The 72089-nt window shown below is 39.0% G+C and overlaps 2 protein-coding genes across 2 annotated transcripts; one reads left to right on the forward strand and one right to left on the reverse strand.

Moving 5' to 3' along the window:
- Positions 1-3061: 3061 nt before the first annotated feature.
- Tspan6 (tetraspanin 6) lies at positions 3062-9731 on the forward strand. The gene is made up of 8 exons (XM_048417951.3): positions 3062-3253; positions 4127-4315; positions 4604-4678; positions 5509-5607; positions 6030-6164; positions 6514-6597; positions 8099-8205; positions 8897-9731. The coding sequence occupies exons 1-7, from the start codon at positions 3167-3169 to the stop codon at positions 8165-8167; spliced, it is 738 nt and encodes a 245-aa protein (XP_048273908.1). The 5' UTR covers positions 3062-3166; the 3' UTR covers positions 8168-8205; positions 8897-9731.
- Positions 9732-27391: 17660 nt separating this feature from the next.
- Positions 27392-43167, reverse strand: Tnmd (tenomodulin). Its single transcript, XM_048417981.3, has 7 exons — positions 42992-43167; positions 42695-42826; positions 34168-34308; positions 33859-33960; positions 29968-30121; positions 28050-28216; positions 27392-27769 (listed from the first exon to the last, which is right to left on the reverse strand). Exons 1-7 carry the CDS (start codon positions 43037-43039, stop codon positions 27560-27562), a joined length of 954 nt encoding a protein of 317 aa, XP_048273938.2. The 5' UTR covers positions 43040-43167; the 3' UTR covers positions 27392-27559.
- Positions 43168-72089: the final 28922 nt, after the last annotated feature.

Genomic DNA, 72089 nt, shown 5'->3' on the forward strand with positions numbered 1-72089 from the left:
GCCTTAGCCCCCAGGCTCTTCTGTAGTGTCTGCACATCTAGATGGCAGGCTATAGAGTAGGTGAGTAACTACGGTAATGGACTAACGGTCTAAGCGAAGATCAGAGTCTGGCTAGACTACAAGCTCTAATGTTAGAGGGTTGGGATGTGAGAGGGAGAACATTGTTCCTGCTGGGGCAAAGAGTTAGGGTGGCAAGTTGGGATGAAGGTGGACTTTGAATGGAGGAAATAGTTTTACTGTTCAAAGGTTGGCAGGGAATAGGGAACAAGACTTGTTCAGAAGATAATCCTATTGGGCTTGGTGTGCAACAGACATTTCATGTTGGCAAGGCAGTAGGGAATGAGTTAAGATTTTGTTTGAGTTTAATAGGGGTAAGGAATTGGGGTGCCCTGGAGGACATCTGACTTAAGAGGGAGCTTTTATTTATAATGGTTCTCATGCTCGATACCTGTCAAAGAAAACCATTTAAACCTAATCTTGAAGGTTACAGGAATTTGATAGGAAAGAGACTCAAATCTCTACTAAATGTTGAATGCAACACAAGTAGCAAAATATTTAAGGAAGATATTTTCTTGGCATCAAGTACATTCTTCTTGCCCAAAATGCGGAGAAAATAACATATTGAACTAGAAAAGAAAAAGACTGGAGTCTCTGCTTTGCTGCTTGGGGATAGTGGTACTTACTGTTAGAGAAAAAGCAAAACAGAACCTCCCCCTCTCCAAGAACAAGGTGGAAATGGAGGCAGCAGGCCCTTCAGGGATGCTGTGGAGCGTCTATTTGTGATTCTAAAGTCTGAGCAGAAACAATCTTGGCTCCATCTAAGTCAAGAGAACTTTTGTTTTTACATTAGTCATGTCTCCTTTCAGTGAGTGCCCTGTGTCTGCTGAAGGAAGCAGAGGTATGAGGGGCTTGGTCTTAGGCAAGTTACTCAGCCTCTTTGAACCTGGGCTTTCATCTGTAAAATGAGGAGAGTGGTGGATTTGAACTCATAATAGGGAGTTTGTGTGGTAGGTAGGAGGCAGTAGGTATCAAGGGCTTAGCAGCAATGGTTGGTACATGGTGCTCAGTACTGCAGCCATTAATACTTGAAGGAATACGCTTATCTTATGGCCTAGAGAAGCATATGTTAAGCTGCTTTAGATGGGATTAACTGTCATTTTGGTTTGGGGTCCAGACACTAGCCTAGGTTTTAACTAAACTGAACTTTAGGATTTGGTGGCACAGCAGGGAGAAAGTGGGTGTAGCAAGGCAGGAGGCACTGGTACAAGGTGTTGTGGCCATAGGAATATTAATTTCCATGGCAGCGTTTGGTTTAGTTTGGCGTTGACTGTACTTCAAACAAAGCAGCGTTGTAAGTGGCAGAGGAAGGGAGAAGGAAAGTCAACACATTCTTGGAAATAAGATGTGCCTTTTAGATTGAGCTGGTTTGTTTTTGCTTCAGACACAAAAATATTACTTTGCTCTCAGGCTTACAATGAAAATCCCTCCTAGGCCACGGAACAAATCTAAACTTCAGAGGAAACTTTCTGTTTAGGATGACAAGGAGCTGGCGAAACTTCCTTTGATATTTGTTGTTTTTAATACAGGACTCCTCAGAGGAGGGCAGTTAGCTTAAGAAGGAAGCTTTACATAGACTTAGAGCCGGTTTCCCTCAGCTGCCCCACTGTAGCTATGGTAAATGTATTTTAAAAGCTGGATGTCTGCAACGTTTCCTGAGGACTTTACCTCAAAATGTTTACAGGAGTTTGTTCTCTCCCCTCCCCCCCCCTCACACGCACTCTATTTTCCATGCATTTGTGTATTACATCTTTGCAATTTGGTGAGAAAACCTAGCATAAACCCTGGCAATTAAGTAACTCATTTTCCAAATGTTGCTTCCCTGGACTGCAGACGTCTGGTGGGATGTTACAGGAACTGGTCCTAGGTCAATATTTAAAGCACAGGAAAGCTCTGCATGGTCAAGTTAATGGAACTTTCTTGTTCTCCGTTTCTGTGGTGGCGTGTTTCAAGCAAAGTTTCAAGTAGAAAAATTTGGGCATCCACTTGTCTTCCATGAATATATAAGCTGGCTGTTAAGTCTGTGTTGAACATAAGATATACTGCATAGAGACCAATATTGATAGCACACACTTAACCATCTCCGCTCTCAAAGAGCTTGCATTTGAATTAAGAAGCCAGTCCTCAATATGTATTCTGTGATATAGCAATATAGATCAATATGTTCATAATACATAACACCAAAGCAAGTACTGTCACCCATGATTTAGCAGGAGAAAATAGCATATTTCATTCTTACATTTTAGATGTCTGGATATCCAATTATAAAACTTCACTGCTATGTCTTACTGTATAGACAAAGGAATGTGTAAATTTGTATGATTGGTGTTTGTTTCAACTCAGATTTTCCAGAGATTACCGTTTTCTCATGAAAGGGTATATTTTATGAAGGAAATGGAAATATATGTCAATCAATATATTGTCACTGAGTCTTTGCATCCAAGAATAGTCTCCCCTCCCCATTATTACTCCTCTCTGTTTCTTGAAAGAAAACACTAGGGAATGAATTAGTGCATCAGTAAAAGAGGAGATCGGGGTGCCTATATCACTTTATTAATTTATTTGTATTTATGTGCATTTTATCTAAATGATGTGAACTTGATTAGAAGAAAGTATCCCTACCCTGTCATTCCCATGAGAAACAAAAATTGTATCTAAGTGGAGGATGATCTGATTTTTGTTTTTATTCTTTTCTTTTAGGACACTAGGGACCTGGGAGGCCGGACCTTCCAGCACTGCGGGCGGTGATAGACAACTTAGGATGAAGTAAAAAAAAAAGAAAAAAGAAAAAAGAAAAACGGGGGAGAGGGGTGGGTGGGAGGCGGGGAAGATTCCATGGGAGGAACAAAAAAATAATGAAGCACTCTCCACTAGAACCTTTCTTAGATACGGTTTTTAGTAGCCTTCAGCAGGGGGCGCTCAGAAATTGTCACAACTTTCCGGACAGCCTCCTAGACTTGACCCTCTAGAAAATCGTATTGTGTTTCCGGCTCTTCTCAGTTGCAGAGACTCGTAAGTTTTCGGCAGTTTCCGGGAAAACTCGGGAACTCCCGCGCCTGGCTGGCTCGAAAGATCGCCCTGTGCGGAGGCGCAGGGTGTCGGGCTAGTTATGGCGTCCCCATCTCGGAGGCTGCAGACTAAACCAGTCATTACTTGTTTCAAAAGCGTTCTCTTGATCTACACTTTCATCTTTTGGGTGAGACACGGGAACGGCTGGGGAACCCTGACTTAAGTGGTGGGTGTGACCCGGAGCAGAGAACCTCAGGTCTGGAATGGGATGAGGTTTGGGCGGCTGTGGTTCAGGAGACCCTGGCGCTGGCGACGTGTGGCCTAGGCCATAGTGACGGGGTCTCCCAGTTTGGAGCCGGGGCGTTGTAGCATTGATGCTGGGGTCTTGATGTGAGATGTCTGGTTGAAGTGGGACCCAGATGTCTTAGGAGATCGAGGTAAGAGCGAGAGATAAAGAACCTAGAGCACAGGAGGTGTCCCTGAACCTCGGAGATGAGAGGCTTGTCTCCTTCCCTTTGAGGGGTCTTTTGCATAATAATATCTCTCTTTTCACTGCTTCATAAGAGGGGAGTTTCCCACAGGTAAGTATGGTGTGATTCTATTCCTGCCAGTCTATCCTTGGCTTTTCTTTTGTGTACCATCCCTTTGTATCCCCATCCCCGAATTGGGGATGGGGGATGCAAGAAGTTTCTGGAATCCAGAAACGCTTTTTACCCTCCCCCTTACAAGATGGCTTTCTTTCTCAGACTGGAGTAAATTGCTTGAGGAAATTTTGATCTCTAGACACATATGCTGTGGGGTATGTGTTTTACATAGTAAAACAGATGGATTTATGCAATTTTGAGAAGATGCCTTGTCCACACGCTTCCTTTATTTGCAGAACCCTTTCCTACCTCGTCAGTACCTGCCCCCCACCCCCTTATCCTAGCCACCGCGCTGTGGCTACCAGACTGCTAAATTAATTCTCACATGCATTTTGTCTTAGACACTTCCTGACTTTATGATAGAAGACACAAGCTTGAATAGTGCCTAATTGTTTCTTCTCTGATTTCTCATGTAGATCACTGGTGTTATCCTTCTTGCCGTTGGCATTTGGGGCAAGGTGAGCCTGGAAAATTATTTTTCCCTCTTAAATGAGAAGGCCACCAATGTCCCTTTTGTTCTCGTTGGCACGGGCACTGTCATTATTCTCTTGGGCACCTTTGGTTGTTTTGCTACCTGTCGAGCCTCTGCATGGATGCTGAAACTGGTGAGTCCTTGATGTCTTTAAACTAGTCTTGATCTCCCTAGAAAAGTCTTAGATGTTCTAGCCTCGTGTCTTCGTTTCTCAGAGCTAACCATAGCTGTTTACACTTTTCCCCATTCCTTATGGAAGAAACTAACAAGCATATTTGATACTGCTTTCCTTGTTCTTTGCAACAAAGAAGAAATGTTGAACTGGTTGCTCAGAATTCCAACCATCCCCCCCCTTGTAGCTGCGATGAGTCTTATTTATACTAACTTGAACTTTATTTTTTTTTTAATTTTTACCCCACAGTATGCGATGTTTCTGACCCTCATTTTTTTGGTCGAACTAGTTGCCGCCATCGTAGGATTCGTGTTTAGACATGAGGTAAGCCTGACTTAGACAATCATACTGCGTTCAAATTTATCCTCCTGTCTCAGGTAGCCTAAGTAGTGCAGTTAGACAGTTTTCATTAATTTTAAAACCCACTTCAAGCTGTATTTCAAGCTATGCTTTCATTCTGCATCTGAAAACTAGGATTTCTAGTAAAAAATTCTGACATACTTTTAATGTAAGTGAACATTCAAAAAGTTATAGGATGATAATCACTAGAAAAAAATGATACCACAGTCACACTAATTTCTAGTTATAATTTGGTGCATAAACACCTATTAAAGTGGAGCTTTATACTGTTACTAAAGGGAAAGTAAAATACAGCGTTTATAACAAAATTAAGACCTTCTCATAAGTCACATTTTGAGAAGATATAGTTAATGTAAATCATCAAATCATTAATAGTCATATATTAAAATCCATGGCACTACTGAGAAGACATTCATCAAGTAGGCATGGCACGCTGAGAAGACATTCATCAAGTAGGGAGGGTGTATTTGAGTGCCATTTGAACTGTTAGTGCAGTCTTCCAAAGGAAAAGTTTGCAACTCAATTCGACAGGCGTCAGACTTTGTACATGGAGAAAGATTTAGGCATATACTCTCACAGCACCTTGAACTTGTAGGCATTATATTGTAATGTTTTGTTTAATAGCCCTTTCAACCAAACTATCCCTTAGGAGACCGGGATGGACCATGGAAGTTCATTACCCCACACATCAAAGATAGAACCATTGACCAGACCTAAGAATTTCTTATTTGATAGAGAAACACAATGTAGTTTCTAGAATATTTGTTTATTGGCATTTCACTTTTCCGATACAGATCAAGAACAGCTTTAAAAGTAACTATGTAAACGCTCTGAAGGAGTACAACTCCACAAGGGATTATAGGAGCGAAGCCGTAGACAAGATCCAAAGTACGGTAAGTGGTTAGAGCTGGTGCCCTTTCAGGAGCGAAGCACATTCCTTATCCTCAGAGGAAAGGATGGAGCTGGGCTCCTAGGTGTTTCCTACTTCTATGGAAAAGCAGTGTGGGGCGATACTGCATAGCTGTGTGCTGGTCTACCTACGTGTCCCGGTTCCCTTCCTCTCCACTTACATCATAGACAAATACTGTTAGTGCCAACTACAACAGTGCAGGAAAGCCAGTTGAAAACTTTCATGCTTATCCTTGGAATCAAATGCCAGTCTCTTGGATATTAAGAAGAGAAATCGTCGAGTATATTAGTGTATTGCATATTGTTTTGGTCCCATAGTACAATAAAAGATGACGGAAGGTGAAATGTCTGGCTGCAAACCAGTAATATGAACGACTACAAATGCTTTTAATTTTTTTTTTCTCAGTTGCATTGTTGTGGTGTCACCGACTGCGGAGATTGGGAAGATACTAATTATTACTCAGAATCAGGATTTCCCAAGAGCTGCTGTAAGCTCGAAGGTTGTACTCCACAGAGAGACAAAGATAAAGTCAACAAAGAAGTAAGGACCCTCTTAGGACTTTTTATCTGACGGTATTTGAGGATTTAATGGAATACCAAATGGACACACGTGTTAACTTGCATGAATATACTTAATCTAAAGTGTGTAGGGGAGCTGGTACTTCATTCCATACAGCTAGGAAGTGAATGCCCAATGCTTAGTCCAGAGGGTGGAACCAGTTGTGACTGGGGATGGATGCACAGGCTAGATTTCAGTACAATGATAGTCAAAGGCTAGCAGCTGCCCAAGACCATCTTCTGTGGACAGCTGAGTGATCAAAGCAGTATTGCCAGGAAGGAGAGCACAGCTTTTCTTGTTTTGTACTCAATGTCTTTTCCTCTGCCGTTAGGGTTGTTTCATAAAGGTCATGACAATTATAGAATCAGAAATGGGAGTCGTTGCTGGAATTTCTTTTGGAGTTGCTTGCTTTCAGGTAAGTTTTCTTTGCTCTTTGGGAAATGTCTTATTTTTGTAGGCATAAGAGAAGGGTTTTTTGCTTTTTTTTTTTCCCTCACAATGTAGTCCGTGCTGGCCTGGAACTCAAAATGTAAACCAGGCTGTCCTTGAACTCAAGAAGATCTAGCTGCCACTCCCTCTCAAGGGCTGTAATGAAAGAGGCCAGCACACCCAGCTGGGTTTCACTGTTAAGACTTGAAGGTTTTGCTTCAGGGGACTGAACAGTGAGGACAGTGTAAGGGAAGTCTTATTTCTCACAAAGCAGTCAAGTTATTCATCACAGGATAGCAACACTCTGGCTTATCTTTTGGTGACATCATGGATAATAATATACATTTGGATGTATATTGTTGATTTTGCTTTGTAATTGAGTCATTTAGTTTATTTTTTAAGTGGAGGATTTTCAGATTCATGTTTTACACAAACACAAATAAATCTAAATTTTAATTCCCATTGTCATAGCCAATCATGCCTTGAATCTATAAATGTAACACTTAAAATTTAATCCTACCAGTAAGTATACAACATATATATATGTGGGGGGGGGCTTAAACGAGAGTCTTAGCCAATAGTATGCAAGCACTCTACCACTGAGCCACATCCCAGGTTCAGTATGTATTTTCCGAAAGCAGTTAACTGTGGGAAGATACAATATTCTCATAGTTGGTCAAAAGGTGAATTGATAGGAATCTTGGTTTTACTCCGTGGTCAGTATTAGTCAGGGTTCTAAAACTTTATTATAAAGTCTTTTTTTCTGGGCTGCAACTGGCTGGCGGGTTGTAAATAGGTCCCACCAGTCTCCAGTTCATATGTGCCTGTTATTAGTCACGTTATAGACTGAATTTTTCCCGAGTTGTGCTGCTCACTGTAGTGTAAAAAGTTTGTGTGATTTGGAGTAAATTTTTAAAGCTTGTTATTTGTTGTTTTTTTTTACCTTAAGCATTATAGAAGTAAGACTAACAGGCTAGTTCCAATATATTTATAAAGTCGCATTTCTCACTATCTAAATCTGCACCGCCGGAGCAGCTACTAGCCACCTTCATTCTGAGGAGTAGATAAGATTAAAACCCCAGTTGTTCTATCTTTGTTAAAGTCCTCTGCAGCCACAGAAGTCTAATGTCTGTTGTATCGAACAGCACAAGTACTTCCAAGAAATTACTTGTTCACATTGGTTGGGATTTTACTTGATGTGTATTATAAACATTACCCTCATTTTCTTTTCAGTAGCTGACCCATGACTCTTGAATTTTCCTTTAGTGTTTGTTGTGAAGTTCTGGATCATGGTTAGTAGTAGGGCTTTTTAGATTCTTTGAATGTGACCTAGGCACTGAAGAAGTAGCTAACTTCGTCATGTAGGGGAAACTCAAGGAAGAAAATCATTGATGAATTACAAATAAGATGAGGATGCACTCATATCCTGAGCACTTTGATTTCTTTATATGTGTGTGTTTTAAATTTTGTTCTTATTTTCTCTCCAGCTGATTGGAATCTTTCTCGCCTACTGCCTCTCTCGTGCCATAACAAATAATCAGTATGAAATAGTGTAAGCAGTGTACACACGGGCTTATTCCTCTCCAGCTTTAAGGTGTGTTCAGTTTGGTTCTTAACCCTGTTCATATTGATATAATGGTAGCTTGTGCATAGGAATTATGACCTGTTTTCCAAGGTGTTCTCTAGTAGCTTGTTTAAGGCTTCTTGTTGCTGTGTAAGCACTGTTTACGCAGGTCATGTTTCTGTCTGTAAGGCTGGTCTGAAAGTATTAATCTGTGCTTGCTTTTTCAAGCATTTGTTCAATAAGAGAACTTGTTGGATTTAAGTGCTCACCTCCACATGTCACCCTAAAGATCCCAAGAGGTCTCCTTTCACATGTATTTTGACCTAGCGTAGGGAAAAACAAAGAATCTAATCATGAGCTTTAATTATGAAGTGTTAGGGGAAATAGCCCCTACTCTTGACTAATGTTGGCATTGCCCCTAGATCGTAATTTTCATTCACCGTCCAGTCTTAGTCAGTGCTTAAAGTGTTGCTTGGTAGAAAAATATTTCTGATAGACTAGATTTAGGTGAATTAAGTTCATCTGGCTTAAACCAGAAACCAGATATGGGGGGCAATTGTTACTGCTGAATCAATATCTAGTGTGCCTGTCATATTTTAACTGGGAGCACGTGGGGAGGTCGTCATTACTGGGAATAGACCAGAATGTGGGGGAATGCAGATGATGAAATTCAGGTAATAACTAAATTAACCTTTTTTTTCTTTAATTTTTGGATATTAAGGTCACCTTTGTGAGTTTTACTATCGCCTGGATGGAGACTGACATCTCATTAGCCTGGAGAACTATACCAGTAGACTGATTCAATCAAGATATTTGTGTATTGTGTTCTATGTCCACTTTCTGTCCTATTCTATATGCCTGGATCTGAACACTGGAAGAGCTAGTAAATTGTAACTGAAGTAATGCCCCATGTTTCCCTTGATTTTTATTTCTCAGTGTGGTGACTGTAAAACGTGCTGTGAATTTGCCATTTTGATACAGTGTTGATGGCAATTTAACCCCTATGAATTTGCTGTTGATGTAGTAGGATAGAAAATTGGCTTCCCTGGGTGGGCCTCTTGCTAGTCAAGAATCTGTGGCTTGATTGTATAATCTGCACCAAGAAGGAAAATGTTTCATTAGTCTCTGCTGACAGAGTCATATTGTCTAATTTCTTGCCAGGTAGTTATCAGTAGTGCCCATCATTAGTATTCTTGCGGGGTGGTAACCGGCTCAGGCTTTGAGTGCAAAGCACTAAGACTTAAGAGCCACTGCCCACGTTCTGTGACACATCAGCTTTCAGCACACAGTGTATGTATTTTTGTCTCCAAACTGAGGCATTTATACAAATTATTTGAAAGGTTATTCTTACTTTAATGGTTTCAGAACGGTTGTATTTTCTTTAATGGAACTTATCTTGATTAACTTTAGCTAGATTTTCCTCACCAAGCTGAAATAATAGTTCATGTCAACTGTCACCGTTTCGGTTCATTTTAATAGTGTTTGTTTTGGCTTGTATCCTTGATTAATAAATATAAATCCTTTGCACAATGAACACTGCATTTTCTCTAAAAGAATTGTTCTAACTTTTATAAAATCTCCTGGAATGGTTGTTTTCCACTGAGAAAGTGAAGTCCTGCATTTCCACGTGTAGTCCCACTTTTAAGGACGAAAGGTAAGCCCAAGGCCTTGGCTCTGTTATTAAAAAACTAATATCCCTGTCTAAAAGTAGTGTTTTCTTTGATAAAATCACATTCCAAGTCATCAAATAAAATGTACTTAGCATTTTCTTAAGAGATCAGACTTTTTTGGTGGTATAGTTTGCATTGGAAAGTTGCATAAGAAATCATGTAAGCTGTGTCATTAGAATAATGAAATTATTACTCCTTTGACTTTGTGTCTGTGCATCCAGTAGTGAATGCTGCTTCATGTCAGAGTCCCCGGATTCATGGTGATGAGTCAGTTATTATTCTCAATAAAGTGGTCAAAAAACTATCCAGTTGATGATAAGGAAGGGACCAGTTGGAGGGGAAGGAGGCACAAGAGAGGGTTATGAATGGGATATGATCTGAGTATATGATATACATGTAATAAAAGTGTAATGAAGGGCTGGGGTCCATGGCATTTGCCTAATAGGCATGAGGCCCTAATTCTTAGTCCTGCAAAAAGAGAAAAAAAAAGAAAAGAAAAGAAAAGGAAAAACAAGACCAAAACAACCTATGGTGCTGGAGAGCTAGCTCGGTTAAACTGCTTGCCTTGCCTTGAAAACACAAAGACCTGAGTTCTATCCCTGGGAGGTGGAGACAGGAAGATCCCTGGGGCCTACTGACCCCCCAGCATAGCCTACTTGGTGAGTTCCATGCTAGTGAAAGTCAGTCTCAAGAAACAAAAAGATGGTTGGTGTCTGACACTTAAGATGTTAACGTGTGTACTCCACCAAGAGCATATGTACATAAACACAAAATTTCATAATGAACCCCATTTGGGGACCATTAGTAGATGCTAAAAACAACAAAAAATGTGGTTAATAAACTTTAGGTAGTTGTGTTGAGATGTTAGGTAGTTGTGTAAAAAGGGTATTCTTGAATTTTTGATGTGTGCCTTTGGACATAAGAGTGCTAAGTATACACTCCTAATGCGATGTCTGATTTCTAGGCATAGGGGTTAATGACAGGAAAAAGCATTGCAAGGGTCAACACAATAGTTTTTCAAAGAAATTTTTATCTCCAAGTCTTTTAAGATTTTCTTTAGTTTTTGTAAAAAGGGTTTTTTTTCCTCACTAAAAACAGCTGTAGAAAATTAAAATATGGGAAGCAGAAAAAGAAAAAATAATAATACATCTCCCTGTCCACTTCTGAGTGGCTTGGTTAGTTTTTAGCTGGGCTCATTTTGGATGGCACAGTACACAGGGCCACTCATAAAGCTGCCATATGTCTGTGCACACTGGGCTGCAAACCTGCGTTCTGGTGGTGACCAGTGCTCTGGGATTCTCAGATGCTTTCTGAGCAGTGGAAAGTTTCCCAGGCCTCCGCTGATTAGAATAGCTGGCGAGACTGGGGACCTAGGGATGCAGGGCAAGATTAGGCACTTGCCACCGGTGCCCTTCTCGAGCTGACACCTGTAATAGTTCAGCGAATGACTTCCTTCTGTGACATAGGCCTGCATTCGAGTCTTCATAAAAAATTCCTTTGAAGCTCTGTTGTAAAAATCTGGCAAACTTGCTGTTTTTTTTCTCTATATTATACCTATATTTCAAACGACCCTTCATCTTTGGTGTGTTGAATGCATCCGGTGGGCTGCCTTCCTGTCAGGAATCAGATTCTGCACTGCATGGGGCTCGGGGCTCGGGGCTCTGAGCTCCAGTCGGAGACCAGCGCTCTATAGGCATGTTTTCTGAAAATAGGGAACGCTTGGTAGTTTTCCATGGCCTAGTCCATGTGAGCAGTCAGTTTATGTTGTGGGCATCAAAGTTGTGGACCTGCATGCCTAATAGAAGGTATAAATACCATTTCTGTTTCCCTCAGAGCTCAGATGAGATTCTTTGAGATTTTCTCTTTTTAACCCCCCACCCCCACCACCACCATCAACATCTAAGTTAGCACTTTGCCAGTGGCGTGGTCAAACACATCTTTTAAGTTATGTGATGGAAGGCAATATAAGCATTTGTGTGTGTAAAACTGACTTAGTTCCTTTGGACTGTGTTGTGTGGGTTTCTGTGTTTGTAGAGTAAAATCTAGCACAAGATAAAAATACCATTTCTGCCTTTCCCCACAGTATTCTGATTTTACTAATTTTTTTCCCTTCAAATTGATGCCCCCAGTTCTAGATTGGCAAACCTAACCTTCCTAATTAAAAAAAAAAAAAAAAAAAGGAAAAGAAAAAAAATATACACAAATTAAAAATAGCTACAGGGAAGTGAGACTTTCATTTTTTTAAGACTTCGCTAGTTAAAAACATTGCCTAGATTACTTCTAAGAAGGTTCATTGTGATTTAATTATGGCTTTTCTATTAGGTGCCCTACCCCATGAAGCTTAGTGGAGTTGGGCGCTTATGAGAGCACCGTAAATGCTAATGGAATAAATGAATGAATGAGTGACTCTAATTATAATGACTCTTTAATGTTCTGGGAAAAACAAGAGGTTGATCTAAATATCTCGTTCTACATAAGCCAGTGTTTATGTAACAGAAACCACCTACCTACCTACCCAGAAACCACTTAACCTCAGAAGCCACTGTGAACTTCCCCCGTCAGGGTCAGATCACTTCTTGCTTCTCTTTCTCCAATCCTTTGCTGTGTTTGACGCCACTGAAAGCGCCCCTCCCCCTTGTTTGATTTAGACTGCCTGAGATGCTGATCTTCTTTCCGGTCACTGATCTTTCCAGTTGACTGGAATTTCCTCTTTTCTGGTGTCCTTGTGAGGGCTTGCATTTGCTTCTCTGTTCTTCCTTTCGGCTTCTGTTACCTCGAGGAACTCCACGGAGCTGACAAACGGGGTTATCTCTTACATGCTTCTGTTTTGTGTTGGTCCTCGGAACTCATTTGCATTCCCCTTGCCCTCTGACAGCTAGAAGCTTAGCACTTTGACCAGGCAAATGTTCCCTAACAGCCTTCTGTGACATCTGTAGCATGGTCAGTAACAGGTACACATTTGGTGCTCTCTGAGGTGCCTCTTTCACCAGGGTGATGTGCTTGATGAGAATTGTTCCTCGTTGGCTCTGCCACATACTTTTATTAGGTGATCACAAATTCTTTTTATTTTATTTTTTTTAAAAAGAAAACAAACTATCTTTTTTTTCCCATTTTACATACCAATCCGAGTTCCCACTCCTTCCCCTCCTCCCATTTCCTCCACCTTCCCCTCCACCCCTACCCCGGTCCACTCCTCAGAGAGGGTAAAGCGCATTGCTTTGTGGAAGGTCCAAGGCCCTCCCTACTAAATCTAGGCTGATCAGGAATCCATCCAAAGAGAATGGGTTTCCAAAAAGCCAGTACAAGCAGTAGAGATAAAACCTGGTGCTAGTGCCAGTGGCCCCGCAGTCTGCCCCAGCCGTACAACTGTCACCCACATTCAGAAGGACAAGTTTGGTCCTATGCTGGTTCCTTCCCTGTCTGGCTGGAGTTGGTGAGCTCCCATTAGTTCAGGTAAACTGTTTCAGTGGGTATCTCCATCATGGTCTTGACCTCTTTGCTCATATTCTCACTCCTCCCACTCTTCAACTGGACTTTGGGAGCTCAGGCCAGGTGATCACAAATTCTTTAGGTAGGATTGCCATTCCTGATCTGGTGACACTATCATCACCATATCTTCAAATGTTTTGTTTAAGAACATTGAAATGGTGACTTGGAAGGGCTTATCTGTGTTGAAACACGGAAGCTTTTCACCACTTCTTCTGGGAAAACATTAAGTCCGGTAGCAATATCCCAAAGCAAGTCAAATGGATTCGGTGTGAAAAGCACAACTGATTCACAAGTATGTGCACTTGGTCTACAGTGGATGGAACAGCTACTCAATCAGCTGAAGCTTGTAGAGTAGCTCTGTTGTGTAAAACTGGGGAAATACACCTAGGTACGGCATAGGAGATTTGGAGAGGTACAGGTTGGCTGCATTGTATTTTCACTGTCTGGAAAGACTATAGCTTTCTTAGAAGAGAAATGGCATGTTAAGAGAAAGTAGGGCATTGGCTCAAAGGATTTTCTTTCCTAATGCAAGTCCTCCTCCAGAGGGGAGACAGAGCATTGTTGCTTCTTGAGATCTCACTAGCTGCTCCAGTTAACTACCACAGGTAGGGTGGTAGTGCAATCCCATTCCCCACCTTAAAAAAAAAGATGAAGATTGTTGGTTTATTCAATATGTCCAAGTTTATATAACTTGTAGTGACAGATCTTGAATTTGAATGTAAATCAGATTTTGCACCTATGTTTTTTTCATTGCATTTTTACTACATTTGTTTGTTATGTGTTGTGTGTCACTTGTGTGTGTGTGTGTGTGTGTGTGTGTGTGTGTGAGAGAGAGAGAGAGAGAGAGAGAGAGAGAGAGAGAGAGAGAGAGAGAAATTGGGACCTGAACTCAAGGTCTTGGGCAGGCTAAGAAAGTGTTTTGCTGTTGAACCAGACACTCGTAACCCTATATAATATTTTGTTTTGATTTGGCTGTGTCTTAATATCAAAGGAGATTTGTGATATAGCCTATATCTAGCAAACAGAAAAAAACAAACAAAACCAAAACCCTTCTCTTTTCCAGATATTTTTCATCAGCCTTTACTAAATGTGAAATCTTTCAAAAGAAAGGTCTTCATGAGAAGGACATCCTGTTTTCTCATGGCATGCCCACGAAAAAGGTGTTGGTAAACAATAAGTGCATTATTACAAACCAGCTCGCCCTGTTGCTATTCCTAGTGGACTCCTCAAAATTACTGAATCAAGGAATGGCCCACAAAACGTTTATTCTAGTTTAAACATTAAGCACTAATTTTATCTGTCTTGTCACACAGTCAAACGTTTACAAGCTATTATTTCCTGTGATAGTAAAGCTAATTCCCATCTCTTGGTTGTTTTCATAGTCTATTCCCATGAGAGTATCTTGAGCAGAAAAGCAAACAAGACAAATAAATAAACCTCTACTGCACAGACATACATATGCCAGAGGCAGAATCACTCTCACCCTGTAGGCGCAAATCCAGACAGTTTTCATTAAATGGATTCCTTTTCTTCTGTGCAAATGCATGTGAGAATCTCTTCCCCTGTTGGTCAGCAGTAATGTTCCAGGCAGCTAGCACCCCTGTAGGAACCCAGGATATTCTGGGGATTGGGAACTTTATACTAGAGTTCACTGTAGTCCTGAATCCGAACCCAGGATATTCTGGGGATTGGGAACTTTATACTAGAGTTCACTGTAGTCCTGAATCCAATTTGATCATGGTTTTGTGAAGCGGTGCAAATAGCACAGGCTCTTCTTTGATGAAGTGTGTCTCAGCCCTATGCAGTCCTTTTTCTTGGCCTCAGAGCACCCTGTGGCTCTGACATTGGAAGGATGAAATGTAGCAGAAAGTGTGTCATGGTAATTAATGGAGAATTTGACCTCCTGAAAACATTCTTCAAAGAACTGGGAAAAGATATAAAAATGTTCAGGGAAAACTTAAAATGTGTACTCTAACAAAGATAACCAGCACTTTGATGTAAAAATAGTAGTGTCATCTACAAAAAGAATACATGAATTATTATAAATTGTATAAGATCTCAGAGTTCAAAGAGTAATACGTAGAAGGGTCCCTTTCAGGCCCCCTCGTTCCTGTTTCCTAGGGAGTTGTTAACAAGCAATCCTTGTAATTTCTTCTGTATACTGTCCGATAGCAGTCTATATATCTCTGTTTGTCCTTGTACTGATAGCGTCATGGTTTAGACTACATCACAAATCATAAAGCCAAGTCAATGGGGCTCATGTTCGAGCTCTGTGTGCTCTGTGGTGAGTTATTCATATCTTTGTGCCTCCGTTTTGTCGCTAATAAAAGTGGAACAAGTGATACTATCTACCTCATAGCCTGTTGTGAGGATTAAGTGAATTGCTATGTGCCAAGTACTAAAAACAGTGTCTGATACATACTAAAACCTATCCTGTCTAATGTTTACAAGAAATGCATAGAAATGGTGTTTCTTACCATGAAATCCAGTCATTTCAACTGTACAATTCAGTCTTTTACTAACATTGCTGTATGGTGAAGTCATCTCCATAAATTAATTTTACATTTCTGAGCTCCACAAAATCCCTTGCTTTTGTTCTCAGTTAAAGATTGTTTCTACACTCTACTGTATGCAGTCATTAATCCACTTTCTCATTCTAGACATTTTATATAAACAACCATTCTATAGACTTTTGGGTTGAACATAATTTACTCCATAGAACGTAACAGCGATCCAAGATGGGGCACGTGTGGTAGTCTGCTCCTCTTGCTGCTGAGTAGTGTTCTGTTGTATTTATACAGTTGAGAGACGTTTAACTTTGTATTGTTTGGGGAAATTTTGAAGAATGCCACTGTGGGCATTTCCAGAAAGGTCTTTGTGTGGGCATACTACACACATTCTTAAATATTTTGTTTATTTGATATACTTTAGGTAGGGTCAGAGAAGATAAAAGTTATAAAATGCATTTCCACTGTCCTATGTTTATTTGTGAAGTCATTGTGTAGATTGAGTTATTGCTTCATAGTCTCATTACACACTGAAGGACCTTTTTTCATATTTATTACATATGTAGCTTATTAATGAAAGTACTTTGTGTTTTTTGTTGTTGTTCATTTAAGAATGCATCAAATATTTTTTTAGTTATAAAAGATAGTTTTGTCAAATCTAAAATTTGTTAAAATAAATTTAGACTTATTTATTCTATTTTAAATGCATGACTGTTTTGCCTGGATGTATGTATATGCATCACATGCATGCCTGGTGCACACGGAGATTAGAAAAGTGTGTTGAATCCCCTGGAATTGCAATTACAGAGGATTGCTAGCTTGCATGTGGGTCCTGGGAACTGAACCCAGGTCCTCTGCAAGAACACCAAGTGCTCTTAAGCATTGAGACATACATTCACCCTCAGATATAGAATTCAGTAGGCACTTGTTTTCCTTTCACCCTGAGTATACCTTCTCAGTGCACTGTGGCTGCTGCTGTTTCTAATGAGACTACCACTGTTAATATTATCAAGGATCTCTTGTATGTAATGAGTTGCCTCCCTCATGTTGCCTTCAAGAGTGAGTGCTTGTCTTTCAGCATTGTGATTATGGTCTGTCTGGGTATATATATTGTGTCCAGCCCAATTTGAGTCTCGATATGTGAATCAAAGTTCTTCATAGTGGTCATTATTTCTTCAAATGTTCTTTCTACTCCTAATCCATTGGTATATTTAGTGGTTCATTACAGGACTATGAGGGTCTGTCCATTTGTTTTATCATTTTTACTTTCTGTTACACAGACTGTGCTATCTTGGTCTATCTTTGAATTCTCGGATATTTTCTGAAGTTCAAGTCTGTTGTTGAAACCTTCTAGTGAAATCCTTCATTACTGTATTTTTAAGCTTTAGAATCCCTTTCCCTGCTTCTCTTCTCCCTCCCTGCTTCTTCTCTTCCTCCCTGCATCTCTTCTTCCCCATTTCCCCTTTCCCTTCCTTCACCATGTCTTTCCTACTTGGTATATAAACTTGCAATTTTAAACTTTTAAACTTGCAATTCCCTTGCTTCCTTGCTTCTGCCTCCCAAGTGCTATAACTACTATGCCTGGTGCAAGTTCCTTTAGAACTTCTACTCTGGACCTTTAAAAATGTTTATTTTTGTTGAAATTCTGTGCTTAAATGATAAGGTATCATTGTCATAGGTTTCTTTTTGGAAAATTTAAAGCCACAAATCCCTGTAGTCCTTTGAATATGTCTATCGAAACCGTTTTTAGTCTTCATATCTCATCCCAACTTTCTTGAATAGTTGTGGCAAATGGATATTTTAGATGATATAAAATGGATATTTTAGATGATATAAATTGCTAACTCAGTATCTTATTTTCCCCCTCCACAGACCCAGAAGCTACATTTTAGCCTTAACTAAATAATGTTCCATGCTCACTCTGAAACATAGGACAGGCAGAACCTGGTATAAAATCTTTCCAAAGACATGGTTCAATAGGGAGGGAGACGGAAGCAATTCTAGGGATAGCTCCCAAAATCAAATAACAGCTGCTGAGGTGAGACAGCCTGAGCGGAGCGAAATCCCATGTAAATCTCATCCTCCACAGCAGCAGCAACACTGTAAGTAAAAATGATAAACTCTGACTTTTCCAAATATCTGGAAATTTATCAAAGGCCTAAGGTAATCCAAGGAAGACTTAGTTTGAAAAAAAAATTACCCTGCGTTTCCATGAGAACACTTGCTAGTATTTGAACCTGGCCCAGATCCATGTGCCTCTCCCCAATTCCACAGTCATCTTGAAGAGCTGCAGAATTGCAATTGCAGCACCTGTGACAAGAAGCAGTTTTCCAGAGCTAAGAGTGGGCAGACGATCTTTGAAGCTCTTGGGAAGCATGTGACCATTGGGTCTCATGGCTCCCTGGGAAAGCCCCATTTACAAAGTATTCTCATGATTTTACCCGCATCAGAGCTTTTTCTCCTGAGAGAGGCCCTAGCTGTAGTGTAGATGTCTAGAAGAATCAGCTTCGGCTAATGCTCTTTAAGATGACTTCTATGTGAGGTGGCCAAACACCTAAAAGAAAGATCTCACCGTTAATGATGGACTTTAAAGAGTGCTGATCTATTTCAAGGGACCTGGAAAGCTACCTTTATGTTTAGAGCTGTCTAAATCCCAGGAGGGACCTGAGAGAACCGCCTTCCCAGTTCATAGCTGGCAAACTTGAAGGCTCTGGCAAGCCAAAGTGAAAGCGAAGGCAGAGTTAGAAACTGAGACCAGTGAAAGGGTGCCCTCAGATGGCAGAGGGCATCATTGCTGGAAAATGGTGGAGAAATTGTTTTAGGTCATCGCAGGAACTACCTGATAAATCATTAGCTTATTCCTAAACTGAGCAGAAACATAGCCTTATGGTATAGGTAACATGAACCTTATGGAATTCGTCCTGGAAAGTCACTAAACAAAAGAAAAACAAAAACGAGGAAACAAATCATGTCTGACTTATTTACTGTTCCAGAGTGGGTCTAAAATGCCACTTCTTTAGCTGTAGCTAAAGTGCAGCTCCCAGGCCAGTGGACGGTCCAGTGGGTAAAGAAGGTTGCTCCCAAGCCTGACAACTTCAGTCTAATCCTTGAAACCCATGTGGTTGAAGAGCAGAATCGACTTCCTGAAGTTGTCCTCTGACTTTCACATAAACACACTCACAGTCACAAATAAATGTAAAAAAAAATACATAAACAGGGCTCCCTTTATCAATTGCTCTCAGACTCTGATGAACTCCAAATGGAACATATATTTTCTTGTGAACATTTTGGCTGTTTTTTGGTGATCTTCTGCATTCATAGTCACACCTAGAAAGAATGGTGTGTTTTGAGCTCATAAACTGTTTTGTAGAGGCTCAGAGAGGAAGACCATCGTGTCTGTGTTTTAAAAGAGTTTTATGCAGAGAATCCAGAGAAGAAAATAGTGGTTTGATGGGAGGATGCAGAAGTAAAAAATGGAAGGTCTGCAACTGAAGATGCCACGTACCAAAATGCCAGATGAGGCTCAAAGAGAGAATGATTATGCTGATTGTAAAGAAAGCACCTCACTTCTCTGAACTGCTGTCTTCAATTATGTGTGTGTTTGGGGGCACAAGTGTGGTTTATAAGAATGTCAAAGTTTCTGATTAGCTAACTCTATGTAACTAGTGATACTCTTAGCATATTTTGTAAAATGTATCGGTGTTATTCAAAAGTATTAATGATTGGGGCTGGAGAGATAACTCAGCAGTTAAAAGCACTGACTGCTCTTGGAGAGGATGAAGATTTGGTCCCCAGTACCCACATAGAGACTCACAACCATTTGTAACTTTAGTTTCAGAAGATCTGACTTCCTCTTCTGGCCTCCATGGACACTAGGCATGCATGCAGTGTGCATACATCCATGCAAGCAAAGCATCCGTACATATAAACTAAAAATAAATAGTAATTAAAAATTATTCCCGGGCTGGATGTGTCAGAATCACTAGTGGAGGGAAGAATTGATAGAACACAAATCTCTGAGCCTTGTTCAAAGCTTCAGAATCCCTGAATCATGGAGCTTTAGCTGCATACTTTGAACAGGCACCCCAGGAACTTCTGATACAGACTCCAGTGTGAGAACCATTGAGCCAGAGTATATTTAGATATGGTTTGTCTAGCACACAGTAGCATCTGGTGACACAGACCATGATCTCAAATGGCGCTGGTATATGAATTCATATTCACCTTGTCCCTGGAGCGGCTCTGGCTTCCACTAGTTTTGTTCTCCAGCTAATGCTGTCCTGAGATTTTTGAACCCAGCAGCAAGATATCCTCTTTCTGGGCTCTGGAAAGTAATCATTAATGCCCAGCTTTCTAAAGCTTTCCCCCAGTGTTTGATGCTGCCTGTAGCTCTTGATTTTGCCAGTAGAGAGCACAGTAAGTCTGCTGATCTTAAGCTTTGTAAAACAAAGAAGGCTGAGATGTTTATTTTCTTCCTTTTCACATGGGTTTCTTTTCTTCCTGGTTCGACAGAAAGAGACAAGGGCCACTTCTATATGAGGGCAGGAATGTGACCTTCTAGGTTGTGGTATTCATTTTTCAAAGATAGCACAGAATGAAATCTAATGCCTATGTAAAAACATAGAAAAATATCTCCAATTTCATGTCACTTGACGATGAAATTGAGGTCTCCTTTTGTGTGTAATTCAGGTTATGAGTGAGTACTTTAAAATGGGGTGTGAAAAGTTGAGAAATGTGTAAGAAAACTTAGGAGATGCTGAATTACTAAAGGTTTTAATATGTGGATCTTTATGAAAGTTTTCTGTGATTGGAGTTTCCCCCCTCCTTCTCAGCTACTGAAAACTGCTTAATTTTCATCTACAAAGAATACTGGAAAAGAATGGGTTTGGAGGCTTTGGGAATAAGCTAAAACATGTATCATCATTCTCTCCTCTTTTCCCAACTCCCACAAATCAAACTGAGAACAAAATAGTACCACACTCAAATGAAAAACCTGTCTCAGTGTTTTCTGTACAACCCAAAGAGAAGGAATGGCTCATGAATAAGATGCAGGCAAACAGAAAAAAACCACGTTTTATAATAAAAAAATATATCGAACAGAAGACAAATAGAATTTCTGTCCAATAATCTCTGCACTTGAACAGGCTTCATTCTTAAGACACCTAAGTATAATACTGCTTCACCACACTGCAGGGTGTTGGTTAATATTTGTTGAGTATCCACAACAAATGTGCTGACAGAGGATCAATTTCTGTTGGTGGGTCCAAAAACTGAGTAATTTTCAAACTAATAATTTTCTTTATTTTATTAAGGCCTTAATAATCACTGTATTTTCTGTGAATATAAAGGTTTCTACCCTTGGGACTGGTATATAAATTGGTTACAGGCTTTCATATCTTCAAATCCATATTCATTGGCATGACTGATGGCATAAAAGATGAAGATTTTGAAAAAAATGTGTGGGTTATTGGCTCTTGATAGAAAAGAGGGATTTCCTCGAATGATAGTAAAATAAAACTTTTTTCTGGCCTCAGTCTTTCACATCTGCTCTGCGTATAATATGTCATGAGATTTACTGTTCTTTTAGACACATTTTGATTCTCCACCATGGAAAGCACAACATTTTCTTTAGTCAATTTACCTTTGTCAAAATAAAAGCCCTTTAATGAATAGTATCATCTTATGAAGGTCTTACTCCAAAATCTAATGAGTTTTGAGAAACAAAACCTGTCCCTCAAGTTTTCCGAAACAATACCATATTCTGATTCCAGGGTACCTAGGTAAGACTACTTAAATGGCTTCCTTATCCAATTCTAAGTCTTTCCATGCTCTCTCCTTAGTCACATATAAATGTCTCTGAAATGTTAAAAGTAGAGGAATTGTTATATTTGTCTTCTGACTTTGGGTGTGAGTTGTACACTATAGCAATTTCATACCATTGCATTAAGCCAGATGTGTGCAATGAAGCTGTAGCAAAGCCAGAGTCAGTAAAGTCGCTTTTGATTATCTTTCTAACACTTAGCCTTGCCTTGTGTAGCTTTGAATTCACACTGTCTGTGAGCATAGCTGTCATTTCTTCATGGGTGCTGTCGTTTCCCTTTTGCTTTCATTTTTTTAGAGCTAAAGTTAATCAGACTGGTTTGTGAACATATAAGAACAGGTCTTTGTTAGTGACTTTTACTCATTTGCAAGTCATATAAGTGAGTTGAACAGGGATTTTGAAAAGTGGCATGTCAGGGCCAAAGAGGTGCTTCTTCATTAGCTGAGATTGAGATTGTAGATCTGATGACAAGTTACCAGATAACTGCCCAGTTGTCAGTTACCCTTTCTACTGTATCTTTGTAACTTCTTCATCACTAACGGCATCTTGATTTCACTTGATGCAATCATAAGAGTAATATACCCATCTTTCTGAACTCTATTTGGTCACATGATTACATTTAAGCTTAGGAAATATAAATGGAAGTCTACACAAAAGATAGGATGGCATTTTATCCTTTCTACCTTCTTTCTGATGCCAGTATGGACTGTGGATATAATGACTACACTTATTAGACTTATCTTAGATTGTGAGGTAAACTTGAAGGTAAAAACTACATAATCAGGATGGTGGATGAGAGAGGAAGGGTTCACAGGTCATTTGATTGAACAACCTGGATCATCTTATTTAAATGTTACATACTTTGAAAGAATTACTGTTTTGTGTAGCCAAACTTGAACCTGAAAATATAGCAAAATAAATAATCTCTGGAGATAAAGCTTTACAAAGCTCTCAGAACACTTGGTAGCTCAGTTCAAAGCAAATCAGCTGTTATCTTTTGAAAGAAAAGTTTTGTTTTCCTAGAGTGTTTGAAGAATTTTTGCTTTTTTGAATCCTTTAGCAAAAACTGTCTTATAGTATCTTAATTGTTTAGAGTCCACAGATTGTATCATACAAAGTATTTTATAAATGCTATCAAACAAGAAGGACACTTTATTTTCATTGTCAAGCTCAATGCTGGTTATCCCTCGGCAGTTGGAAGTATTAGTGTGACAGTTGTCCTAGGTTGGTATGACCTTAGAGGGAGACACTCTTAAAAGGAGAAGTAATTTAGAGGAACAGGAAATAGAAAAGGTCAACCACAAGCCATTCTGATTTCAGAATAATGTGATTTAGCATGACCAAAACATCAAAGGCTATTATTGGAAGAATTGGTGGGGTCAGGTTACTGCACAGTGGCTTATTGGATATACACGACTCAAACTTCACACCAAGGGATGGATTTCAGGTGGCACAGAGAGTTTGTGAGTTGGCAAACCCATGTAAAATAAATCTGGGCTCCTTTGTAAAATAAACAAGCTCAAATCCCATCTTCTATCTCTTGGCACTTCCACTCCTGCCTTTTCTTTGGCCAACTGTGGCTAGGTCCTGTACCCTTAAGTCCCTTGCCCTTGGCAAGTGTCCTGCTCTTGGGTCAAGGAAGACTGGTAACAGTGTAAGACTGAGTCGTATTTTAGTAGCTGATATCTCTGGAAGAGCAGCAGAAATACTGCTGTCAGTGGAAAATTCAGAATGGCAGATGATAGCATCAATTAGGGAAGGACAGATGTAAACAGTGTATTAATATCACTGTCAGAGATCAGCTCAGCATTATGGAATTGCTGCAGTCTTTTGGTTGTTGCTGCCATTTGTTTTGGTTGAAAGATTTCTTGTGGCTTGGTCTGTTTTCTTTGGTTCAATATGCCTGTCTTTTAGAGCCCTTTTACCAAGGATAATAGGCATAAATATGAAGTTAAGAAAGTAGAGAAATATATAGGTAAACAGAACCAAATACCAGAGCAGTAAGTAGACAAGTGACTATTTACTTCTTAGTCTATAAATACTGGAACAGAATATTCATCTAAAGAAATCATGTGACTATTGGATATGTGACTTTCATGGAAATTTATTTGAAATACTCTAGGAGACATTGGAGCAGGACTTCTGTGATGTCAGGGACAATAATTTTTGTATATACACCCATACCTGGTTTTGAATATGGAATCACTTTTTTTTTCTTGTTGGGAAACAGCATACTGTCAGCAAAATTAAGCCCTAGATGAAACTTCTTTAAAAAAGGAAAGCCAAAATGAAATCATTTTAAGGGTATAAATAAAATAGATCCACGCATTTCCTGACAGGCTGAATGAGAAGGTCCATATTTATCTCAGTAAGCTTTCAGCGTTAGACTTTAGGAGCCAAAGTGACAGTTTTGGACTCAGCCAGACAGTGAGCCTTATATATAAAAACTCAAAATAGATTTTCTTTGCCCCTAGTTCTGCCAAAGAACCATTTTAGGTGTGCAGGAAGGCGCTGAGAGCAGTAATGCATAGTGTCCTTCTGCTGAGGGGGAGCAATGGATGGTTTTGCCTCACCTGACTTTTCTTAATTGGAATTTAGATTCCCAAAGAATCTGAGTGGTAATATATTTCTTGTGATTTTGCAGAAGTTATGCCTTTTGCCTTCCCCCTCCCCTTATACGTAGAATTATTGAGACCTGGTATTAAAATGCAGAAGCCTGCAGTTTTATAATGGAAATAGGTCATTGGGCTGTGGGCAGTCAATGGGGACATTCGATCATTCTGGGGTTAGAGCATTCCTCACTGTTGTAATTGTCAGAGGATGAGGAATGCAGAAATGGATTTTAGTAAGAAAACATTCATCGCCAGATTGAACAAAGCTCAATGCTAACTTTTTGTGATGTTCCAAAGAGCTTTATAGTTGGACTCTTTTCTAACCTCCTCTCTTTTCTGTTGTCCTCCTCTTCTGTCTTGCTGCATACAACAATATATTCGGGAGTTCCCCATACACTTTAGATATGATACTGGAATGCAGAAGATTTAGACTTCATGTGTAGGCAAGAGAGAAAAGAGATGATGGGCTGACTGGACAAACAGAACATGAAAGTAAGGTGTTAGAGAATTGTCAAAGGGGGAAGAAATGGTAGTGAGAGAGAAAAATGAATCAGAGGTGGCCCTTGAGAGTGGTTTGGTTAATGATGCCTTGTACGTGAGCTACACCTGATCTTTAATATAATAAGTAGCTTCCAGGTAAGAAAACGATATTAATAAAATCTATATGTGAAAGTAAACTTCGTGTAAAAGCATTTATGTTAACTTAAATGTACAACTTGGAGACTTCAGCATGGACAGATTGCCACAGTTAAGGCTAAGAGTATGAACCGAGTATAAACTAATTGAGGGATGGTTTACGAGGGAGAGTTGGTAGCATTTGGTAAGAGCCTGGAGTAGAAGACAAAGATACATTTAAATTTCTGCCAGTGGAGATATTACTTAAAATACTGAATATAGGGAACCGGAAAGAGGGCTTAGCTGTTAAAATCACTTGCTGTTCTTGCAGAGGACTAGGGTTGGGTTTCAGTCACACACATTTATAGCCGTCTATAGTTTCATTTTTACAGGATACTGTGCCCTCTTCTGGCCTCTGAGGGAACTTGGCATTCACCCAGTGTGTGTGCGCACACACAGACACACACACACACACACACACACACACACACACACGCACGCACACACACACACACACGAAACATACACATGGGAGGCCAGTATTTCTTCAATGTTCTTTCTTGTGATTGAGAAGTTGGCATAGGGAAGAGAGGCAGGAGTAAGTGAGGTTGTTTTAACTCTAATCGAGTTGATCTGAGTGTAGCATGAGGCATAAAGTCTCTACACAGTACTCAAAGCAGGACAAAAGGCTGAGGTAAGAGTGGAATCACACTGTCTCCTTTTCCATTCTGGTTTGTGCCTAAGCTGAAATAGGCCAATGTATTTGGGGTTGTTTGCTTATTTGTGGCAGTGTTTTCTTTCCTATAAACCAAGATAGGGTTTGCACGCTTCTTTAAACATGCTCTTTCTTTCCCTGTTTGATCTTGAAAGTCAGCCTCACCAAAGGACTCATACTTTCCCCCTGTGAAATTATTAGTGGGTTGAGGTATGTTATTTGAACAAAAAATGCTCTCTGTGCCTCACATGTGCAAGACCCTGGGTTCATATTCCAGAATGAAGCCAGAGAGGAAGAGGGAAAAGAAGGGACAGAAAGGAGGGGAAAATGTGAATAGGAATCCTGAATTCAAAACTGTTACTTAGAACAGTCTATACTTTTCTGGATGGGTGTGTATAGGTATATGTGTAGCACATGTACCTAGGAAATACAACTGCAGTCAGTGTTGTATACATTCTTGTATTAATTATGATCATGTATTCTTGTTGTTGTCCTTAGGAAATGCTTTCAACTTAATTTGAATCCTCCACAGGACACAGTGCATATAGCATCCTAGAGACTATCCAGTTTTGAATGTCTCAGGAACTTAAAGTTACTGGCTAATCATTGGAAACAGTGTTAAAAAAGTAATTTATTTAAAAATGATAACTAACATCATTAAGTTCATACAGCCTAAAATTGATCACATCTTTCTCATTTGTCTATTTCAAACATATATTAATCCCTGTTATAATTGAAGTAATTCAAAAAGGTCTGGTGCCTTTTAAGTCATTAATAAAGAGAAAACATTTCAATGCTATGTATTGTTAGGTATATTTGATTGTACTTTCATTTTGTTACTATTAATAATCTAAGTATGGTATGTATGCTAGTAATTAGTAACTTGTTAATCTTAAATCAATTTTGGTCATAGGTCTTTCTATGTATTTTCTAAACTGGTGAAGGGGAAGAATACAATTTCCTGGCCTACAGATATTTTGGTGATGAAGAGTGTTACCTCTGAATAAAACTGCAAGGGGTGACAGGCTAGCAGAGCATGGGTTTTGAAACAACCTTGCAGGGACATTGAAGTTAACATTACCCTCCAACCATTTTCTCCTTTCCCCTTTATGCTCTTTTCTATTCCAAAGGAAAATATGGGGTAATTTAGAACTGGGTCTTACTCCTTCTTTAAGTATCAAATTGCTAGTTCCCTGTAGTTCGGTAGGAAAAAACACATTTGATTCTTAACCTTAGTAATTTCTTAAGTCTGCTTCTATGAATTGTATTCATTAGTCTTTGTGTTTCAGAAAATGCCTTGGAACATTATATAGCCAGATGCTGATCTGAAGAGAAGTAGATGTCAAGGTTCTAAGATGTTGAATTGGTCCAAAGTCAAGTTCCCATTCTCAGGAAGAAGACCCGGGACCCCCTTTGCTAAGTTACCTTTCTTCTTTGCTGAGTCTGTGCAGTTAGCATATTTTAGCGCGGGCCTGCTGTGACTAGCTGCCTGAGCAGCAGCTTTACGGACACTTAAGCAAGTCCACAGCATGCCTTTCAGGTAATTAAGCACTAGCACTATGCACACAATTTTATACTTTTATTCATTGCTTCTGGGGCCATTTTGTCATCATCCCTTCATTTTAACTTTGTAAAATTATGGGAGTTGGAAACTGTTAAGCTTTACCCAAGCCTGTTGATGTAGTGCAAACTGACATTTTTGTCATCCATGTTAGGCAGATCTATTCCAATTGCCAGGCGTATTCTCTGCAAACACTTACCCACTGTGTTCATCAGCAACAAGGCCATTGATGATGATGTAGAAGTTTATTAGAACAGGAAGAGAGGAATAACCTAAAAGGAATTCTGGAGACTAGGCTACTAGGAGGCAAATGCCTCACAGACAGTCATTGGATAGCATGCATTTATTGTATGTTGGCTAACAGAAGGTTAAGCATTTGAACTTAAACTTCCTATTAGACTCTCCCGAGCATGCGGGCCACCCACCAGTTGCAAGGCATGATGACGCGACAGATGACTCGTCCTCCCTGGTAGCAGTATGGATACGGGTAGTAACCTAGTAAAGGTTCACAGACTCGGCGACAGTAGCGGTTGCCTCGACGACAGTAGATACAACAATAACCTCTCTCATCTAGCATGGGGTCAAATTCGATTCCATTTTCAGTCTGGAAGAAGAAGAAGACAGTGTTGGAGGGAAAAACTTTTTAGGGAGGGGTCCCACCAAACAGAAGACTGTGTGACTCTGAGTTGGGAGACTGGTGAGAAATTAAATGTCTTAGCCAAATCATGAAGAAGTAGACATCAAAATTGGTTGTGACCCAGAGAGGTCACGCTTCTTAAATGTTTGTTAAAGTCATAATTTTTCCGACTGCCTTGAGAGGTAGTAAGCTTTATGAACGTTCTTTTGTTTCTGCCCTGAAAATGAGTGCAGTGGCCAGAACTCACATAGTCATTTACTGGAAGGTCTTCCTCACTTGCTTGTCTGGTGTGACGGGTCTTCTCCACCTTTACTTGCGGAATCACCCATTGCTCATTCTGTTCAATCCCCTTTTTCTCATTGGTGGGGAAATGAAGATCTTCACCATCCTCCTCAAAGTCTTGCAATTCAGAAACTGAGATAGTAAATACAAAATTGTGATACCATTAGTTTGCAAACACTTCTGAGAGAAGTGTTTAGGAGGACAAAAGTTAGGGAGAGCTAATTTTTGTCTGTCTCTTGACTGCTATAGTTTAGGCATGTGTGGGCTGCATTTCCTAGCTCTCTAAGTGGATAGATCAGAGATTATTTCCCTTCTCACCAACTTCATTGCTCGTTTGCCATCAAACACTTACCCCTTTTCTCTGTAGTGGAGTCAGTTGACAGCAAGACAAGGGACTTCAATTTCCCTCAGTGTTTTTAGCTGCAAGTGCTCAAAAATATTTCCTCATTGCCTGATTTGATTTGGTCTCAGCTTCCCTTCCATTTCTTCCCTTCTGTGTCTCGTTTTTTATATTCATGTTTTTACATACATGTGTGTTTTGCCAGCATATATGTCTGGGCACCACATGCATGCAGTGCCCGCAGAGGCCAGAGGAGGGTGTCAGATAGCTGAGAATTGGAGTTGGAAATGGTTGTGAATCACCTGCGGGTACTGGGAATTGAAGCTGGGTCCTTTGCAAGAGCGGCAAGTGCACTTGCCAATGAGGAATCTCTCTAGCACCCCCAGTGTCTTATTTATTTTTACTAGACCAGTGCTCTAACTCCTGAGCCATAGGGTAATATTAATGATTTATTTTTAACTTGGGGACTTGGTGAAAGTATAGGTTCCTATGCATTTTTTCACTCTGTTCCTCTTGTTTTCTTACACAACTATGGTACAATTGTCAAAACTAATCTGTAGGCATTGGTTCATTGTCATTAACTAAACTACAGACTTTATTCATCAATATTTCCATTCATGTTATTTGTTTTGCAGCATTCAGTCTAGGATACCAGACTGCATTTTGTCATCTTAAAAAAAAATACTTGTAAATAATACCAGTAGAGGCCTGCACGCACTGTTGGTACTGTCCTGTCTTGAGTAATAGAGTAGTCTTTGTGCAAAGTGAGGGAGGCCAAAGTCTGTGTCAGCTAGACAAAATAAGGTGTCTAGGGACCTTTGTCTTCTTGAATTGAAGGTTGTGTTTTTCTGCTCTGAACCTCTAACCTTTGATTCCATTTATAGTGATTCCTCAAACATTCCTAAAGAAGCTGTCCTGCCACGATGGTCATATATTCTGGGGGGAGTGCCATTTGACATAAGAATTCTTGAGACAGCAGTGCACTATTTGGTCTCATCTCTCTCCAGTTCTTGGGTTGGGTCCACTGTGGTTTTGAGGAATAGTCTGGTATCCCTGCTTCAATGAATATCGATGTACAAAGAAAGATAGATTAGCTTTTTGCTATCACTGGTCACATTAGGGTGGTGTTGCCTTTCCTGAGATATTTTAAAAGCCTGTCAGCATTAATTTATCTGATTTATAACTTGGCTGTGAAAAATTCTCTCTTCACCACAGTCAGCATATACAGTTTCATCCAAGAAGGTATAAACCGATCATTTGTTTTCATAGAAATGTGGTCTCTCAATGCTGGAAACATTAACCTGTTACTATCTTTTCTTTGTGATAGTATATTGCTCTGTTGTATATTGCTATAGCAACACACACACACACACATACCTGTATATCCATAAAGTATATAGATACTATATTGTTCTGGTTGGCCTTGAACTCAAAATTTTCCTGCCTCAGACTCCTGGATATCTGGCAATGCAGAGGTATATCACTGTGCCTAGCATCTTAGCATCATTGGAAGGAGCAGGAGGTTGGGAATAGGATACCATACCTGCTATTAGAGTGGGATTGATCCAGTACATGGTCACATTATCACAAATCTCCAGAATTTTAGAATTTTTCAGAAAATCTCGGTTTTCAATAGGCTTTTCTGCAGGAACCCAAATCACCGACTGTTCAAAGAAAGTTGTAGTGATTTCTTCATTCTGAAAGAATAAAGTTGTTCAGGGTAGGAATTGTAGAGAAATTAGTACAGCGATGTAGATATTATGAAGTACTGACAAACAGCATGTTTTAAGCCCGAGTAACAGCTGCAGTGCTAGGCATGACTGCTGGAGAGCTGTCTCCAAGTCATGCTGACAGTAGATGCCCATAGAGGGGCTAACTGGTCCTTTCCTTCTGGGTCTGGCAGCCAGGTTGCTCACTAAAATACAAGCATTGTCTACCATCATTTTGGTTGAAAGGCTCTTCAGCATGTTCTGGGAACTCCCAGGGCCATGTAAGTTTTGATCATCTGGAACATGAGTGAGTTACATTTCTCCCCTTTAAATGCCTTGTTTTAGGTGTGTAGCTAAGGTTGAACACAGGATTTCACCCCAAGATGAAAAACAAACCAACAAACAACCCTGTTGGAGAAGGGAGGCCGCTAGGAGTGGGGTGGGGGTGGCACATACTTTTAATCCCAGAACTCCGGAGGCAGGGACAAATGGATCTCTGTAAGTTCGAGACCAACCTGGTCTACAAGACCTAGTTCCAAGACAGGCTCCAAAGCTACAGAGAAACTCTGTCTCCAAAAACAAAAACAAAACAAAACAAAACAAAACAAAAAAACAAAACCAACCCCCCCCCCCATGCCTTCATGTTTAAGTGTGGGAGACCGGGATTTGATTCCCTGACGGGGAGCCAGGAACATAGTCTTCCAGCTGGAAGCAAGAGCTGGGAGCAAGAGAGTGAGCACACACTTTACAGTTTATAGTATAAGAGACCACACCCAAGTGGACTGGTATCTTAAAGGCTGAAGGCACGAAAGGAGCTCCCACAGCACAAACCCCAGTCCCCATTTTTCTCAGTACCCCCACTGCAAAAAAACCACCTAGAATCTAGACTAACCAGATCAGCTAAATAGCCAGTTAACCTATCGTTTTGGATTTACAAGAAATTTGTCTTTTCATGTTTTAAAGTCTTTAGTTTATGGAACATGGACTCATTAATTCCATTCATTCTATGTGCCTAAGATTTATCTCACAGAGGACTCTGGTTCACAGAGCTTCTCAGTGTTGTTAAAAATCCCCTTTCTTCCATTTCTCGTGCTGGGAGTAGTTGCCTTTAATACCTAGTTCTGAGCAACTTGTCAATAAAGCTTCAACACTTTAGCCCTACTCTTAAAAAGGCCTTTTCATACCTCTTTTGTTTCTTCCTGGCTTTATGAATTTGGTGCATTTTATTTATTCTACAAAATATGTCTTTATATAATTATTTTTTTTTCTCTGAACCATTCACAACTTTCAAGCCCTGGCTCTTTTGCCCTTGAGTGTGTAAGACCTTGGAACACATTGAAGGGGTTGTGTAAAATGAGTTGATGTGCTGACTAGCTTTGTTAGCAAACCCAGAGCTATTTATATACTGGCTCCGCATGCTTTACTTGCACACACAGTACATACAATGGTGAGGGAAGTGCAGAGGAAGGGAGGGTTTGTAATTTGCAACCACAAATTTGTCCCACTAAAAAAGACCCATAGTATGAAATTTTTCTTGGAGATGAAATAGTATGTTTTCTGGGAGATGAAATAATTTTACTATCATGTGACCAATATGTATGTTATTTAAAAGATCCCACCAAGTTGTCTGAGGAAAAACTTAGGGCACAGAGAAGACATGGGCTTCTATATCATCTAAATTAAATCCCATTTTATCAGTGTAGGCTCTCACTGTTGCCTGTCTGTGCTTGATACATTATTTCTGTGAACATTGTCATATGGCATTTTATATAGTCACTTTTAAAACATTTTTATGTATTGTCTGTTGAGGAGGAGGCATATGCCATAATGTACATGTGGAGGTCAGAGGGCAACCCAAGAACTGATTCTCCTTGTGTCGGGTAAATCCTGGGAATTGAACTCAGGTCATCAGACTTGTCCATGGGTGCCTTCACCTGCTGACCCTTCTCCCTGGATCTATAACATCTTTTAAATCCTAATCTTCTTTCATGCTATCATTGCCCCCTATACTGCTACCTAATTTCTTTTAAGTCTGTCTGCTTTTCAGAAACATCTAATGTAAGTTTATTAGAAATGAAATGAAACTCTGTAAAATCTATCACTGCCATAGACCTTGGCAGCAAAGCATCCTCTCCGGAGATATTTTCTTCTTCTGAGGACTATTCTAGGAACAGGACTCTGAAACTTCTGAAGCCATGAAGAGAGCAATAGCCTGAAAAAGTAATGTGGAAACTAGCAACGGCTCTGAGGGGGTCCTGTGTAAGGAATAGGAAAAATAGTGTAATTTGTTAGAACAGATAAAAGAAAAGGAAAAGAAGAAGAAAACCATGTAAGTGACCAGTTGGAAGAACATGAAAAAGAACATGGGAGAAAGAAGAGAAAGACATTTCAGCATATACAGAGGTCATCATGCCATGGTCACAGTCGCAATTTAGATATTCCAGTTTTAAGTATAAAACCAAACTGAATTAAACCAAAAGAACCTGAAGGGCTGTAAGGATTGCTGTATTGTAAGCAGTGATGACACCTCTCCCATGGCTTCCTGGGATCATCCATTTACTAAAGGAGCAGCGGCCTAGCCATCCTAGTTTAGCAGTGTTTTCAGAGAATCCATATTATGTGGAAGTTTTCACCTTCACTTTTGCTTCTCCTGAGGAGCACTGTGGGTTATGATGCCAGCAGCTCAGCATGAAATGATAAGGTGAATAAACAGGAACCTTTAAAGTAGGTGGATGTTGGAGCATGACAGAAGTGGTATGCCCCCCGTGTAGCCTTGGGACTAGTTTCTTTTTTAAAGTTCAGTTTGCTTTTATTATTTTAACTTTTATTATTTTATGTGTAAGGTATTTTACATGCATGTACGTCTGTTCCATTAGATGAAGGCATTGGATTCCCTGTCAGTAGAGTTACAGATGGTTGTGAGCCACCATGTGAGTACTGAGAGCTGAAAGCTCAGGACCTCTGGGATAGCCGTCAGTGCTCTTAACCTCTGAGCCAGCTCTCCAGCCCCTATTTTTATTATCTTTTTAGTTATGTGTATGCACGTGTGTCGGTGTTGGGATATGTGCATGAGAATGAAGGCCAGGAATTATAGACAGTAATGTGTGTGTTGAGAATTGAACTAGGGGTCCCTGAGTAATCTTCTCCAACACCGGAATAATTTTCTTAAAGTCTTTCTCATAGACATTCCTGTTTCTGTTCTTCTGACTTATTCCTCTCACTAGAAATCATTAGTTCGGGAGCAAAAGTACATAGGTTTTCGTTTTGTTTTGTTTTGTTTTGCTTTTTTGAGACATGGTTTCTCTGTGAAACAGTCCTGGACCTAACTCTGTAGACCAGGCTGGCCTTGAACTCACAGAGATCCCCCTGCCTTTGCCTCCGAAGTACTGGGATTAAAGGCATTAGCCACCATCTCCTGGTCTTTGTTTGCTTGTTCATTTTTTGTTTTTAAAATAGGTATTTTTGTATAATTGTATAGTGTTAGATTCCAAAGCACGAACTTCATTTTTTGAAAAGGTCGCAGTTCAAGACCTCAGTGTGCACTCACTAGCTGTGTGCCTTCAGCAAGTCACTCTTTTGTCATCAGTCCCAAGTCTCACATCTGAAAATTAGGATAACAACAGTGCCCATTTACAAGATAGAGGATCCAATGAGGAGAGAGCACTTTGTCCAATGGTTGGCCAGTAAATGATTTTCTTTGTACTGCGGTCATTTTTCTCACATACCTCATCTATTTCTTCTTCTGGTTCAGAAAATTCAGGAATCACTTTGATTTGAGTTTTAATAAAGCACTTTTGAAGACCTACGAAGTAGATGCCAGTGTATCCCTACAAACCAGACAAAACAATAATACAATTAATTTCTTGTAATAGCCACAGTGAGTTCCATGAACTACCAGAGTCTCAGACTGGCAAACTTTGAATTCCTGGAGAAAGCTTTGTCATGAATGAAATGAAGGTTAATGGCTATTTTTAATCCGTGTCGATGGGTGTAGTATTTTATGTGGGAAACATTAGGGGAAACAGTCTACTCACGTTTTTAAAGTCATGGACTTCCAATGTTTCATCTGTGCCATTTCCACTTCTGAATATTTCCGTTCTGGTCAGGGGATCAATTTCCATGTAAATCTTCTTCTTCTCACCATTGCTGTAGAAAGTGTGCTCCATGTCATAGGTCTGGAAGAGCAGAGGAAGAAAAGCAAGCTCTAAGGTAGTCTGTGCACTCCTTCATAAAATGCTTTAATTGGGGAAATACCTGGGTCACTTTCCAGAGCCTCCTGAGGGGTCATCTCAGCATCTTGCCATTGGACATTCTTTAACATTTGTGATTAAACTGAGGTGCTTTTTGGCATTCCGACTGTTATGGGGATCCTTCAGAGACAGTGCTTTGTATTGAAGCCAAGTAGCTGAACTAATTAAGAAGAATTCCAGTGGTTTTCTTGGCACCCTTGGATAAGTAGCAAATGATATTCTGCAAATCAGCCTGTGAAGTATTTTCCCCTTGTGTTAAGCCTAGGGATCACCTCAAGCCTATGCTGCTTCCTGAAGCTACTGCTTCCTAGTCTAAGTGTTCTGTGACTACTCTTCCCATTCCTTCCGTGAAATCCATTACATCCAGGACAGCGACTTGAAAACATTTAGAGCGGTTAGCTATTACTCTCTATTCCCATACCTATCAGAATTTTAATAGTGCCTCGATAGTATTGTGTTTGTCCTTTTTAGAAACTGAAGATGTCATTGGCCAATATTCAGTCATAGTCTTATCCTATACCGATTTATTTTCCTTTGTTCTTTAAAATCTAGCAGTCACCTGCTTTCCCTCTATTTTATAGGTCAACTCTCCCCACTCAGGCTATCGCTACCTTCTGTTTTTCAAACTTAATTCCATTGTTTTCAGCTTCTCTAGATTCCTCTGCATAGATAAACTTTGGTGACAGATTAACTTTGGTTAATTTATGATACCATAAATTAACAAACTCTTCCATGGAGAGTGCCCCTGAAAGGCTGTTTATCAAGCCTTTCTTGAGTGCCTGAAACAAATCCCCAAACTCCCTTCTGCTCTTTAATAGACAATTCTCTCACTACAGACAAAGAGGACCAGTTCCGTGATTTATTCTATATTGGGGTTAAGCATCTAACCTATAACTTGGAACATATAGATATAGATAAATACCAGTTCCAAAGGAGTTTGCTCTCTGTTGCAAACCATGCCAGAGTTGATCTGCAAATGTATCTTCTCCCCGTTGCTTGGAGACCTTTGCCTGTTAGATTTCTCTGTATTCAATGTCCTTCTGAAGAAGCAAGTTGCCTACAGAGCCAGTGTTGCTTTCTAATAACAGAGTTCCTAGTGGCATCCTCCATGAGCCTGCATTGGTTTGTGTTGTCTTTAGTGTCTGTTGATGTCTGCGACAGCATGTTAGTTTAACCTGGTCAAATTTTTCCCAACTCAAGGAGAAAAACAAGTTGGCTGGGTGTGTAGAAACAAGTGTTACTTCAAGCATGAAATGTCTGATGGAGCTGCTGAAAAGAAAAACAGAGGCAAAGCCAGTTTACTTCCCTGTGGCTCTGTGGTGCCTTAGACAGGGATAGCGGTTATGTGTTATTAAGTATTGTTACCCATGGCAATTCTTATCTTCCTAAAGCAGTGCCTTCATGATTGGTAAGGTCTTTTAAGGTCAAGGATAAGAGTATGGAGAAGACTCCAGTAACTGCAGAGTTAACTTAGGAAGGCTGGCCTTGTTCGTGACAGGTAGAAAACTCCTTAAGGCTTGTTAATCGCTTCTGCGTATATTCTCTCAGCTCTAGCTCTGCAGCCAGCTTGAGATGAGAAACTTCTAAGTATGACAGAAAAAATTGAGCTCTCAGTCAGCTGACATAAGCAGAGGACAAAGGCATCCGCTTCAGACACAGCCTTGTCAGGTTTCCCAATAGGGGGTAGTTTCTTCAGAAATACTATCCGTTGTGGAGGCAAATGTTGACAGTGCTAGCCACCGGGGGCTGGGCTGGGGTGTTTGTTTCATCAGTAGCGCCACTGATGGATTAGTGAATGGAAAAATTAGGTTAGAGACTGGGGGATATTGGACTGCGGCCTACGTGGGCAAAAGAGCGAGAAAATGCAGACTGCATTTTCAACCATCAGTAGAAGACTATGGGACTGTGCTGGTGACATTTACGGTTTCAGTGTGCTTCTGTGGAATGAGTTTTCCTGCACTCTTGGCAGGGCACTTCACTTGGACACCTTTCTGGATGAGTACTATTGGAAACTGCCAAGCTCAGCGGATCTTCATTCCTTGCAACGGCTCTGCAAAGAATTGGGTTTGTTTGTGTTGTGTTGTGTTGTTGTTATTGTTATTCGGCGAGGGAAGAGGCATCCGTGTTAATTGTACCCATTAATCAGCTTGTTGATTTTGTATTTGCAATGGTAGCTTCTTAAATAGAGTGAGATCAGAATGACTTCATTTGTGTATGAATCCTTAGTGGGTGGGAGAGTGTAGGCGCAGGGAGCTACACATTCACCCAGATGGAATTCTGCTATCAAAGGTGTCCTTTTGAAACAGACTGTCCTTTGTCTAGGAGGAGGATGCCAATGACTTACTTTGGCCTGTGTGGGGATGGCTTTGAGTAAATCCAGACATACTGTCTCACTCAGGTCCCTGTGGAGCACACTGCTTGGGTAATGGCTATGCAAGCTTCACTGGCCCATATGAAGACTGAGCTCATGCCCTTGGCATCAGACGTACTTTGCTGTCTACTAAGCGCTCTGGCTCCTGGGTTGAAGTGCCTTCTGGAGATGAACTAAATGGCTTTGCCCTGTCCAGGAACAAACTAAAGCAGAGACAGGATGGCTGACCGTAGAAAGGTGTGAGTGGATTCCAAGCATTTCTCCTCAGTCTCTGCCCCCAACTTAACATTATTCCAGGGGAGACAGAGAAAAAACCACATGTGACAGGAAATGTGGCCTTGTCAAACTGGCAAATTGATGAGCACCCTTTCTGGTATCTTCATACCCTGCTCACTGTGTACCCTCGTAGCCTTTTCTCATGCCTCTCTCATTTCTATCTGTCCCTTTGTCTCTTGTCTAGACAACCAGGAAGCTGCCCATGCTTTAGGGATCTTGTGTAAGAGAAGAAACTAATCTGACCAATGATTTTGCATTTAGATATTAGCAACAGAAAAGACATTTGCCAGTCTGAAAAATTGAATGCAATGCTTCTTTCAAAGGAATGCAGTTGTAATGGGGCATTTTAGGCACCGTGACTCCAGGAGCCTGCATGTGGGGGGCATCTTCCCCACACAATCCAAAGTGATTCTTCCTGGCTTTATGAGGAGTAAAATGCTGGAAAAGGAAAGAGAGACCAGTGGAATAGTGGGTGTGTGGTAAAACCCAGGCAATCTGTAAGAAGACCATACTGGCAAAATCTGGGGGAAATACAAATCCATCTTTCTTCCCTGTATAGGACTTCTGTCCTCAGGCCTGTTAAGGCCTCCACTAAGGACAGCCAATAAGCCCTAACTTCCTTCTGCAATCTGAACACTTTACCCTGTGTTCTTGTCTCTGTTGGTGACAGTCTCTGAGACCAGAAAAGAAAGCTTTTTATAAAGAATAAAGCTGACTCACACGTTCGTGTGATGGATCTGTTTGGGGCCAAGCAGCTTTAGCCTGTCCTGACAGGGATTTGAGGACATTTGGCTTAGGTTTGTTTTTTGGAAACCTGTGATTAATCTAGCTGGTCTTTCCCCCCTCTACCTTCATCCTTTACTGTCTGTTTATGAGGTACATGCTCCAAAGGTGAAATACATGCTCGGAATAGCTGGCTAGCAGGTGCTAAGCTGGAAGGAAGTGAAGGGAGCGCACTGTACCGTATTATTAAGGAGCTAGCCTGCGAGAATTAAAGGGCCTCTGGGGATTGCTCTACCAACAGTGCCGACAGATTATTTCTTATGCATACTTGGACTTTTGCATCTTCAATCACCAGTTCTCAGCCCTGAAAAAAAATGGCATAAGTGGCCAGACATTCCTCTTTCAAAAAAGAAAGAAAAGAAAAGAAAAGAAAGAAAGAAAGAAAGAAAGAGAAAAGAAAAAAGTTAGAAGGTAGGAACGTAGGAAGGAAGGACATTTCCTTCATCTATAGACTTGAACTAGGTGGGAAGTTTTCCTGTATCCACCATCCTCTCCTCAATTCCCAAATTCAGGTGGAAAATAGGAAAGACTCATCAGAAAAGGTTCTAGTCTTACTGTCTGTCCTTCTCCTTACAAGCCGTGTGACTTTGGACAAGTTACTGAATGCCTCTGAGGGTTCAGTTCCTAGCTGCATGCCCTTTATGGTTGCAATGCTGAGAAGTTGGCAGATGCAATTTTCTTACATTTGTCAGGTTGCTTGTTGGATTACAACTACTTGTTGATCACTTGGGCTCCTTCTCCCTAGAGCTCCGTACAGCTCTGCTTGAAGGCTCTATGTTCATGTGCCCCATAAAGCGCTCAGTAATACAACCTTAGGAATAAGGAGTAAGAGCATACCCATAGCAATCCGAATCTAGTATCATGTAAATTGTAAGACCCACCCCTGAATAGTCCGAAATAGCAACTGGCTCAGTAAGGATTGTTGTCAAGGATAAAGCTGGGGCTTGTAGAGAAGAGACAATGAAGAGACGCCTTCTTTTCTAAAATGCTGATGTGGCAGCGTCTGGCGAAACTCAGTCCCCCTTGCTTAAGAGATTCCAGATACATCTCCAGCTTTTGCCTTAAGGGTATAAATGCTTCTCCAGTCCCAGGTTTCAACCACTAGACTGGTGTGTATAAGAGCCTAAGCAACCTAGAGGGAAAAGTTGTCCCTTTGTGTGTCTAGAGATGAGCAAAGAAAGCTAGCCTGGGGCTAATGCTAGTAGTAGAAAAATAGTCACGAAGAAAGCTGGACTCAGACTTGGCAAGAAACCACTTCTTTTGTGCGAAGAATTTTCAGCCTAGGATGATCTTGGGCATGGAACATAAATGGAACTGTCAGTGATCTCCTGCCGTTGGAGTTGCATGGGCTACTAGAATGTGGAGTCTGAAGGAGTATCCCCAGGAATACGTGAATTGCTGGGAAGGGGGCGATTACTTCCCAGCAGTCCTAAAAAAAAATTGCCACGTAGTCCTGACGTATGGCAGGAAGCACACGCCATTTCAGTCACATAAGTCTGTGTTTCTGTCTCATTCCGCAATGGTTTGGAAACGTGGGGTACAAAGTCTGGGCTGTGTTTACAAACTGCTGCCTCGGGAGCGGCAGCCTGTCTTGTTTGTTTTCTCTGTGTTGCTTTGATTAGTTCAGGAGTTGGCTTCTAATTCTTTCAAGTTCAATGTGGAACACAGGGAGCTTTAAGTAAGACAGTTTTTCCCCAGTAAGTCTGCTTCATGGTTCCTAAGGAAGTTACTGCTTGAAAGTGGACCCTCAATACGGCGACCTCTCGAAATCTCTCTAACTGAACATGTTTTTCCTGCTCAGTTATGAGAGCTGAACCCAGAGCCGTATGGACTTGGCTTTCCTCAAGCCTCTTCAGTCTCCTAGGTATGGCTGGGGCTCAGGAAACCTAGGGCTTGGAAAGTATCGAAGCTCTCTCAGAGTTGATCCTCTTTTAATTTTGATTTATTTTTTTCTCCTGGATAAGTGTGTGTGTGTGTGTGTGTGTGTGTGTGTGTGTGTGTGCGCGCGCGCGCGTGCATGCTCTCACATGCGTGCTTGAGGTATACAAAGAGTCAAATACTGCTTACTCCCATTTGAAATCAGTCATCTGGATCTTTTGTGCATACCAAGGTGGGAGGGAAAGGAAAGACTTAGTAGCATGGAAATGTCAACATCAGATGTAGGATGTTAAATAAGCACTGTTTATTATAAACAGATGTTGAAAAAGAAAACAAGAAGGAGTGTTGGGAGGGCTGGAAGAGCAAACACTGAAAGCCTGGAGACAGCTCCAGGAAAACAAAGGTATCACTACAATCAACAAGTACCAAAACATCAGTCATTCTCTCTACCAAAGGCCCGGCAGTTCTCACAAATCCCACAGGCGACTAAAGCAAAGTACAGAAGACTATGGCTTTATTTTGTTAATCACTATTTCATTCCAGCCCATACTGTTAAAGGGAGAGTCTTAAATTTGTACAAGATGCTTGGATCATTTTCCTCTGGAAATATTCTTCCTAGGCTGTTCTGACTACTTTTATTTTTCCCCGGATTCTCAACTGCTCTGATGCAGGCCTAGTCAGAGTCTTGGTCACTAGGAACATGGCTAGCCTCCCAGGCTCTTTATGTGGGATTTAGAAGGTAGTAGTTGATTGAATAAGAACTCCATATTGCTACCTGATCTCCTGATTTTCAGTGACTCCAAGCTGATTTCATGGTGAAGGCCAGGACTTAAATATGAAAGGTAGTATATTGTAACTCCCCACGGAATAGCAAGTAAACAGTATTTGTCCACAGTAGAAAAACTTATCCTAGAGATACATAATGTCTTTTATCTATATATTTTCCATAATGACTTTGGCCCCTCCTTTACACTTCTTTTGCTGAAAATTATATCCTAAGATGCATTACTTCATGAGCGCTTTGATATCTTTTCTTTTAAAGTACACTTTAATGAGTGGCCTACCGCACCCTTTCCATGTGTGCATGGATGAAGTGTTTTGTTTAGTTTCAGGAATTTACAGAGTTGATTTTTGGAGATCATATTGACAAGAACTGGAATGGGAAACAAAGATAGTATAATGAGAAGGTAGGGGAGACCATGAACTTGGCTAGGGAGCATGAATTCTTACAAGGTAAAGGTAAGATCGCCCTGAGCCACACCTCTGGTCATTTATTACTGCACTGCAGCAAAGAGCACTGGAAGATTAGGAAAGCACACAAATGCGGTTAGAATGGCATTTATAGTGCCAATAGATATAGGAACACACAAAAGGCCGTCTTATCTTTGTTCAGACAGGTGTCTGTCTAACAAACAGGTGAATGGTCAAAATGATTAGCCACCTACCACACAGAGTGAAGGCATATTATATTCACAGAAACTAAAATGATTTATGGCCCTGTACTCATACAATTTTCAAGAGAATTAGTGATTCAACTTTTGGAGTAGCATAACCCTTTAGAAATTAGCTAAGTGGTATTCTAAGTAAGTAAGTGTTCTGGAATGCATGTTAGCTCTCAGTTTCCATTTCTTTTCTGATGTTGGTTGCTTTGCACACCTTGCTAGCCTTAACATAGTTGGCTTCTCTAGGAAGCCATCTGAATAGTAAGTAGTTCAAAAGCAGTAGGGCAATGGGGTGGGCTAATAGGAGTGGGTGATGCCTGAAAACCTTTCTGGAACATGATGTAAGTAAAAAGGCAAACAAATAAGCAGGCTTGTTTGTGCTTCCTCCCACTTAAACTTTGCAAGGTATCCCTTGAGACTAAATGCAAGCAGGTATCATAGCCGAGGTGGAGCATTCCAGAGTAGCTCTGCTTTACTTTTTTGTTTTCATTTGGACAGTTAGCCAATTTATTTACTTTTTCTCCCCCTTTGTCTACTTTTCCCCATGAACTCTTTGCTCCTATTGCTCCTTTGACTCCTAATGGTCCATGCCAACCTATTTTCTTCTTGTTTCATTTTCCCTCCTGGATCTGTGCCTTTTCTTCTCTACATGGGCTACCAAGTAGAAATGAGCATCTCACGACAAAAGAGTCAACCCCACCAGTAGTAGCAACAACAACAACGGCCCACAATAGAAAAGAATAGGGCAAGGCCAAGAGCCCATCTTCACGGGTTGTTGTCCATCTAATTCTCATTGAAATGGAAATTGTCAGCAAGAAAGAACTATGATTTTATTTGGGTCACATCTAAACTTGTCTATTGCATGTGAGCCCAGGGATAGCAATAATATCGAAGCATGAGAATACAAACTACAATAGCAACTAAAGCTTACCAAATGACTGCAATATCAGAAGTTTTCTGAGATATCTGTGATTAATGACTTAGGGGTGCTTGTATTTACTGTGGCATTAGTATCTCACGGGGACAATGGTTGTGACTGCTGAGGAGCTGAAAGGCTCTAACTCTCATTAAGTAACAAGTAATTATGAACTCAAGTATGAGAACTGTTTCTTTTGAAAAGGAGTTTGTCTCGCTGCCTGTCCTCACAGCAGATGCGGTAAGCCAGAACATAATCTCTGAAAACCATTTGCTGCCTTTTCGGGTGGTTTCTTTTGTGACTGTCTGCTTACTTTTCCATCAGTTTCTGCCCAGATAATGGAAAGAAAGATGGAAAGTAGTTTTTCTTTCTTACATTAAAAAAAAAGGCTTCCAGGAGATTTAACTCCTTAAAGACAACCATAAAAGAGTGGGTAAATTTGCTTCCTGGCACTACAAACCAAAATGCAGAAGACAATCTCCCCTCACCTAAATAAGCAAACGAAAGAAGAACCCCGATTTCATTTTCTACTCCCCCAACTGAATACAAAAAGGATTAAAAGTTTTCATTTGCATATTAATTCACATGTTAATCACTAGTTAAAATCAATCAAAAGAAGCACTGGGTTAAGTGTCTGTTACTTACTTTCTTGGATACCTCCGGCCAAAAGTGTTTGCTCCCCCAAAACAGGACAATTAGAGTTAAGGCCAGGACCCCAAACACCAGTCCACAAATCTTCAGTGATTTACATATCTTCTTGGATTTCAAAGCTTCTGCCTAAGCAAAGAACAGAAAGAATGAAACAATACACAAGAACCCTGAAAATAGCAAGCCATAATTCAAAGTCTCCTTCGATTTCACTTTCTAATGTTCACATTGCAATACGATAAATCTGTGGAAGCATGCTTCTGCTCAAAAGGGAAAATATATGAATCAACTTACATTTAGAATGTGACAGTCCTCACAGTTCTCTGGAGGATTCTTTGCCATAGTCTCCCAGCGCACAGTGCTCTTTCCCTGCTTTGAGAGGACTGAGAGACCACTGCTGAGGTCGAGTTGCAAGTGAGTCGGCTAACAGATGCCAGAGGAGAAGCTGAATTTATATGGCTCAAATATGTCATACCAGAGCCGGAGGGAGCCCAGGGGGCTCCTGGGCTGCGATTTGTTACATAGATATACCCATATATGTATATAACTTCTGTGCACAGAATTCCATCCAGAATGGCAAAGACAGGTTATAATGAAAACTATTGTCCTGGGGGTTGGGTTGGAAGGGGATCAAGCCTAGGACACATTGAAATGATTTTTCACTATGAACTTAAAATACCAGTGGCAATACATGCCGCACACTCCAGAAATAAGCAAACAGCAAAAAAGGAACAGAGTTCTAATTTCAATTCCACTCAATTAAGCAAATATTTATTGCAGGGATATTAAGTATCAGGTACTTTCCTGGGTGCTGGAGAGCCAGAAGTAACTAAGATGTGTGCCTCACTATGTAAAATCACTCTGTGTGCCAAGGCCAATATGTAGTCAACTAATTATAATTAAAACCAGGGCATAATGAAGAACTATTGTGAACTTTCTTGTTTCATGCCATCTCTATGATTGGTTTTCTTTTTTACGTGGTCCCTCAATGCTGTTATTCATTATATTGCTTCATGATTTTTTTCTCACTTTATATAAACTGCTTAAAAGACCTCATCCAGTCCTAGAGTTAATATATCACTTATACAGAAATGCCATCCAAATTTGTACCTGTAACTCAGTCCTGTCTTTTAATTTCACAGCCATTTGAACATTACAAGCATCTCTACCTGGATATAACTCAGTATGCTATCCATCAAACTCTTTTTTAAATACTCCTTTCCCCCAACCTACTTTATTTCCCATAATCCTAATCTTTATTGGTGAATACAATTAGCTTTATGGTCTTACCATAACAAAGGACTGCCAGATTACTGACTTGCATATAGAAAATATACTCCTTAGAAAACAAAGCAAAACAAAACACTTATATTCTTATACTTATGGAGGCTACAATCCAAGATCAAGAAGTTTCCTTCCTTCTTTCCTAATATAGATCTCATTTAATTTATTTTTATTAATTTATTATTATTGAAAATGAAGCTATTTTTATAGAATATATTCTGATCTTAGTTTTCCCTCCCTTATCTTCTCCCAGGTCCTTCCCACCTCTCTGGGCCTTTCTCTCTCTTAAGAAAACAGACAGACAAATACAAAAGATAAACAGGGATAAAAAAGAATAAACTAACAAAAAGGAAGAAAGCATGAGAAACTCATACACATGCAAAGACATACCACACCACATACACAAACAAAACCCATAAAAACACAAAATCGGTAACTACAATGTACAAGCAAAGTAAGGTAAAAAAAATGTCTAAACAAAGCAAAATGAGAGGAAAAATACTTCCAAAATACCATTGGATTCATTTTGTGTTGGCCATCTGCTGCTTGCATGGGGCTGCTCTTAAGCGTGGTTTGTATATCCATTGAGACTAGCTTGGAGAAACCTAGTTTTCCTTTGCAATTGGCTGTTAACTGGAGATAGTATCTTGGTTGGGGGATAGGAATTCCTATCTCCTTCCCCATCTCAGTGGTGGGAGCCCATCTGGTTTGGACCTGAGAATACTGCCACAGTCTCTATTCGTTCATATGTGTGTATGTCCTGTTTTGTCTGGAAGACACTGTTTCCCTGGTGTCCTCCATCCGCTCTGGATCTTACAACCTTTCTGCCTGCTCCATATTTGTTTCTTGAGCTCTCTCTCTCTCTCTCTCTCTCTCTCTCTCTCTCTCTCCTTTTCCTCTCCCTTTCTCTCTTTGCTTCTAGATGGCTATTTTGTTGGTCACATGGTACTTGCATTTCTTTGTGTTGGTATCCTAGTCTGCCATCTTTCTTCCTTCCCTCTGTTCCCCTCCCTTCACCCTCCCTTCAGGGTATCACTATGTAGGCATGCCTGGCCTGAATTCACAGAGATCTACGTGTCTTTGCCTCCCAAGTGCTTAGATTAAAGGTGTGCACTATCACAGCAGGCCACTGCTCTCTTTGTATAAGACTAGTAGTCACACTGAATAAAAGATCATCTGTACAACATTATTTTCCAAATTCTAAGTCATACACACAGTCAAATTTTAATACACTGGAAATTAGGGCTTCATCATATGAAATTTGAGTCATGCCATTGGGGCAATAACCCGGCCTTCAAACCAGAAACCACGTGTTTGTCTTGCAATCACCCCATATTTTAATGTCTATTTTATTCCCCTCATCACTGGCTGTTATGTGCCCTAAATTCTTACACCTTTCAAAGATGTTCTTTCTTCATTGGATAGCATTGCTATAGTCACTACCATTGCCTAAGTGGTTCTCAACCTGTGGGTCGTGACCCCTTTGGGGATTACGTATCAGACATCCTGCATATCAGATATTTACATTACGATTCTTAACAGTAGCAAAGTTACAGTTATGATGTAGCAATGAAAACAATTTTATGGTTGGGGGTCACCACAACCTGAGGAACTGTTTTAAAGGGTCTCAGCATTAGGAAGGTTGAGACCCACTGGCTCAGACTGTTATCCTCTCAGACAAGTCTCAAAGCTATGCCTTTTATCTAGGCTGCTCTCTTGGAGGTCCGGACCCATGTGCCTGTTTAGCAAGCTAGATACCTCCATTTGAAGATATTAGATGCCACATCACTCAGCCTGAATTAGTTGTAGCGTCTTCTAAATCATACTCTCCCTTATTATTACCTGTTTCGCTAGAAGAGCACACTGGGTTGTCTCTAGACCAGAAATTTCAGGGGCTCATGATCTGTTGCTCTTCTACTCACCCCCACGCTTAATCAGTTACTACATCCAGTTAATCCTGCCTCTGGATTTTCTCCACAATTCTACACAGTAGTCAATTGTGACTCAGTTGGCGGAGCCAAGGCTCTATAGTTATTTTCACTTCTCTAATATAGTTCTAACCATTTTCTGTTGCCTTTAAAGTTTTAACATTCAAATCCGAGGACAATCTCTCCTCTGCTTGAAGTTGTTTGATAGATCATTGATGGTGATAGAGAATGCTCTTGAGTTTCTCTATCTCTCTAGCTGTGGCTCTGGGCAATTTCCTTCAGACATGGAGGCAGTTGTGATCGCAGATGGGCAGGGTACTGGGGCAGGCACATATGACTTCTATTTTCATTCTAATGTCTCAAAGGAAAATGGAGATAGGATTATACCTGAAGTTGATCACACAAATTCTAAAGAACAAAACAAAACAAAAACAGATTGTGGTTCTGTTTGCTCTACAATTCTCTGGTCAAGGTTTTTAAGGTCATAAGAACATTCCCATGGAGAGCCTATGTTTATGAGAATAGATGGTTTCCTCCAATGTGCCACTCACACTGTATCTCTGATACCCCTCTCATAGTTAACACTCTGTTCATAACCATATGCAGCTTCTTCACACCATAGCTCATTGTTTGTTACCTTCATTGCCTGTATTTCCTTTCTTCTCCTTGTTCAGCTGAGAAATTTACAGTTAGCTCTCAACATGTGGCTTAGATCTTCCCACTTCTGAACTGCCTTCCTCTGTCTTATCTCTACCACCTCATTGGGTCACTTGTCTTTTCCTTGGGTTATCTTTGTGCCTTGCTGGTGCTATAACCATTGCCCTCAGAATGCTGTATTATAAGTAGTTCCTACATGCTTCCCTGATACCCTTTATGACACCCCTTCTTTGTTAAAAATAGTGAATTAAAATAGGAGTTAAAACAAAATGCCATGGAAACCTAGAAGGAGTCGCGATAAATTCTGATTCAGCAGAGCAAAGAAAATGTCACAAAGGACATGACATTTCAGTAGTTTTGCCATTTACAAGCACATGTTTATTTAGTGTTCCCTATGTGACAGGCTCTATTAGAGAGGACAGATATGCATTTCAGGAGTGTACAAGAAAACGCAGTGCCTAAGAGGCCAGCATATAGTGAGAGGACAAGTATTAAGCTAAAAGCAGAAAATAATGTATCTGGTTAAAAAATATGCTACACAAGAAAAGTACAGGGTGCTATGAAAACATTCAGTTTAGTCTGAGCTAAGAAGCTGCCCCTTAATCTCAGAGCTCAATAACAGTAGAAGTGAGATGGAGAAGAGGACAGTAAAATTATTTCAGGTAGAAAGGCTAGCACATGCAAATACCTTGAAGAAGAAAAATGATTGGAGTAGTCCAAAAAGAGACTTGGTTGGTCACTGTGGCTGCATTAGAGGAAAAGAGCTGCTTGGGATAAAAGTAAAGAAGTAGGCAGGGCCATATCATCCAAAATTGTACCTTTTAGGGTTGTTTAAGGGCATGGGACAGAAACCATGTTGTAGCAGTTTTTTTCTCATGTAAGATGAACCTCAACCTCTGCAGAGCAGGGCTGGTTCAGGTGTAAGGGATCTGATTTTGTGTGACTCCCATCGTTATCTTCCAAGATGGTTTCTTCACTTCCAGAAAGGAGAAAAGGTATGGCGAGGGGTAGCAAGAACATGTGGCAGCTGAGTTTATCCCTTTCCATCAGGAAAGCAATGTTTCCAGGAAATACTGTCCTATAGATTTTTTATTATTATGCTGGCCAGAACTGTGTTGGATGGCCATTTCAGCTATAATAATAATACTGTGAGGAGGTTTTATTGTCTACCCACCTTATTACTATTCCTAACAATATTCTGTTTTTCTATAAACTGGGGAAACATATTGGATATTAAAACTGCAGTTTCTGCCTCAATAGTCAGGGTAAAGGCTTGAAGTTTATTTTAAGAACAATGAGGATTCACTGAGAGATTCTAGCAGAATTCTTTTTATATTTAGTAATATCTCTCTAGATACTTTGAAAAGAGTACATTATAAAAAGACAAAGAACATTAAAAGAGGTAATCATAAGAGATGCCAGTGGCTTGATAGTGACAGGAATGGAGATAAGTAGGCAGATTTGGCTTCCATTTTAGGAGGGGTATATACTTGGTGATAGATTGGACATAGAGGGCAAGAGAAGGGAAGGGATGAAAAACAAGTTACAGAGATCTGATTTGCGCATTCAGATGGCACAGTTAGTTGGTATTAAGAAGCACTGAGGAGGACTGCTCTTGAGCAACTGATAAGTCTGGCTAGAATGTGTTAATTTGAACTGTCTTTGCAGTGTCCAAGAAGGGATAACTCATTTCTAATAATTTATGCTTGGAACCAATAACATAGCTACTGGAATTGAAATTTAGGTTTGGAAGCCATTTACTTTGGTGAATGCTATGGAATTTAATGTCATGGCCCAGGAAAAAGAGTTCAGAGAAGCAAGAGAAGAGGACTGCTCAGTGATTTTCAAGAATCTTTCACAGTTACTTATTTAAAACTCTGTTTTTAGAATGACTTTCATATTTTTATAAAAAGATCCATACTAATTATAAAATAAGAACATGGAAAAATGCAAGAAGGGAAAATCTGTACTAACCAGGGGTAAGTATTATTGCACCTCAGTTTCCTCATTCAAATTAAATAATGAAAATTATATTACCTTTCTATTTATGAAGTTATCATGATGATTTAATAACTTACATTTAAAATGTATACTCTAGTCACTGGTATATAGTGAAATCTTACTAGATGAAAGCCGATAAATAAGTTATATTCTGAGTGCTAATTTTATATTCTGGATTAACAAATGAATACAAAGTTTTTTAGTAGGATTACAAAAGAAGGTATTTTTACAAATATTATTTTTAAAGGGTTGTAACATTGCTATACTACCCAGACTGGCCTCTAGCTCCTGGGTTCAAATAATCCTCCTTACTTAGTTTGCCAAGTAACTGTTACTGTAAGGGCACACCATTATATCCATAGACAAAAGCATTTCTCAATTCTCATCATTGGAGCTTCTATTGGTAGTAGACAGCGATTAACACAGAGACCCATAACTGGTCAAAGTGCAGAGAATAAAAAACTGTGGAATGGAAAATGAGAGGATATAGATTTATTTTGGGCTAAGAAAAATAAGGTTTGATCAAGGAAGACTCCCCCTGAGAAATCTCCGATAGGAGCTGAAGGCCCAGATGTCAGAGTTCTACATCTAGAACAGCCTCAAGACTGCTGACTGAGATGATCAAACCTCACAGGATACTCCAGTCACAACTTGATCATAATTCTAAATTTTCTTTAGGTCCCCATAAGATTATCAGTGCCCCAATTCAGCATGAAGTAGCCTGAAAAACTACAACCACATTCTCCAAAAATGTACTACAAATATTTTCCTTTGTTTAGAATGTTGGTTACAAGTTGTTATGGATAGTGGTCAGGAAAAAAGCTAAACAAAGGAGATTAGATTCAGGGCTCTTGTACTTTCAAAAAAAGGGGGGGCATTGCTGTGGGACAATGGTTTTACCCTGTAAACATTTGGTTCTTGTACTTGTTTAATAAAATGCTGATTGGCCGGTAGCCAGGCAGGAAGTATAGGTGGGGTGACCATGCAAAAAGTAGAGGCGGGGCGAAGAGAACAGAAGAATTCTGGGAAGAGGATTCTGCAGTCTGCATTCGTGATCCAGACCCAGAGCAAGCAAGATGTGACTGCCTCACTGAAAAAGGTACCGAGTCACGTGGCTAACATAGACAAGCATAATGGGCTAATATAAGTTATAAGAGTTAATCAGAAGCCTGAGTTAATGGGCCAACTAAAAAACAAACAAACAATCAACCAAACAAAAATAACAGTGGAATGCTTAGCCTAAATGCTACATCTATATAATGCACCCTCTTTCCAAGGCTCAGGGATTATTGTGGAAAAGGGGGCAGAAAGACTAAGAGCAAGAGGTGATGACTGAATACAAGGAAATAATATTTTCTGGACACAACACATCAGATACATTTATGGACTCACAGTGATTATGACAGTATTCACAAGCCCCATGCGACCTCAATTCAGAACAAGTCCAAACATAAAGAGCGGATGTGGACATGAAGCTCCATTTTGAGCCAAGGAGTTAGCTATAGGCATTTGGTAGGTGCTAGGAGAAAGAAAGCAGTGTTTTTCTTTTTCTGATTGAATATTCTTTTTATTGAAAATAAAATTATTTTCATACAAGATATACTGATCACAGTTCTCCTACCTCATCTCTTCCCAGACCCTTTTCTCCCCACTGTTACAACTCCATACCTTTCTCCACTGCATAAAAAACAGACACATAGACAAACAAGGAAAAAACAAAACGAATGAACAAACAGCAAGAAATAAAGAGCACAAGAAACACACACACACACACACACACACACACACACATTTTCTTTAAGAGTGTTGCTACTTGCCGCTGGTCGATGGCCCATGCTCCAATGAAAGGCCACACATTTATGATTATATGAGCTGCACGAATTTGATGAATAAATGAGTAAACGGAGTTGGATGGGAAAAGAAGGGGGAGAGGTCTGTGAGGAGCTGGGGGAGAGAGTGAAAATGGCCAAAATTCATTGCACAAAATTCTCATCCATCTAATAAAAATAAATGATAAAAATCTAAAAGTTTTTAAAAGGTTGAACTGAGCAATCTTTATTTTGATACATGTTATGGTTGTCTAGTCCCAGTTTCTTAAACAGAGTTATAGTCCCATATGATGTTTTGTCGCAGAATATGAGGGTCGTAAAAATTTGACAACAGTAAAGATTTTTCAAATGTGCAACTATAGAAAAATAAAGTCAAAACCAAATGCAAAATGAATGTGTGGTGTTTCAGTAGCCTGTTGTATCCCACAGGATCATTTCAGCTGATATTCTGAATGTACAACCTATGCACTTCGTACTGTGCACACCATTTCTCCAGAAAACCACAGTGACAGTTGCCTAATGAACTTCAGCTCCGGTTAGAGTACTGCATGCTATTATTTCAGGGCTTTTTTTACTGTATATATGCAGTGTTCTGCTCTTTGTGTGTGTGTGTGTGTGTGTGTGTGTGTGTGTGTGTGTGTGTGTGTGTATGCACATACACTTACGGAGCCCAGAGATGACCATCAAGTGGCTTCCTCAATTATTCTCCACTGCATCTTTTCAGACAAGATATTTCATTGAACCCAAAGTTTGCTGACTCAGGTATACTGGCTGGCCTCCCTTCTCTGCCGACCCAGTACCAAGATTACAAGCAAGCAGCTACCTCACCTGACTTTTTATGTAGGTTCTTGGGGATTAAACTCAGGTCCTTATGCTTGTGTGGAAAGCACTTTGCTTACAGCTATCTCCTTTCCTTCACCTAAGTGGTGGTGGGATTAAAACTACAAGACTGATCTGCTCACTAAGAAGACCCCCATATAAAATAGGAAGTGATGGTCACTTCAACAAATGTTTTAAAAACAATGAAGAAACAGAAGAAAGGGGGAAAGCAAGAATTTATAGCATTACAATAACTGAATGCATACAAAGATAATTAAATGATTAAAATAGTTGACAAAGAATTCAAGAGTCTATTATTTGAATTTTCTCTATGTGTTTTTGTTTTATTGAATATATATTCTTTTCTCATACAATCTATCCTAATTATAATCCCCACTACTCCTCGCAGTTCTTCCCTACCTCCCCTCTCCTTCAGATCTACCCCCTTTCTGTCTCTCATGAGAAAACAGGTTTCTAAGAGATAGCAAATAAACAACAAAATAAAATATAATAAGATGAAGCAAAAATTTTCATATTCTAGTTGGACATGACAATACAACAGTATTAAAAGAATCCCAAGAGCAGGCACAAGAGTCAGAGACCCACTTGTTCTGACAGTCAGGAGTTCCATAAAAATACTAAGCTAATATCTATAATCTGTATGCAGAATACCTGGTGCAGACCCATGTAGGCCCTCTGCTTGCTGCTTCAGTCTCTGTGAGATCATAGATGCCTTGCTTGGTTGAGAGGGCCTTGTTCTCCTGGTGTCTGTCATCCTCTCTGGCTCTTACAATTTTTCTGCCTTGTTCTCCTGGTGTTCAACAATAGAGTCTATTTCCAAAATATCAATAACTTCTAAGAAGAGGTAAATACAGACAAAATGAGATAAAGTTAATTTGAAATCGAGAGGAGAAGTTTAGCAAAACAAGGGAAAGATACTGAAAATTGTATGGCAATCTTGCAGATAAAAAGATCAACAAAACTTATTCAGTGAGATTGCTGCAGACAATTTACCAAATCTATGGACACTTAAAACAGGAGAAATTTAGAATTCAATAGATAAGACCAAGAAAGAAAATATTCTTGTCATAATTAAAATTCAAAGGAAACAATATTAAAATCTAGAAGAGAAGGTGACAGATTAATTACAAAGATTACCCTTTCATCATAAGAGATTTTTCTAACGAAACTCTAAAATCCAGGAGAGAATGCTATAATCTAACTCTGGAAAAACTACCAACAAAGATTACCCTATCAGTTATTCTTTAAAATTGATGGAGAAATAAAGACCTTCCAAGATAATCAAAAACTGAAATATTCCATGATCATTCAGCACTGCAAAAGATAAATAAATCAAACATAGAGAAGAGAATAAAGGAAATTAACATTCATAAGCACTTGGAAAAAATAAATCTCACTAGAATAATAGAAAATTGAGAATTAGTAAAGAAGAAAATATTTTCAATGCTGTAAGCCAGCATAAAAAGGGAGAAAGGACATACCCAGACCATCTAGGAAGCAAAACATAAAATTGTAGTAATACACTTATTATACCTCTCGATAATATGGTATCCAGTTAAATCATGTATATTGGCTGATTGGCTTAAAACCAAGATCCAGAAAAAAAAATCGCTAACACCAATGCTCCTGAAACTACTCCACAAAATAGAAAGAGAATGCTTTCAGGCTCACTCATTCTTTACAGACCACAACTGTATGATACCAAAACCCGATCAGAATACATTTAAACAAGAAAACTATGGACCGATTACCTTGATGATCATGGGCATTAAAGTGCTCAATAAAATGTTTGAAAACTGAATTTAACAATAGACTAAAAAGGTTACACACTATAATCAAATTAGTTTTATTTTGGAGATGCAAAGGCATTTCAATATACACAAATCAACAGACAATATAAATTGAATGAAGAACAATAGACACATCATACCTCAACATAATGTAGACTAATGGTTTATATGCAGCATTATACTCAATAGGAGAAAAAACTGTAAGTACTTTATCTTAAATTAGGAATAGGATAAAGTTGCCAATTGTATTCTGTACTTAAAAGACCCTAACAGAAAACTCAGATCAGAATAACAGTTTCAGAAAAGTAGGAAGATATAAAACAAGCATACAATGATGAGTACATTTTTCTATATGTTTTTTGATGAACTCATCAAGAAAGAAACCAGGAATACAACTTCACTTACAATAGTGTCGTAGAGTGAAATACCTAGGTATGTGTCACCTGGAGAGGGCTTTTTTTGTGTTTGAGATCAATGATGCTGACTGACCCCAAAGCTTGTGCTTGGATCAAAAATGCTCTATTGTTGATCTAAACAACTCTTAAAGAGGTTAAAGACCAAGGAAATTTTAAGACATCGAACAAAAAAATTAAAGACACAAAAAGATGGAAAGAACTTGTTTGTTCATGGATTAGCAAGAATTAATGTTAGAATGTCCACAATAATGAGAGTGATCTGCAGATTTGATATAATTCCATCGAAAGTCCATGAAATTCTTTTCAGGTATAGAAAAACAATCCTAAAATTTTATAATAAAGCACACGCATAACATACATAAATATATATACACACACAGCACTCTAGAACAAAACAAAACAAAAAGCAACCCCCCAAAAAACAAAACACCAACTAGCAAAACGACACTATTGTAGGTCTTACAATAGCCAACTCAAACTAAAATGAAGATCCTCAAGGAACAAAAACAATGCAGAACTGACAAGAACAGATATGTGGAAGAGTGAAAGGGAATACAAGGCTCATATATACACCTGTGCAGCTCCTGCCATTTGATTCTTGATGAAGGAAACAAAGACATTGGAATGAAAAGGCAATCTCTAACAATTGGCGTAGGGAAAACAGGATATAGAAGTGTAGAAGACAGAAAACAGATCAACACCTGATCAGACTGGTCAAGGATTAGGTCAATAACTACTTGATCAAATTCTGATTATAATAATCAGTTAGATTTAGCAGTGATTAGATCAACCAATGAAAACATGGACTACGTATTGAGTTGTTTATGATTGCATCATCCACTATGTTGTACAGTGTTTACCTTGACCAAGGTACAGTTATCATGGTTAACAGTGTGAGCTGCACTCTTCAGTCTGTCTGCTTTCACAAAAGTCTCCTCTGTAGCCTAGTTTTCTCAGTCTCTTGTCTACTAATTATCAGAGGCCTTTGCTATAGAGGAACTCCAGTGTACATCTGCAATTTACTTGCAGTTACTCTGATTTTTCTTCTTAACTAAGGAGGTCTGTACTTTCAGATACACTGCTGGTGAAAAGAAACTCTCACCAGATACTTAATCTGGGCAGATAACTCATGAATGAGATCAACATCATTATCAAGATAATCCTTAGAGTATATAACCTGGAGTAACACCAGAACCCATGGAAGTAGAAGGGGACTGTGGGCTCGGAGGACAAGAAGCTCTGGAGAGGGAGAGAGTAGAATACATGTTCTACAAAGGGAAGGGGAAATAGGACGTCAGGACGTCTTTTTTGATGTTTTTTTTTAAATTTTTATTGAGCTTTACATTTTTCTCTGCTGCCCTCCCTGCCTCTCCCCTTTCCTTCAACCCTCCCCCAAGGTCCCCATGCTCCCAATTTACTCAGGGAATCTTGTCTTTTTCTACTTCCCATGCAGATTAGATCTACGTAAGTCTCTCTTAGGGTCCTTTTTGTGATACTTGTCTTTCTGTATCTGAGTTACCTCACTCAAAATGATATTTTCTAGCTCCATCCATTTACCTGTAAAATTCAAGCTGCTGTTATTTTTTTCTGCCGTGTAGTACTCCATTGTGTAAATGTACCACGTTTTCCTTATCCATTCTTCAGTTGAGGGACATTTAGGTTGTTTCCAGGTTCTGGCTATGAAAAACAATGCTGCTATAAACATAGTTGAGCACATGTCCTTGTGTCACGATTGAGTATCCTTTGGATATATACCCCAAAGTGGTATTACTTGGTCTTGAGGAAGGTTGTCTCCTAATTTTTTGAGGAACAGCCACACTGACATCCAAAGGGGCTGTGCCAGCTTGCATTCCCACCAACAATGCAATAGTGTTCCCTTTACCCCACAAACTCTCCAGCATAAGTTGTCATCAGTGTTTTTGATCTTGGCCATTCTTACAGGTGTAAGATAGAATCTCAGAGCTAGTATGTCTTAACTGGATAGAAAGGGAGGAAAGAGAAATAACACTTAAAAATGTTTGAAAATGCCATAGGAAACATTTTAAAAGCTTACTGAAAATGCACATTTGTGTGTGTGTGTGTGTGTATGTGTGTGTGATGGAATTATGCCAAAAGGGGTGACAATGCACCCCTGGGAGCCATAAACAGTCTAATAAATACCCTAGTGCTAGGCATGAGAAGCCTCCATTCAGTGTTGGTCAGTGGAGTCCAAGAGACTCCCAGACAATATGGGCTACTGCCATTTTTCTTGGCTGCCTTCTAGAGTTTTAAGGTAATACCTTATTCCTGAAAACATCACATACTTCAGGCATGAGACTTGGAGGAATTGATAGGTATAATTGCAGAACTACTGAATTATAAACCCAGGACTAATACCTTGGACTCTAGACATTATCAACCTTATAAAGTTAATTCATATGCATCCTTCAATTCAGAAGCATGGTTCTAGAAGAATCGTCTAAAAGTTAAGCTTATTTCTTTACTCATGTGGACTAGATAACACCCTTTCCAAAGGTAACACAGAAAATGAATTAATTTGGCTAGATTTCTGTACATGGGTGAATGGTCCCATAAAATGTTTGCCATTTTTCCTAGAAAATATTAACTAACATGAAGCAGTCTAGAGTCACATGAGGAGGGGGTCTCTGCTGAGGGGTTACCCAGATCATACTGCCCTGTGAGCATGTCTGTGGAGGGTTGTCTTGCTTGCTAGTTGATACACAAGGAACGTGGTATACTGTGGCTGGCACTATTCGTAGGCAAAGGGTTCTCAGCTTTAGAAGATAGCTAGTTAAATATGAACCTTTATCTATTTGATAAGCACATCTTGCATGGTCCCTGTTGTACTTCATGGTTGTGAAGTGATTTCTTGGGTTGAAGTTAATGCAGTGTGGATGCAGTGAAGTTAATGCAGTGTGGATGCAGTGAAGTTAATGCAAGCTTTGAATACCTGTACTGACTTACCTCAATGATGGACTGTAGTCTGTAAAGTGAGATAAACCCCTTTTCCTCAAAAGTCACTTTGGTTGTGGTATTTATTACAGTAGCAAAATGGGTAAACTAGAAAGCCATGTTTTAGTTTAATTTCCTTATATTACCAATGATGTCATTGGTGCTCTACAGAAACAGTAGTCTGTCCTCTTTGTTACCAAATGGTCTTCATGCTTTTTGTTGGTGAGATTCTGTATTTCTTTAGAATATTGTTAAAAGCCAAGACTCTTTGCTTTTAGCCCACCTGTCATAGACCAAACACTTTTAGTCTCCTAAAATACTTGGTGAATTTCCGGCTGTCATTGTGATGCCATTTTAGAGGTGGAGCCTGTAGGACATAGATAAGTTATATGAGTAGAGCTCTCATGCACGGTATTAATACTGTTATAAAAGAAAGCCTAGGGATATAGTTAAATAGTAGAGCATTTCCCTAGCATGTACCAAGTCCTGGGTTCAATCCTTAGTATTGCCAAAATAGAAAAGAAAAAGGAAACAAGAAAAACCCCTTTAGTTGCTCTTTCACCTCTTTTTGCCATGTGAAGAAGAAACGCTGGAAAGATACCTCTCACTAACACCCAACTGCCTTGCACCTTCTTCTAGGGATTTCCAGACTTGATTCCCATGAGAAATAAATATTTGCTGTTGAAGTCACATTGTCTGTGGCAGCCTGTTAAGAGCCTGAAATAAAACACCCTTTGCCATCTTTCCTTTGATTGGCAACTGCATCAGCTTTATTAAAAGGACAACTTACATTGTGGAAATAACTCTAGACTCTCTGTGAAGTATCTGTCCTATATTAAATAGCATCTAATACCCTTCTTAAGTAGCTTACACCATTATGGACTTTACAACATCCTAGTTCTGTGCATTGTTCTTTGCACTTTGCCTCCTGCTCTGTCTGATCAACCCATTAAGCCTCATACTGGTCTTCTGTTTACTTCAGAAACTCACTTATATTGTGTTGTTTTCTTTTATCAATCATAACATCAAGGAAAATTGGGGCTAAAAGGATCTTGGCACTTTTCTGTTCCAAGCCTACTATTTATAAAGATAGGAAAACTGAAAGGCAGAGGCACAAAACAATTTGCTCAAAGTAATGCAGCTACTTAGCTGCCCAACTAGGACTTGTGCCTAGGCTTTCTGATCCCTTTTCCAGGGTTCTTCCCAATGGAGCAGGCATACTTACCTGTAGAGAAGATGAACTAATGATTTTCATACGTTCTTCAAACACGACTGGCTCTGGAGTGCAGAAGGAAGGACTTGGAGGAAAACAGTAAGTTTTTAAAGCTTAGTCTGTTAAAGAGATTTGACTTTTCAACCACTATATTAGTTTTCATTTTTTCCTCCCTTCTTTGCCAGAAACAATAAAATGACTACTGCGGCACTGAGACCAAGGTAAGGTATTATACTTAAATCTGAGCTTAAATGATTTACAATTGAGTGGGAAGTCTGTCTGGTGTACTAAGTTTACCAGGCTATTTCTGAATGCCACAGACAAACCATGTGACCTTCATCACATTATGCTGAAGTTCTTTCCCTCCATCTTTTCACTTTTATGTCTTTTTTTTTTCATTTTGCTTGGAGTGTTTAAGTAGAAACTGCTGAGAAATCAGTGACTTAAAAAATGGGAAAGTAGCTTAGACACCTTATTGACTGCTGCCTACAAAGATAAGATTGAAGTATATAGGGCAGGAGACTCATTCTCTTCCTCACGACATGGTTTGATTAATATCTACTTTAAATTTTTTTCAACTAAACTCTCTAAGATGAATAGAATGTTATATTTAATAAAACCAGGAGTAATATGAGGTGGTTTTCTTCTTGCTGGTCTTTTTTTTTCCGTTCAAGATAACCTCTTCGTATATTACTAAAAGAGTCATTAGAAAGCAAGCATGAAATAGAGAGAGACAGGAAAAGAAAAATCTTTCAAAGAGATTTTGACAACAAAGCAGCGATTGAGGGAAGGAGAAAACATCCCTGGGAGATGTGATAGAGCCAAGCAATTTGGTTGGACAAAATATGTAGCTTTGTGCATTTACAGGTACCAAGGAGGAGAGGTGAAAAAATGTACCTTGCCAAAGAACTTATTTCAGAAAAAAAAAAAATCCGAGAGCAGTAGGAGATAAACGGACAGTCTCCAAGGTGCTCTGGAAAATCAATCATAAACATCATCTAGAAGCAGCTGACTTAATTCATTCTATTCCTATTACAATAAATCTGACTGGCATATAAAATTTGTGTGCCTGGAAATACTGGCCTGAAAAATTACTTTTGGGCTCTCGCTTGAATTTTTATGTCAATAAAGAAGACTAGGAAACCACCAAAAATACAAGAGAACCCAAGCATTTCCTTTTCCAGAGGGTGTTTGATGATCTAAATCTAGGGTGTTGGTAGTAAACTTTTATATAAAGTAATTTATGAATATTTTGGTTATCTAAAGTGAGGAGGCTGCTTTTATAGGTTAGGATGTAGAACCTTCGCAGTAATTGAACGTTTTTTTTTTTCCTTATATTGCTGATGACTTTGTAGCAACTCATCTCTACTTTTCTCAGCTTTCCTCTTTTTTTTTTAATGCTAAGAGTCTGGCCAGGAAACAGAAGAGATTGAATGGCCCACACAGGAGTTGGTCCGATGACTGGGACCTCATTAGCACCCTGGCTCAGCCAACTAATTCAAATGAAAGCTCTACTGAAGTGGCTGTGATGTATTTTTACACTTTAAATGAGAACTACTGAAAAAAAGAACAATGTATTTTACAGTATAATCTTACTCTGAGCTCTGCTTTTATGACGAGCAAACAACAATAGAGGGATCTCTCTCGTGTGTGTGCATATTGATTGGTGGGTTGTTGTGTGTATGTGTATGTATGTGCATGTGTGTGCATGCATTTTTACTGGTGGGCTTGTGTGTGTGTGTGTGTGTGTGTGTGTATCAGTGAGAGGGTTTGCAGACTTTCAGGGAGGGGGGATGCGAGACAGGGTTTCTACGTGTCTCTGTATAGCCTTGGTTGTACTGGAGTTTGCTCTAAACATGAGGCTGGCATTGGATTCACAGAGATCTGATTGCCTCTGTCTCCTGAGTGCTAGAATTAAAGGTATATGCCACCACCACCCAGAACTGGTGGGATGTTTGCATTATTTAGTTCTGAGAAATATTCCTGAACTATTATTTTATAATTTCATCTCTTAAATTTTCTTTCTTCTAGTCTGTGTAGATAGGTATTAGACCCCTGAAACACATCCTCAGGTTTCATTATCTTTTCTGTCCCATTAACCCAACTTTTATTTATTTATTTATTTATTTATTTATTTATTTATTTATTTATTTTTGCTCAGCTATTTTATTAAACTGGATATCTTGTTTAAAGAAGTTTTAGGACCTCAGAAAAATTAAATGGAAGGTAGGCATAGTCATATACCTTGCTTGCACATACTTGTGGCCTTTCTCACTGTCAAATTCCTTCCCAGCAGTCTGTATTTGTGACAGTGTTGAACTAATACTGATCCATTCTTATCATCCAAAGACCATGGCTTACATTAGAGTTCTCTGTGGGTTTTATATATCCTATGAGTTTTGACAAATGTGTAATAGCATTTGTCTAATATTAAAGTGTTACACAGAGTGGTTCCACTGTTTTTAGAATGCTCTGGGTTCCATCTATTTACCTATCTTTCCACCCCTATCTTTGGGAAACTCACCAATCCTTTTATCATCATCATAGTTTTGCTTTCCCTGAGACATCATATAATTAGATTCTTGCTGTATGTAGCATTCTCAGATGGGTTTCTTTTATGTAGTGGCACACATTTCAAGTTCCCCTGTGTCTTTTTGTAGCTTGATAGCTCGGTTATTTTTAGCAATGAATAATGTGCAATCATCTGGATGCAATCAGAGTTTACATGCTCACCTACTGAGAGATTGGTGCTTTCAATTTCTGGTCATTATGAATCTAGCTGAGGGGAGTAGGTAAGTAGAATGGGGCAAAGGATATTTTTAAATTAAGAGCTTTTCAACACACCACTGAATGGACCCACTGCCGAATGGACTTGGCATGCTGCTTCAGCTGAAAGCCTTCTTGGGTAGTGAAAGGACAGGCCACTACAGACTTGGGAACTTCACAGGCCCATCTCATGATCATGCTAACTACATGAACATGTAGAGCACAGGCCCATCTTCACACAGTGGTGAGTGGTGCAGGATGATCACCCAAGTCTCAACTTTTGCCACCATCACAATGAACTGAGAGATGCCCTTATGGGTTTTCTCTGGCTGTTTTCTGAAGCTGTTTATAGCTTCATGACTGCTACACAAGATCCAGTATATCCTTGGAAAAATCAGCATATGCAAAAGGACAAGCCTTTGGAATGACATCAGTCTCAGCTATGATTGCTCTCTGGTGGACTTTCTTCAGTCTTCAAGAACAGTAGAGATCAGAGAAATAGCCAAGAAGCTACACAGAAAAACAATCATTAAAAAAATGTAAAAACATAAAATGTGGTTTCACGAGTTTTTACCTGCATTCCCCAAATGTCTAGGAGTCTGTAAAGGAAATCATTTATTTATTTATTTAAAATGGGGCTCTCTCACAATCCAGGTTGGCTTCAAATTATTTATGTAGCTAAAGATGACCTTATTCTTCTGATCTTCCTGCCCCCACATTCCAAGTGCTAGAATTAAAAGCCCATGATATAACTCTGGGATTATGGTGCTTTCCATAGAACCCAGGGTTTTCTGCATGCTGGACAAGCACTCTTTGTAATTATTTAGCCACAAATAAGGCTGCACTTCTGGGTTCTAGAGCCCTGCATGTGCAGACAAGCAGAGTCACGGCACCAATGAAATTATCTGGCATGAGTGAGAAGAAAACATGGAACATAAACAAACCTGCTTAGGAGTTTATTGGAGGGGGTGTGTACAGGCCTGGGGAATCGGTACGCAGAGAGAAAGAGAAAGATGGTTCATCCAGCTTTTTAAAAGCTGCCTAGCACATGCATACAGGGGATTGGTATGGCTATGTCATACGCAAATGTCGGGCTCACACATGCACACAAGGGCTTAGCTGAGTCATAGTGGATGTAACCACTCATGAGCTCATGTGGGTCATGCGGGGCCCTTTAATATTTAGGCACTTCTGCCTGAGGGCTTGTCTGCATGTACATGGCTCTAGAACCTGGAAGTACAGCCCTATTTGTGGCTGAACAATTATACTCTTCTGTAGTATGAGGCTGCTTGTTCATTTCCCAGCTGCCCAGACTTCCAAAATAACCCCAGAGAAACTGTATTAATAAAATCACTGCTTAGCCTATTAGCCAATTTGCAGCATGAGGCTGCTTGTTTGTTTCCCTGCTGCTCAGTCCTGAAATAACCACACAGAAACTATATTATCTGCAATACGGCTTGGCCAATAGCTTAAGTGTATTTCTGGCTAACTCATACATCTTAATTTAACCCATCTCCATTATTTTATATTTTACCATGAGAATCGTGGCCTACTGGCAAGGTTCCAGCGTGTCTGTTACCTGTGGTGACCCTATGGCTTCTCCCTAACTCCACCTCCCTTCTTCCAGCATTCAGTTTAGTTTTTCCTGCCTAGCTCTACTCTACACTATCAGGCCAAGCCAGCTTTCTTTAGTAATTAATCAATCATATTCACAGAATACAGAGGGGAATCCCACATCACTCTTCCAACACAATCACTGCCTTATCCTGAAAAACTAGGCTGTCACTTGTTTTCTTGGAAATCATGACATCAACCAACATATAGGCATTCAGTCTTTTATTTGTTCAGTTTAATGTAAGTATGACGTTTGCTGACAAACCATTACATTGCTATTGAATGATTATTATTTGCTCCTTATCACATTTCTGAAATTAAGGTAAGTCTGAATTTTGATTCATTGTCACAAAATTCATTTAATTATAAATGGCTTGATTGCAATTTAAGCTTAATGTTTTATGTTAAGAAATATCTCACTATTTAGTTCCTGTTTGTTCTTAACCAGCTTAATTTTTATTGTCTATAACATGTTATGATTATGACTTATAACATCATTATATGAATGATGAATTGGAAAAAATGGCTAAATGAAGCCAAGAATCTTAACATTTTGTCCTAACTTATTTACCTCTTCTTTTATTTATTTTTTGCATATAATATATTTTATCATATTCATTCCCTTTTCCTAGCTCCTCTCAGATTCTCCCCATTTCCTTATATTATGCCCAAATCCACGAAGTCCCTGCAAAAGCCAACAAGAAAACCGAGTCCCATATGTAAAAGCAAAGAGATTTTATTTTAATCAAGTTTACAAACTCGCTCTCTCCGCACACCCAATGTATTGGAACAACTGGAGAGCCCTGAGCTCAATTAGAATTGGATTTTTATAGTAGTAAAGGTGGGGGTGAGGGGTCTCTGAGCTTTAGGACGCCTGAAATTGGCTGACATTTGTCTAGGGGTGTCTTGGTGATGTACACTGATAGGTGATCCTATCTCCAGCAGCTGGAATGTTAGGCATTTCCTTTGAATGGTCTGCTCTTGGGCAGTGGTCAGTTATCTCAGCTTGTGGTTCTTTCCTGCTATCAGGTATTGCTTCAGGGTAAACCACTGAGACTGGGGCCTCTTACTAAATTTATCCAGGGCTGACTTCTACTCTGGCAGGTGATAATGGTTGGAAATAAAGAACTTCCTTTGGGGACCTGTCCATACTTAGCTTATCATTACTGGCCCCCACACATACTTGCCCAACTTCATGTTCTTTCTTTCTCTTAAAATAAAATAGAAACAAAGGTCAAAACAAACAACAAACAAAAAGACAAAAAGTACTAAAACACACACTCATACACCCCAAAGCAAAAAAGTGCACAAAAGACAAATATTGTCTGACTTAATTTGTATGGAAAGTATAAAAGGAGATAAGTTTATTAAAAGAATAGAATAGTGGCTGCTACTGGACAAGAAAGGAAGCAAATGAGAAATAAGCTATATAGTTATACAAGATGAAAAAGTTCATTGATTTAATATACAGCAGAAAAACTGCAGTTAATACAACTATATTATCAATTAAAACTTAGTTAAGAACGTATTAAGGACTCAGACTAGAAACAAAACAAGATAACTTTCAAAACTAATAGATATTTCTTTTTTTCTGTATAGTGATAACTCCATGATATATGCATATCAAAAGATTGTGTTAATGTCTTAGTCAAGATTACTATTGTTGTGATAAAACACTCTGACCAAAAGCAAGTTGGGGAGGAAAGGGTTTATTTGGTTTATACTTTCACATCACAGTCCATCACCAAAGGTAGTCAGGACAGGAACTCAAACAGGGCAGGAACCTAGGAACAAGAGATGATGCAGAGGCCATGAAGGATGCTGCTTAGTGGATTGCTCAGCCTGCTTTCTTATATAACCCAGGAAATGACCTACAGGCTTTCCTACAGCCTGATCTTATGGAGGCATTTTCTTTTTTTTTAAAAAAATTATTAGGTTTTTTTTTTTTAAAAAAAATACCAATCCCAGTTCCCACTCCCTCCCCTTCTCCCATTCCCTCCACAACCCTCCCACCCCACCCCCATCTAATCCTCAGAGAGGGTAAGGCACATTGCTTTGTGGAAGGTCCAAGACCCTCCCTACTGTATCTAGGCTGAGAAAGGTATACATCCAAGAAGAACAGGATCCCCAAAAGTCAGTACATTCAGTAGGGATAAATCCTGGTGCCACTGTCAGTGGCCCCTCAGTCTGCCCCAACCATGCAACTCTCAACCACATTCATATGGACTAGTTTGGTCCAATTCTGGTTCCTTCCCAGTCCAGCTGGAGTTGGTGAGCTCCCATTAGCTCAGGTAGACTGTTCCAGTGGGTGAACCCATCATGGTCTTAACCTCTTTGCTCATATTCTCATTCCTTCCACTCTTCAACTGGACTTTGGGAGCTCAGTCTAGTGCTCCAATATGGGTCTCTGTGGAGGCATTTTCTTAATTGAGGTTCCTTCCTCTCAGGTGACTATAAGTTGTGTCAAGTTGACATACAACTAGCCAGCACACTTACATATATTAAATGTATACACTATCAATAATTTCAAATAAATGATAGACCTCAGATATAGCTTAGTGGTAGAGTGCTTGCCTGGAGTATACAAGGCCCCAGGTACTGCATGGGGTACTGCAAAAACTCAATGAGTAGATAAAAGTGGCACTCTGAATTGTATATTGTGTATACTGTTAGTTAAGATTTCAAGCTGTATATGATTCAAAACACTGCAATGGTTTCAAATTAATTTGAAGGCCACAAGTTCGCCAAATCTTTGTGTTTAAAATCCATTACAGTGAAAGAAGTAGATTCTGTTCACAAACCTGTCAGAACACTTATTGTGAAAAATTTAATAAAAAATTAAAAAGACAGATCACTTGCTGAATAATTTAGTCTTACACTGACCTTAGAAGTAACAAGTTTACATAATCTAGCACAAGTGTTACTTTACAGGTAGGCAAATAAGAAACAACCAGAGTAATTCATTTGGCCTAGATAACAGAAATAATTAGAAGCATAAACAGGCCTATTATTAGTTTTCCACAACAATTTTTCATCCTTTTCATAATAAAACTCCAAGTGCATTATTGCAAAAAATATGTATATTTTTCACATGAACAGGAGGCAACATGACATTGCAAAGAATAAATATTATTATCTGAAAATAAAATGTATTCTTGTTTTTTGTTCTTTCTTTAGAATCTTCTTGTTTTATGGACTCAATAATTACTTAACTCTTTGAGGTTCTTAATTGTTTCTCTTAAAAAGATTATTTTTGGAACACCATCTCACTCTATTTTTGGTCTCCTTACCTATCTCTGAACATATCTATCTATCTATCTATCTATCTATCTATCTATCTATCTATCTATCTATCTATCATTCATTCTATGTATCATCTATATTTACCTGTCTAGTCTCTATATGGAGACAGCAATATAAGAAATTTGATAGAGTATGTCAAGAATTTACAAGAATCAGCATTTCACTCTGTAAAAGCAATACATTAGAAATACAATTGAAAAGAAAACAGTATTTAAATAGCAACAAGAAAGACATAATGCTTAGCCACAATTGTATGAATCATTTGAGGAAAACAGCACTGAAAGATGAAGTTTACATAACTAAATGGAAAGATATATTTAATTTTAAAGTTGGGAAGACTCACATTGTACAAAAGCCAATTATCTCTGTATTAATTAACACATTCAATTAAGTTACAATAAACTATCAGTTTCTTTTTTTTTCATCTAAAAAAGAAATTTTAGGCTCATAAGAAAAAAAAAACCCAGAAGTTTTCAAAACATTTTAAGCATGTCTCAAAAAAAGAAATGTAATTTTATAAAATATATTATGAAAACTCAAAATTTAAGTGTTTTTCATACAATGTATTTTGATCGTATTCTTTCCCCTACTCCAACTCCTCTCTGATTCTCACCATCTCTCTATCCAACCAACTTCTTTATCTATTTTTCCTTATAAAACAAACAAATTAAAACAAAAAATTAAAACAAAATTTTTATTAGACAAAAGTACAAAATCAAACCAAACAAAGCCAAAAAGTGCACAAAATGGAATCTTTTTTTGTGTTGGCCTCCTACTCCTGGGCATGAGACATGCTCTGGAGTGTTGTTAATATACCAAGTGTTCTTCCACTGATGAAAACCAAGAATCCCATTCAGGGCTGAGTATTCCAAGGTCTCTCATTCTTTGCACTTTATCCAGTTGTGGGTTTCTATGTTACTTTTCATGTACTAGAAGAAGAAACTGCACTTTCATTTTATTGTTATGCCTTTTTAGCAGAACAATAGTATTTTGTTTTCCCCTAGGTTCATGACCTATCTAGTCCCAGGCACTTGGCCACCTAAGCAGTGTCAGCTTGGGTTCTATCTCTTTGAATGAACCTCAACCACTCTGTGGTTGGTTATTTCCACAATTTTTGTGCCATTATTATACCGGCATAACTTGCTGGCAGATCACCAATGTAGTTTACAGGGTTTGTAACTGGGTGGGTGATTTCCTTTCCCCTCTGATAACACAGAGTACCTACCAATACTGTGGATGCTAGTCAGTAGTGATGAAAGTTCTAATTAGTCAACAGCTCTACTTCTCTGTCTTCAATGAGATATGAAAGTGTTGTCTTTAGCAATATGGCCTTAACATCAGTCTATGGACAATAACCAATCGCCTTGGCTAAAGCTTGAGATGTTGGAGGGCTTCTATGGGGCCACTTTGGCTCATGACTCAACTAGATGTAACATAGTCCTGACATAGGAGGTTTCAATTTATGTCTCTAGTGTTGGAAATGATGAAAAGATAAAGTGAATAGCATAGTGAATTGTACAGATTCTTGCAATTTAAAATAGTAGAAGAATAACAACGAACCCCCAAGAAAATAACAGCAACAACAAAATACCCTAATTTTAGGAATACAGAAAATGACCCTCTGGTTCTATGCCCCATTTTTATTTATAAAGGGCTATCTGTTTTCTTGCTGTTCAGTCTTTTGAATTCTTTGTATGTTCTGGGTATCAGTTCTCTGTCAGATGTGTAATTGGTAAGGATTTTGTTTCATTCTGTAGGCTGCTTCTTTGCTTGAATGATGATGCCCTTTTCTGTACAGAAGAAAGTTTTATAAGGTTAACTTACAATTGTTAGTCTTAATGTCTATGCTACTGAAGTCCTGTTCAGAAAGTCCTTTCCTGTGTAAGTTCAAATGTATTCCCTTCTTTCTCTTCTATTAGATTCAAGAGATCAGATCATTTAAAAATAGTGTTTCCTTCTGTTAGTTTTTTATATTTTTTCTTATTTGAGATTATAATATAATTACATTTCTCCCTTCATTTTCCTCCTCTCAAACTCTCCAATATATGCCTCTTTGCTCTCTTTCAAATTTATGTCATATTTTGTCACTGTTATTAAATACCGATAATATATTAAATCTTAATATGTAAAATTTAATATATTAAATATTATTAATTATATATTAGAACTCTAACCCTCTTAGTAGGCATAATGCTATTTATATTTATGTTTTCAGGGCTCACCATTTTGTATTGGACAAACAATTGTGGGACTTTTCCCTGGTGATGATTATTTCTCCCAAACTTAGCATCCCTTAATTGTCTGTAGTTCTTTGAGTAGCTTTGAGTAGGGTTGAGACCTCAGGGGTTTTCCCACATCCACTTTGGCATGCATATTGGTATAGGTATCTAGTTTTTTGTTCAAAGATTTATTTAATTATGTAACAATATTCTGTCTTCTTGTATGCCTACAGGCTAGAAGAGGATACCAGATCTCATTACAGATGTTTGTGAGCCACCAAGTGGTAGCTGGAAATTGAATTCAGGACCTTTGAAAGAGCAGGCAGTGCTCTTAACCACTGAGTCATCTCTCCAGCACCAGGTATCTGGTCTTACGTTGAGGTCCTTGTTCCATTTGGAGTTGTTTCATATAGGCTGATAGATTTGAACCTATTTTTATACTTCTATTTGCAGCTAACCAACTTGACCAACACCATTTGTTGAAGATGCTGGGTTTTTCCAGCATGTGTTTTTGGCTTATTTGTAAAAATCAAGGGTCCATAGGTATGTGGATTCTTAACACTGTCTTCAATACAATTCCATTGATCAATGTGTCTACTTTTATATCAATAACATGCTGTTTTTATTACTATATCTCTGCAATATGATTTGAGATCAGGAATGATAATTCTTCCAGCAGTTCTTATTATTAATATTTTTTGCAATCATAAGTTATTTTGAACTTCCATACAAACTTTAAGGTTATTTCTTTCAAATTTATGAAGAACTGTATTGGAATTTTGATGATTGCATTGAATCTGTAGATTGCATTTAGTAGGATGGCCATTTCACAATATTTTTCCTGTAAGTCCATTAGCACAGAAGTCTTTCCATCTTTTAATGTCTTTTTCAATTTTTATTTTCAATATCTTAAAGTTTTTATTATGTAAGTCTTTTACTCACTTGGTTAGAGTTATTCCAAGATTATACAATAAAATTTAGGTTATTGTGAAAGGTATTCTTTGCTTGCCTGATTTCCTTCTCAGTGTCTTAGTCATTTGTATACAGGAATGGTACTGATTTTTTGTGTTAATTTTGTGTCTTTTTATTATGCTGAAATTGTTTATCAGTAGTAGGAGAATATTTCAGTCATGGACTAAGGTAAATTATCTGGGGGTGTTTGCATCAGTTAGGCAACTTTCCCAATCATTATACTTTGAAGTTTCACATTGTGATGAACAACTGTCTTTTAAGTCTTTTAGGGCCCAAGTCTTCTTGGAGAATAGGTTCATTTTTATTTTCTACCTGATGTTGGTCTTTTTAAAATTCTCTTATGATTTGCTATATACACTGACAGGGAAATTATTGCATTTTCCCAACTTCCATGGGAGATTTTTCCCATGCTTCAATGTTGTTTGGGGAAAATCCATTCTGATTGCTTTTATATAGAGACTAAAAATTTGGCAGAAATAGTAGTGGTAATTGAACAACAAAACCATTGTGTAAAATGTCTCCTTAGCTTACTGTGCACATAATTATTTTTAAATCTGTCACTAATTTTCTGGCTTTTCCAGGCAAATATAACTTTAATTCATGAGCAACTCCTGGAATTCTATTAGCTATCAGAGATGCCAGGTGTTACAGAAGAATGATAGATTAATTTTTACATTTTAATTAAAATATAATTATATTATTTCCCCCTCCTCTTTCTTCCTTTCCATCTCTTATATTTCCCCTCCCTTGAACCCATTCATGACTCTCACCTCACTCCCTCTCAGATCCATAGTATTTCTTTTATTGTTACTGTTATACACATATATGAATGCATAAATATATAAATATAAGCACAGTTTAAAGATATTGTTTTGTGACATGGATAACGCTTTCTCCCAAATTTAGTTTTCTACCTAGTTCCTCTAGATTTTATTTTTATGGGACTTGTAATTTGGGGGGAGGGTTTTGTATCTAGGAATTTAACTTTCTGGATTATAATATTTTAGAATTTTAGTCTTCAGTAATTTTGATCTTTGGAGATCTCAACATTGATAATTATGGTAGTTGGTTTTCTATCTAGATTATGATTGATATAATCTCTTTTCTTCTTCCTTACCCTTTTCGTAAAGTTCAGAAGTATTATGTACATTTTCACTATTGTACAATACTACTTATTCCCTTTACAAAAGAAAACTGCTCCTAGTAAAAACAACTTTCCTACTCTCTTCCCATAGTACATGATTACCATCATTCTATTTTCTGTCTCTATTTTAGGTACCTGGTATAAGTGAGCTTATACACCATTTGTCTTTTTGTCTCTGACTTATTTCATTTATTATGTCTTCAAGGTACATTCACGTTGTAGCATATGTCATTCTTTATAAGATTAAATAATACTACCTTTTATATGTATATTATGTATCCTATATTTTCTCCATCCATCCATCCATCCAGTCAGCCAGCCAGGAATCCACTTATTCACTGGCATTTGGGTTGTTTATATCATTTGGCTATTGTGAATTATTCTGTTGTGAATGTGGGTACATAACTATCTGAGATTCTGCTTTAAACATTTTTTTGTGCATATACTCTGCTAGTGGAATTGAATTATGGGATAATTCTACATTTATTCTTTCAGAAATTTTCATATTATTTTCACACAGAACTTGTATTAGTTTACATCTTCTTCACCAGTTAGAAAGAGTTCAAGTTTATTCACATTTTCCAACCATTATCAAGATTTCCTACTTTGTATTTTTAAAATAATAGCCAACTTTGCATATTTTAGATACTAATTCCTCATCAGAGGAACAGTTAGCAAAGTTTTTCTCCCATTCTGTAGTCTTTCTCTTCACTCGATGGACAGTTTCCTTTGCATTACAAAAACTTTTTTATTTTGTGAGGTCCCATTTGTTGATTGTTGGGCTTATTTTTGGAGTGGCCGGAGTGTCATTTAGAAAGTAACTGTCTGTATTTAGGATACTCCTTACTTTTCCTTCTATCTTTACATTTTTAGTATTCACGTTGAAGTCTTTTATTCATCTGGAGTTGATTTTTGCATAGGGTGCAAGATAAGGTCTCGTTTGATTCTTCTACATGTAAACATAGAGTTTTCCCAACATCATTTCTTTTTTGTTAATTGAAAAGAAATATTTCTCAAACAAAATATTTTGATCATGGTTTCCTCTCCCTCATCTCTTCCTAGTTCTTTTCCATCTCCCCAATTATCCAACTCCATATCTTCTTTCTCTTTCTTTAGAAAACAAATAGGCAGGCAGACAAACAAACACACAAACCACAGAACAAACAGGAAAAAACAGTGCAAAAGCACGAGAAGCACATATAAATTCAGATACATACACAGGTTCACACAGAAATTCTGTAATAAAAAAATAAGAACCTACAAGTAATAAGCAAAAGATCAGAAAGGTAAAAAAAAGGCCAAACAAAGCATTACGAGAGAAATATAACAAAAGTTACCATTGCATTCCTTTTCTATTCCCCATCTACCACTGATATGTGATTCCTCTCTGTGTACTGTTTATTTGTTTTATTATCATTGGTTAATAAGGAAGTTGCTTTAGCCTATGGAAGGGCAGAAAATAATAAAGTAGGAAATCCAAGCAGAGATATAGGAGGAAAGACGGTGGAGTCAGGGAAACACCATGCATCCTCCCAAGAAGCAAGAGGTAGTAAACAATAACCCTCATGGTAAAATATAAAAGAATAGGAATGGGTTATTTTAAGATGCAAGAACTAGCTAGAAGTATGCCTGAGCCATTGGCCAAACAGTGCTATAATTAATATAATTCCTGTGTGATTATTCAGGTCTAGGCAGCAGGGAAATGAAGGCACAGTCTCTATGGTTTGTAAACCCAGTGAGACTTCATTAGAGAAAATTTCTCCTTTGTGAGTAGTTGACACTTGGAGACAGTTTCTTGCTAGGGTTGGGGCTTGGATCCACTTTCCCTCCCAGTGCTGAGATTCCATCTAGTGTAGACCTGAGCAGACCCTGTGTATGCTGCCTCGGTCTCTGTGAATTCATATATCTAGCATAATTTCTTGAATATTTGAGGATGGTGTCTTTTCTTCAAGTGTAGGTTTTGGTTTTTGGCCTCTTTGTCAAAAAACTTATTCAAAAAGTTGGGTGTAGTTATTTGTTTATCTATCTAGATCTTCAATTGTACTCTGTTGATCTAACTGTTTGTTTTGAAATAAAAAGTAAATCGAAAGTAAACAAATGTAAGGTTCTATGGACTGAACAGAAATTTTTCAAAAGAAAACATACAAATGTCTCATAAACATTTTTAAGTATCCAACATCAGCAGCCATCTGGGAAACACAAGTTAAAATTGTTTTGCAACTCCATTTCATCTCGGTCAGAATGGCTAATAACAGGAAAACAAATGACAACAAATTCTGTCAAATATGTGAAGAAAGAAGGACTTATTTACTGTTGATAGGAATGTGTAGTGATATTTTATGTTTTAACAAATAAAGCTTGCCTGAAGATTAGAGTGCAAAGCTAAGCCACTAGAGGCCAGAGAGTGATGGCACACACTTTTAATCCTAGGACCCAGGACTCAGGGGACAGAGGCAGAGGAATC

This window comes from Myodes glareolus, chromosome X, assembly GCF_982192425.1.
Source record: "Myodes glareolus chromosome X, mMyoGla1.1, whole genome shotgun sequence".
In the NCBI taxonomy this organism is placed as follows: domain Eukaryota; kingdom Metazoa; phylum Chordata; class Mammalia; order Rodentia; family Cricetidae; genus Myodes; species Myodes glareolus.

Bases quoted from the DNA above. Each gene is read 5' to 3' on its own strand.
- Tspan6 (XM_048417951.3), top strand. From the start codon at position 3,167: ATGGCGTCCCCATCTCGGAGGCTGCAGACTAAACCAGTCATTACTTGT. The intron at 4,316-4,603 runs GTGAGTCCTTGA...TTTACCCCACAG, and splicing joins CTGCATGGATGCTGAAACTG to TATGCGATGTTTCTGACCCT. The intron at 6,165-6,513 runs GTAAGGACCCTC...CTCTGCCGTTAG, and splicing joins AAGATAAAGTCAACAAAGAA to GGTTGTTTCATAAAGGTCAT.
- Tnmd (XM_048417981.3), bottom strand. From the start codon at position 43,039: ATGGCAAAGAATCCTCCAGAGAACTGTGAGGACTGTCACATTCTAAAT. The intron at 34,309-42,694 runs GTAAGTAACAGA...CTGCTCTTCCAG, and splicing joins GGCCGGAGGTATCCAAGAAA to ACCTATGACATGGAGCACAC. The intron at 27,770-28,049 runs GTGAGTTCTGGC...TTCTTCTTCCAG, and splicing joins ACCTTCCAGTAAATGACTAT to ACTGAAAATGGAATCGAATT.